General features: G+C 40.1%; 1 protein-coding gene across 1 annotated transcript; it reads left to right on the top strand.

The window, feature by feature from the left end:
- The first annotated feature begins 24,036 nt into the window (after window positions 1-24,036).
- On the top strand, window positions 24,037-65,716 carry TXK (TXK tyrosine kinase). Its single transcript, XM_043871448.1, has 14 exons — window positions 24,037-24,266; window positions 25,277-25,379; window positions 26,068-26,273; window positions 30,012-30,077; window positions 36,791-36,845; window positions 45,306-45,385; window positions 46,296-46,423; window positions 49,554-49,628; window positions 52,385-52,556; window positions 55,820-56,036; window positions 58,492-58,556; window positions 59,559-59,677; window positions 62,237-62,394; window positions 65,051-65,716. Exons 1-14 carry the CDS (start codon window positions 24,193-24,195, stop codon window positions 65,117-65,119), a joined length of 1,587 nt encoding a protein of 528 aa, XP_043727383.1. The 5' UTR covers window positions 24,037-24,192; the 3' UTR covers window positions 65,120-65,716.
- The last annotated feature ends 6,373 nt before the right edge of the window (window positions 65,717-72,089 follow it).

Genomic DNA, 72,089 nt, shown 5'->3' with positions numbered 1-72,089 from the left:
TCTTATATTCCTTTTGAGATTCTGTTCCATTATATGTTATCATAAGATATGCAATACAGTTTCCTAAACTATACAGTAGGTCCTTGTGGTTTCTTTCATATATAGTACTATGTATTTGTTAATAATTCAAACAAAAACTGGTACACAAATATTCATAGTGACATTATTCACAATAGCCCAAAGGTAGAGCCCACTGAAGTGTCCATTGGTGGGTGAATGAATATGCAACACAGGGTAGATTCAGAAGCTTGAACAGTATTCTACCATACAAAAAAATAAATTGAAATGGTTCTGCCGCTGTGCATTACAGAAATTACTCCAAAACTAATACATGGAATAAATATATATTTCAATTCTAATTCATGTTGTGTACCCAAAAGGTTTGGAAAAGGGTGCTGAAAAATGCATATTTCTACAGTCATATTCACAACAGCATGATTCACACTAGCCAAAAAACAGAAGCAATCTAAGTGTCCATGGACAGCCAATTCCATGAAAACTGTGGTATACACACAATAGAATATGATTCAGCCCTTCAAAGATGGTAATTCTGACAATGTTACAATGTGGACAAACCTTAGGGTCATCATATTAAATGAAATAAGCCAGACCAAAAAAGGACAAACGTTCTGTGATTCCATTAGTATGATATATCCAAACAAGTCACATCCAAAGCCAGAAAAAGCAGAAAGTGATTCCCAGGGATCGAACACAATTCTTGTTTCATGGAACCCACCCAATTTCCCTTGGGGAAACTGACTTCCCATGACATCTCCAAAACCAATTATACAAATAATTGGAAGCCATATCCAATCAAATGAATGTAGACATAATTTTACAATTTACACCAACCTTACTCAAACTCCTCAACAGACAAAAGGCAAAACTGTATCTATGGTACCTCAGCTTTGCTTAAAACTGTATCTACACTACCTCAGTTTTGCTTATGAAATTTAACCAAAAAAAAAAAAAAACACTAAAGTATATCCAAAAAAGGATATAAAATTTATAACATGAACTTTAAAAAATTATAAATTTAAACTGTGAAAAACTTTATTCACAAAATTTAAACACAAGCCACAGAAAAATATATTTACAAAATATATATTTGATAAAGGATTGTACTCCAACTATACCAAAAAGTCTGGAACAAACCACCTCATTAAAAATGTATAAATCTGAACACCTGGCCAAAGAAAATATACAGATAGTAAATAAGCATATCAAAAATACTCAAAATCATATATCAATAGGAAATTACAAACTAAAACAGCAGTGAAGTAGCACTGCACACCTATGAGATCCAGTAAACTCAAAGGGGGTGGGGCTTCTCTGGTGGCTCAGGGGTAAAGGGGCGGGGCTTCTCTGGTGGCTCAGGGGTAAAGGGGGCGGGGCTTCTCTGGTGGCTCAGGGGTAAAGGGGCGGGGCTTCTCTGGTGGCTCAGGGGTAAAGGGGGCGGGGCTTCTCTGGTGGCTCAGGGGTAAAGGGGCGGGGCTTCTCTGGTGGCTCAGGGGTAAAGGGGGCGGGGCTTCTCTGGTGGCTCAGGGGTAAAGACTCTGCCTGACAATGCAAGACACTCAAGTTCCATCCCTTACACAGGAAGATCCCACATGCCACAGAGAAACACAGCTGGATTCTTCCACAGCTAAACAAGGCTCACCTGTGACCTGAGCACTACATGTCTAGCACTTAGAAAACAGCTTTGAAAAAGTGTCCAGACAACGTATCACACAATTATACACAGCAGCTCTACTTGTAACAGCTAAAAACTTTCAAATATCAGGATGCCTTCGGTAGATGACTGTGTAAGCAAATTGGGATACATCCAAAGTGAAGGGGAGCAAATGCTACCCCAGAATATACCTCTTCAGCATGAGAATTAGTTGGACCTCATTAACTTTTTTTTTTAAGAGGACACATGATCATCTCTGAAAGCCAAGTTCAAGATGGCTCTTCTGTGAGTCACATTTACAAGAGAAATCTCATTTCAAAGGAATCCTCGATATAAACCAGATAGAAGGATGACAGTCTTGTGAAACGCTTTTTTTAAACAATAGGGAAAGCTAAGACGTAAATCTGTACAACAACCATACCCTTCCTTTCCTTTGGTTTTATTTTTTTAATATTTATTTGTTTTTTTATTTGGCTGCGCCAGGTCGACCTTCATTGAGGCAAGCCAGATACTTAGCTACAGCATGCAAACTCTTCGTTGTGGCATGGGAGATCTACTTCTCAGATCAGGGATTGAACCCGGGCCTCCTTCTTTGGGAGTGTCCAGTCTTAGCCACTGCATGACCAGGAAGCCCCCGTTTTGTTTTTAGATGAAGATGTGATCTAAGGTGATATCCTGAGCCGTTTCAGTCACTGACTCAGTTTCCTGAGTTTCTCCAAAGCATGCACAAGATACACATTATTAAACTGGTTTGCAAAACAAGTTAACGTAGTTCATACGACAACACTGTATGCTTACAAATATCTACGTGGTAAATGGCATGCTATTTATTTTTAATTACTATGGGGGGAAAAAAAGAATGCAGGATCCATACATGTTACAACATGAATAAACATTAAAACCATTTTTAGTGAAAAAATTCATATAGAAAAGGCCACCCAGATCCCATATTCACCATGTCTGCTTTAAATCCATCAAGTTTGTCCAAATAACTGAAAATCTCAGTAACACTCTTAAAGGGGGGGGGGGGGCGGTGAGGAAAAGGATGGGAATAAAAGATATATTCATACAAGTGAACAATTGATGAAAGGGAAGTGGGGCTGTGGATTACATTATAATGTAGAAACCATATGATTTCCTAATTTGGGAGGTTATGTGCTGGTTCTGCAGGAAAATACATCCATTTTGGATAAAACACATAGAGTATTTTAGATGATGTGGCACGTGTGAGCACTTTTTCCCATGGCTAGGAGTTTTCTGTACATTTTAAATTACTGGAAAGTAAATTATCTCTCAAAACAACCTTGTCAATACCATAAAAGAAAATCAGATTAGACAGGCATGAAACTTTGTTATAGAAGCCAAGACTTACCCAGACGAAGTTCAAAGGAAGCTGTGATGCTCACCACTCTTGAAGGAGTCCACATGGGATGAAGAAGTACTGTAGGATGTCTATTAGTAACCACCATGTCTTGAGTCCTCCAGATGACCTATTGCAGGAGAAACAGATTTTACAAATGAAATTTTCCTCATAACTTCACAAAAACTTGTTAGACTACATCCAGTAAAGTTGAATAATTTCAGATCACTGTACAATAATATAAAATAATACAATTTACAATCCCAACCAATATACAAAACTCACTTGCGTTTCTATACACTAATAACAATGACACAAAAATTAAGAAAATCCCACTTATAATTGCATTACAAAGAATAAAACATCTAGCAACAAACTTAATCAAGGACATAAAACACCAGTAATCAGAAAACTAGAAAGTACTGTTAAAGAAATCAAAGAAAACACAAATAAACAGAAAACTATTCCACGCTCATGCACTGGAACACTGAGGAATTAAAATATTCATTCCAACCAAAGCCATCAACAAATACACTGACTACAATCACAAAATAATATGCAATGGCATTTTTCACAGAAACAGAAATATTCCTGATATTAGGCTGCTAATATTGAACAGGACCATAAGCAGCCAAAAAGACTCTGAGAAAGAAGAACATAGCTGGATGCATCTTCCTCTCCGACTTCAAACTACATCACAGAGCGGTAGGAAGCACCACAGTGAGGAACTGGCAAGAACACAGACATGTGAACTCGAGGAAGGCATAGAGAGCCCAGCAGTGAAGCCACATGTACACGGTCAGTTCATGAACATCAAACCGGGAACGAGGGAAGAGGAAAGGACAGTCTTCTCAAGAAACAGTGTCAGGAAAACTGGCCACCTTCACTGAAGAACATCACTGGTCATCCTCTAGATCATCTAAAAGAAATCTAACTGAAAACCCGCCGTTTTGCACATGGAGCTCTCCCCCCGCGCCCCGGGTCCTCTGAGACGGCCCTCCGGTCAGCGCTCAGCTGGACACAGGAAACGTCTAATTTGTCCTCATTTTTCCCTCCTGCAGCGCCTCCCTGCTGGGGCACTGAGGCGAGCCCGCTCCTCTCAGCCTGGACGCAGCCCCGTTTCCAGAAGCCCGAGCCCTGACGGCCCTGAGGAGAGAAAGCTCCCGCCAGCTGGTCACCGAGCCCAGTCTGAGGGCAGAGCGTCCTGCGCCCGCGGGTCAGAGGGGGCTTTGGCGCCCCCTGCGGGCCGCCAGAGAAGAGCGGGCAGCCCCGCGCTCACACAGCCCAGAGGGCTCCCCCAGAAGCAGCTCTGCGGCGAGCGCTCAGACTGGAAGCCCAAACCCAAATGGAGCCGAATAGCTCCATGACCCTCCTCAAAACACGGTAAGGAACAGTCAGAGCCTGCATGGAATGCGGCCACAAAAAGGATCACATTTGAGGCACTTCTAATGAAGTGGATGAACCTAGAGCGTATGAAACAGGGAAGTCAGTCAGAAAGAGAAAAACCTGGGCTCTAGAAGGATGGTCCTGACGAATCTCTTCACAGAGCAGCAGTGGAGATGCAGACATAGAGAACAGACTTACGGACAAGGGTGGGGAACAAGACGGAGAGGGTGAGATGAATGGGGAGAGCAGCACGGATGCATGGACACCAACCTTGGTAACTAGACAACCAGTGGGCATTTGCTGTCTGACTCAGGGAACTCAAACTGGGGCTCTCTGAGAGCCTAGGGAGGTGGGAATGGGCGGGGCGTGGGAGGGAGATTCAAGAGCGAGGGGCCACACGTACCCCTACGGTACATTCATGTTGATGTATGACCAATCAAACCAATATTGTAAAGCAATGATCAATCAACTAAAAATAAATAACTGTTAAAAAAAATAAAACAGATGAAATGAAATGAACAGAAACACAAACTTTGCAACTAACACCGTAATTCAATTTAAAAAACTATAAAATTTTAGAAAACAACAAGAGATCTACATGACCTTTGGTCTGGTGATGATTCTAACACACAACAAAAAAGCCAACTTACCAAATTATGAATATAAATTATTTAAAACATCAGCTTTTACAATTTTATACATTTACTCTGTGAAGGACCTTATTCGAGAGAACCAAAAGGTAAACTGTTAAATGAACCACTGACCACCCACCCTTGCCAGGCAACAGAAAAGAGAAAACACTTGCAGGAGTCATCTTACAACAGAAGGTCCTGGTAAGGATCAAGGAACTCACAAGCTACCACCAACCAGGATTCTGGAGAGGTCAAATGGAGATGGGAGACTCCAGTCCAGAGGTCCTACCAACCTCCCAGGATACTCCTCGCTGGACTCCATCTCGGCTGAGTGATGCATGTGCCCCTAGGAAGGATCCCAATTCAGAATGACTGGCAAGAGGTGAACCAGAAACTAGCCCAATGACCATAAAACCTGAGACTGTGAGGCATGTGGCAGAGCAGTTCTCTCCGTTTCCCTCACCCTCCTGCCCTCCGTCCCAGCAGCCCTTCCCAATAAAGCCTCTCGCTTGGACAGCACTCCTCTCCTCGGACGATTCATTTCCAAGTGTCACACAAGAACCCACTCTCAAGCCCTGGAAGGGATCCCCTTTCCTTCATCAAAACCACAATCCATGAGAAAATATCTTCAAAATGCTATCTTGTAGAGAAGGAAATGGCACCCCCTCCAGTATTCTGGCCTCAGAAATCCCAGGGACAGAGGAGCTTGGTGGGCTACAGTCCAACAGCAGGGCATTCTAAGGGGAGGAAACAGTCCCAGAGAAGTTGAGGTGCTCGCCAAAGGCCCCAGAGCTTTCGATGGCACAGCCAGAACTGTGGCTGAGGACTCCCAGCTGCCAGGCCTCTTGATCCTGGCCTCTCCAAGTACATGTGTGGAAAACTAGAATCTAAAATATGCCCTGGTGGCTCCGTCGTAAAGACTCTGCCTGCCAGTGCTGGAGATGCAGGTGTGATCCCTGGGATGGGAAGATCCCACGTGCTATGGAGCCCGTGTGCCAGTGCTGGAGATGCGGGTGTGATCCCTGGGATGGGAAGATCCCACATGCTATGGAGTCCATGTGCCACAAGTGCGGAGCCTGTGCTCTGGACCTGGAAGCCACAACGCCGAGCTGACACACTGCAACTCCTGAAGCCCATGAGCCTGTGCCCCACAACGAGAGGAGCCGCTGCAGTGAGAAGCCCGCACACCACTGGTTATGGCCCACGCTCACCCAAACTAGGGAAAAGCCCACACACGAAGACCCAACACAGCCAAAAATAAATACAATCGTTTTCCTAAAAAAATGCATGTCTGACAAAGAATCTGCACTCAAATTGTCCAAGAATGCTAGAGCAAACAAGTCCATTCATAACTGGTAAAGACTGAAATAGACACCTGGCCACGGAGGGTATACTGACAGTAAACTCTCCTACAGAAACACCCTCAAGATACTGGTGGGATGCATGCACAGCCCCCTTTGGAAGACAGTCTGACAGTTTTTTCAGTAACCACATGGGACAAGCACTGAATTCTATACATGACAAGTGGTGGAAGCCAGGTATCTTACCATTGGAATGGGAAGTTACAGATAAACAAAAGGAAAGGTTACAAGATCCATGGAGACATCATCACAAATTACCTTTAACTGAATATGTTCACAGGTAAGCTGGAATACATGTATATATTTCCATGTATTGTCAGTTGAGCATATTTAGCTCCTACATGTATGTTTTAAATATCATTCTCTAATGAAAGGGAACAGGAAATGTCCCTGGTGGTCCGATGGTCCTACCAATGCAGGGAACATGGGTTCAATCGCTGGTTCTAGAAGAGTCCACATGCCCAGGAGCAACTAAGCCCCCATACAACTTTTGAAGTACTTGCATGCTCCAGAGCCCAAGTTCTGCAACCAGAGAAAGCGCTGCAATGAGAAGCCATGGCACAGCAGCTAGAGGGCAGCCTCTGCTCACTACAACCAGACGTCTAGCAACAAAGCCGCAGCACAGTCAGAACTAATGCAATGTTAGAAAATAAAAGAACACCAGTTCTTTGAAGAAATAACTGAGACTAGGGGTGAGACAGTAAATATATAAGCCAGGGTAATCTTAAATTATGAGAAAGTAAAGACAACTGTCAAGCTATCCAAACTGAGAAAAATGAATGATTACACAGTTTTATCTGTATACACTAGCAAATAATAATCTGAAAAGGAATTTAAAAAAACAATTCCCTTTCAATAATGTCAACATTAATAAAATACTTTGCCATGGATGTAACGAGGATGACAAGACTGGCACACTGGAAATTCTACATGATTGCTGAAAAATATCCTGAATACATGTACAGACATTCCATAGCGATGGAAAGACTTAAAATGGCAATACCATGGAATGCATCTTCAATCTGAAATGAAGATTCAATATGAATTATAAACGACTGAAAGGTCGTTGCTGAACCACAAAAGGCACCAGGATCCTTGGCCTCCAGAGAAGAATTCAATCCAGGGCCAGTTGACAAAGCTTGATCGTTCAGAGCTTTTGTGTCATAAAGTTTTATTAAAGTATAAAAGAGATAGAGAAAGCTGCTGACATAGACGTCAGACAGGGGCAGTAAGAGTACCCCCTGTTAGTCTTTAGCCAGATTTTATACAGCCACTGCTGCTGCTGCTAAATCACTTCAGTCAAGTCTGACTCTGTGTGACCCCATAGACGTCAGCCCACCAGGCTCCCCCGTCCCTGGGATTCTCCAGGCAAAAACACTGGAGTTGGTTGCCATTTTCTTCTTCAATGCATGAAAGTGAAAATTGAAAGTGAAGTCACTCAGTCGTGTCTGACTCTTAGCAACCCCATGGACTGCAGCCCACCAAGCTCCTCCGTCCATGGGATTTTCCAGGCAGCCACTAGCAGTCTGCTAACGAAAGAAAGGCAATGTCTCAGAGAATGGCACCAGGCCCCTCACCCACAACATGCATTGAGATAACATTGGCAGCAGGTGAGTCATCCTGGGCCATAAAATGATTGACATGAATCTCAAAGAACGGCAGATTTCCAAGCAAATGTATCATTTCATTAACATAGATTAGGAGAACAAGGTATGAGTCAAACATACTGGTTTGTCAAGTCAGTTCTGAGCCTTTAGGGGGAACCGATCTGAAGACAGAGTCTAGCAAAAATACATAGTATATTAACATAGCTTAAGACACACATTTCCTTAAGAAAAAATGCATTGCTTAGCTCAAGGTTTGAGAAGAGTTAAGTTCAGGTGGAGCCAGGAGTTGTCATGGCAACACAGAATTTTAAGAGAAACCTTCTTTTAAATTTGTATCCAGAAGGGGAAAAAATGTAACACCAGTTTGTTTCTTCAGGCTGCTTAGTTCAGTTCAGTTCAGTCACTCAGTCCTGTCCAACTCTTTGTGACCCCATGAATCGCAGCACACCAGGCTTCTCTGTCCATCACCAACTCCCGGAGTTTACTCAGATTCATGCCCATCGAGTCAGTGATGCCATTCAGCCATCTCATCCTCTGTCACCCCCTTCTCCTCCTGACCCCAATCCCTCTCAGCATCAGGGTCTTTTCCAATGAGTCAACTCTTCACAGCAGGTGGCCAAAGTACTGAAGTTTCAGCTTCAGCATCAGCATCAGTCCTTCCAATGAACACCCAGGACTGATTTCCTTTAGGATGGACTGGTTGGATCTCCTTGCAGTCCAAGGGACTCTCAAAGTCTTCTGCAACACCACAGTTCAAAAGCATCAATTTTTCGGCATTCAGCTTTCTTCACAGTCCAACTCTCACATCCATATATGACCACTGAAAAAACCATAGCCTTGACCAGATGGACCTTTGTTGGCAAAGTAATGTCTCTGCTTTTTAATGTGCTATCTAGGTTGGTCATAACTTTCCTTCCAAGGAGTAGGCGTCTTTTAATTTCATGGCTGCAATCACCATCTGCAGTGATTTTGGAGCCCAAAAAAATAAAGTCTGACACTGTTTCCACTGTCTCCCCATCTATTTCCAGGCTGCTTAAGAGAGAGATTTAAAAAAAAGAAAAAAAGTCTGATGCTTGCAGCCTATTCCCTCTATCTGGAGACCCCTGGCCTTCCTGCCTGTTACCCTCTCAGGGCCTTTAGGAAGCAATACACAAGCTGACCCTAACATACAGGTGGAATGACAAGGGTCTCCAAGGACCCAAAACAATCACAGGACTCTGCAGTTCAAAGGTCCTCTGGTGTGCTGTGCTAAGTCGCTTCAGTCACAGTGGACTGTCAGAGCCTGCCAGGCTCCTCTGTCCATGGGAATTTTCCAGGCAAGAATACTGGAGTGGGTTGCCGTGCCCTCCTCCAGGGGATCTTCCCAACCCAGGGATCGGATTCCTGCATTGGCAGGTAGGTTCTTTACCACTAGCACCACCTGGGGCAAAAGTGCCTAAATGGAGATCAGGGAAACCTAGTTAGGAGAAAGGACTCAGAGGGAAGGAAGGAGGGAAGGAGACCCTTAGTCACACTCAGAGAACCCCAGCAGGTAGTTCTGCCGGTGGAAGAGGAGGAGGAAGCAGGCTGGAGCTGTGTAAAAGATGAAAGAGGGAACTAAACCAGGGGCCAACCTCTAGGATCTAATGCCTGATGATCTGAGGTGGAGCTGATGAAATAATAATAGAAGTAAGTGTTTGGTCACTCAACCATGTCCAACCCTTTGTAGCCCACCAGGCTCCTCAGTCCATTGAATTCTTCAGGCAAGAATACTGGAGTGGGGTGTCATTTCCTTCTCCAGGAGATCTTCCCAACCCAGGGATTGAACCCGGGTCTCCTGCATTGCAGGCAGACTCTTTACCAACTGAGCCACCAGGGAACAGAAAGAGAAATAGAGTGCACAATAAAGGGACTGCACTTGAAACATCACAAAACCTCCCCCCACCCCTGTCTGTCAAAAAATTGTCTTCCAAAAAAACTCCCAAGGTCAAGGAAGGAACTTCAAGTGTACTCAGCTGTCCCAGGTTGCTGGCTTAGGGATATGCTGAAGCAGGGGTGTCTCAAGAGGTAGAACCTCCCTTGCTTGGGGTCCTCAACAGACCTCCGAAAGCCTTGGTGATGATCAGAGAGATCTGTTTCATTTTTTTAAACATCCTTGTGGGATAAACTTAAAACTTAGCAGTTCTCTTACAGTCTTCCTAATTAAAAGTTGTCTTTCTTTAACGATCTGTGAAGTACCAACTGTAACAATCACTGTTCTAATATACCTCATAGTGTTGCTGACACTATGGATATAATTATGTGAAATTGAACTTATGCAATAAAAATGATGAAGCATCTGCCCTGTGCCCAGCATTTCCCAAGGGTTGGGGAGTATAATGAAAATACTCCATAAGATGCACAACTGGTAGGCACATTCTTTCAAAAGGCCTTTTACATTTCCACCAACATTTTATTCTCAATGTCAACACTTGCCAATTAATGACAATGCTTGGGTAGGAAGCTCATTAAAAACCCAGGAGCCAGGGTTCCTGGAAGAATATCCCATTCTCCCTTGGACAGTCCTCCACCCTCTCTGGCTCTCAGTTTCCTCATCTGCAAAATCATGGACAACTGATGATAACTCATCCCTGGAACCCAAGCCTATTGAGGGGGAGGGAAATATTACTCCAAGGCCTGGATGATAGACCAGATTGAAAGAAAAATATGTCATTGCTGGTTTTCAAACAGACAAATACAATGAAGGAAGGAGACCCTGGCCCTGCGGGATTTGCCTAGGGGTCTAGTCTGGGAAATTCTTACACATCAGGAGATGGCTCCGAGCTGGATTTACACAAACAAGAACATCCATGCAAAGGACAAGCCTGCAGAGCTATGTGCCCATCAGCCACAGGAAGAGACTGCCTCCCGACAGCCAGCAGCATTTACAGGTGACCTCCTAAGGCCTTCGCCAAACTACAGGGGCACCTCTGGGTTTCCTGTTTCCCTCACTTTTCTGACTCTTTTCTTAAAAGAAATGCACATTTCTTCATAGAATACCACAGTGGACCTTAGACCTCAATTTGCAAAAAACTTGGAGCTTTTTTTTTTAATTAAAGTACCACATAATTTAAAATTTTTACACGTTCTAGTTATTCAGTTCCAAAACACCAAACTTATTGCACAGGGTACCCATGGAAAGGCCCCCTCTCAGCAGGACAGCCACAGATTCCCCCATGAAAGGGCAGCAAGGTGCCCTCCTCCCTTCTTTCCTGACTTGTTGCACCAGGTTTTTAAATCCACGCACCCTACTCAGTTTCTAGGACCCTTCCCTGTCCCATCCCAGCATGTGGTCAAGGGCCCGCTGGGCTGGGCCAGCCGGCCAGAGTAAGGGTTGTGGCGCCCCAGCAGGTGAAATCACCAGGCAGGATAAACCCCTTGGACTTCCAGCAGGCACTAGGCTGCTTGGGAAAACCGCGCGGGTCTGAGCTTTACACGAAGGGGTAAAGCGGTAAAGGCCTTGACCCCAAGGCGAGGTCTTTCTGCCACCGCCAGGTTAGAGGACTCCAAGACTGTGCCAACAGAGAGGGCAGAATACGTGGTTCCCTGCGCCACCGAGCCCCAGTTCCCTTACCTGTGGTCCGCACCCCTCCGCTCCACCACTGCATGCCAATCGATGGGGACCCAGGAGCCCACGAAATGGACATTCCCAGCCGCAATGGCAACCGCTGAGAGCACAGCTGGGACCCCCGCCCCCGACGCGCCCCCGGTGCGCCCCGCCGCCACGCCTACTTCCAAGAGAGGCGTGCAGGCCTCCCTACTGCCGCCAGGTGAAGCACAATGACAAGCAAATCCACCCCACAGACACAATCCAAGCTTTTTATCAGCTGATCTGTCTATAATTTAGGGATAAAACTATGACTACAGAAAGGAAAGATGACCTGACCTAGGACAGTCATGATATTCTATAGAACCAGAGAAAATTGGTTACAAAGGAAAAAAATTTTTTTTCTTGGAAATGGTAAAGCTGCTTCTTTTGCATATGCAATTCAAAACAATTAGCTTGTTACAACAAAGGCCTGCCTAGGGCAAAGATTGAAGTGAACCCTTTCCACATCCTTGAAGGACTACCCTAGTTCAGACGGTAAAGCAACTGACTACATCGCAGAAGACCGGGGTTCAGTCCCTGGGTCGGGAAGATCTTCTGGAGAAGGGAATGGTAACCCACTCCAGTATTCTTGCCCCCCCCCCCAAAAAAAGGGGGGTGCTCAAAGAAATATTTTAAATCTCAGGCAGAAAACTAGATCTCTGTCTGGATTTATGTCTCAGTGTGAGTCAGGCTTCCCTGGTGGCTCAGAGGTTAAAGCGTCTGTCTGCAATGTGGGAGACCTGGGTTCAATCCCTGGGTCAGGAAGATTCCCTGGAGAAGGAAATGGCAACCCACTCCAGTAGTCTTGCCTGGAGAATCCCATGGACAGAGGAGCCTGGTGGGCTACAGTCCATGCGGTCGCAAAGAGTCGGACAGGACTGAGCGATCTCACTTTCACTTTCAGTGTGAGTCTTCTGTTTTTTGGTAATATTGCTGAAGTTGTGAGTTTTCATTTAAATGGTCTAAAAAAAAGGAAGCCGTTACAAATCAAACAGTTGTAAATACAAGAAAAAATTTACCTAAATATATTTCAGATTCACATCAAATGGGAAATAGTCAATATTAAATATCTAGTATTTTTTTTTACTACTCTACTATAGCCATGTCTAAGAGTCATTAACAGTAAGCACAAAATTTTCATAGTGCCTAGGTTTATTATAAGTTACAAATTGCTATATGGTTATATTTGTCACAAGTTTGTCAACAAAGAAAGTACCTCTAAAAACAAACAAAAAAAAAAACTCCTAAAAAATGTAAATGTGATATGAGCTTTTAGATAAACTATTAACAATAATTATACTCTAAACTATCTGTCTATAATAGTCTCGATTGAAGGCAGAGGAGAAGGGGACGACAGAGGATAAGATGGTTGGATGCATCACTGACTCGACGGACGTGAGTTTGATCAAGCCCTGGAGTTGGTGATGGACAGGGAAGCCTGGCGTCCTCCAGTCTACCGGGTCACAAAGAGTCAGACACGACTGGGCAACTGAACTGAACTGAACTTACAATAGTTTCTCCAGATTTTGGTTACCTGAGTCTCTATCATTGTGCTAAACTAAGTGATGACAGTGTATTGAATAGCTAGGTCATTTCCAAGTAAATTAAGTTTCTGAAACATCCACTACTTGATAGGACCTTCCTCTTACACAGAAACTAAAGAGATTTTTGACTATCCATGAATAGTGTCTGGTGCCATCCTGAGATGTTCGGTGTAAGAAAGCAATTTTTTTATATATATTATCACTGATACGTATGTTCACCAATCTACAGAATGCCAATATAAAAGTCAGTTCTTTGTTGCTTAAGGAAAATGTACAACTTGTTATTAAAGAAGGTATGAGGAATGAAATCACATTTGATGAAGGAAAACGAAGTAGTTCTGACTTACAGGTAGCAGTTTCAGGATGGGAGAAGCAAAGGAATGGATACAGAATGGGATAAAGAGGTTTTATGGAAAGTGGACCCCCAGAAAAGAGTTATGTGCCTAGTACAAGTTTTCTTGAGATGTTGAACTGCCTTTGCTAATGGATTTTAAGTTTCTTTACCTCTTAAGTGATCTGTTCTAGGTTTACCTTTGAAATCTTTTGTTAACTTTGGCTAAGTGGATAAATATTGTTTCACGATGACTTATTTGATCCTACCTGACTGTTAAAAACCCTTTTGATATTTATGAACAAACCTTCCTAAATAATTGACTTCTAGCTAACTTTGGGATGCTTCAAAGCCCCTGAGGCCTCCCAAGGAGAGATATTAAGCAACCTGAGTTCATCAGGAGTGATAAATCTTCCCAAGTTATATTATATGGTGGATGTTACTATAAGGTATAGTTTGGGCTGAGGCAGAAAAGAAGGAGAGAGAGATGGCATTTGTAGTTGGGCAGGGGGTGATAAGTCCCAGATAGCTACAAACGGCCTGGAGCCTCAGGGCAGGACCTAAAGTTGGGTTTTATTTCCTCCGAAGTTAGATGATTCAGCAAGGGCCTTTGAGACTGTTGTTTTCTTTTCTAGGCCCAAAGACTCCTTCAGTTACTAACATAGGTATCCTAGAAATTATGTGACATCCATGAAAATCTGGTATGTCCTGGTAAAATGCTGTCAGTTATAATTCTAGTTACCATATTACAGTGTTTCAATCACAGCAGTGACCAGACTACTTTGTCGATTTCTATCTAATCAGGTTTTAAACATGCCTTCTATGGTTTCACACTGATGCCTTTGCAAAAATACTGCTACTTCAAGATACATGAAAAGACTTTTCTAAGCTTACCTGTAAACAATTTTTTTTGTTTGTTATCTGGTAAGCTGATACCAGAATGTAATTTAGTCTCCTCTCTAGGTTAAGAGAACAAAGTTTTCTTAGAATGCAGCTTTCAATCACAGATGAATTTCTTTACCTTTCAGTGATTTATATTTGTTTTTATCATCTGTTTTTTACTTCGGTAAAGTAAATAAGCATTATTTAAGATTATGGTACATGTAGGATGGACCAAGCTTTCCCCACTCCTGCAAATTCCCTTAAGCCCTCAGATTCTTCTCATGGGACCAAGGTCCCACTTCCTTCCAGAGGGACAATCCAAGCTTTTTATCAGCTGATCTACCCCTGATATCAGAGTCAATTTGAGCATGAGTTGCTCTATAATTTAGGCATGAAACTATGACTACATAAAGGAAAGATGACTTTTTGATGCAGGATGGCCATGATATTCCTTGGACTTCAGAAAAAATTGGTTAAAATGAAACTTTTTTGCTTGGAAACTGCAAAGCCAGTTCTTTTAGCATATGCAATTGAAAACATCTAGGTTGTTAGGTCAGTTTTCATTCTGGTCCCAAAGAAAGGCAATGACAAAGAATGTTCAAACTGCTGCACAATTGGACTCATCTCACACACTAGTAAAGTAATGCTCAAAATTCTTCAAGCCAGGCTTCAGCAATACGTTAACTGTGAACTTCCAAATGTTCAAGACGGATTTAGAAAAGACAGAGGAACCAGAGATCAAATTGCCAACATCCACTGAATCACTGAAAAAGCAAGAGAGTTCCAGAAAAACACTTATTTCTGCTGTATTGACTATGCCAAAGCCTTCAACTGTATGGATCACAATAAACTGTGGAAAATTCTGAAAGACATGGCAATACCAGACCACCTGACCTGCCTCTTGAGAAATCTGTATGCAGGTCAGGAAGCAACAGTCAGAACTGGACCTGGAACAACAGACTGGTTCCAAATAGGAAAAGGAATATGTCAAGGCTGTATATTGGCACCCTACTTATTTAACTTATATGCATAGTACATCATGAGAAACGCTGGGCTGGATGAAGCACAAGCTGGAATCAAGATTGCCAGGAGAAATATCAATAACCTCAGATATGCAGATGACACCACCCTTATGGCAGAAAGTGAAGAGGAACTAAAGAGCCTTTTGATGAAGTTGAAAGAGGAGAGTGAAAAAGTTAGCTTAAAGCTCAGCATTCAGATAACTAAGATCATTGCATCCAGTCTCATCACTTCATGACAAACAGATGGGAAAACAGTGGAAACAGTGGCAGACTTTATATTGGGGGACTTGGAAATCACTGCAGATGGTGACTGCAGCCATGAAATTAAAAGATGCTTATGACTTAGAAGGAAAGTGATGACCAAACTAGACAGCATGTTAAAAAGCTGAGACGTTGCTTTGCCAACAAAGATCCATCTAGTCAAGGCTATGGTTTTTCCATATGTCATGTATGGATATGAAAGATGGACTATAAAGAAAGTTGACAGCCGAAGATTTGATGCTTTTGAACTGTGGTGTTGAAAAAGATGCTCGAAGGTCGCTTAGACTACAAGGAGACCCAACCACTCCATCCTAAAGGAAATCAGGTCTGAATATACATTGGAAAGACTAATATTGAACCTGAAACTCCAATACTTTGGCCACTAGATGCGAAGAGCTGACTCATTTGGAAGTTGCTTTGATTTGCCTGTGAGTGTGGGAGCCCTACCCGGGCACAGGGCCTCAGGGGCCATTGCCACTGAATCGTGACCTCCACACAAGCGCATTCCAGCTGTGTGACACTCAGCACGCAGGAGACTGGGAAAGCTATCTTCCTTGGAGGAAGGAAAGGCATCCACAGAGAGAGTGTTTTCAGGCCTCTATTTGCAGCAAGTGTTTTGCTTCTCAAATGTCAGACCTGCAGGCCTGCTCTGAGTCAGGGCCGTGTGTCTCCCTGCAGACCTGCATTCCAGAGTCAGGGCCGTGTGTCTCCCTGCACATTCCGAGCCTTGAAAACACATTCCTGGGTCAGAGAGGGCTGCCCATGAGGAAGAATGCTGTGGGAGTGTGTCTGAGGGGGCCGGGTGCCATAGTGGGGTCATCTAGTCGAGGGCACCTTGCACATCCAATGGGCCCCAGGCAAGGAGTTACAGACCAGCCCCTTGTTGGAGATATCCCAAAGCGAGGAGCAAAGCTAACTCTGTCAGAAGGAGGAAAACAGCAATGGGATGGATTTTCAAGCAATTGCTAAGTCACACCGCGTTAGGCTCCCTGGGAGAAAAATGCGAATTTCGGCCCCTAGGCCCGGTATAAAGGGGTGCACATAGGGTGATTTTCCCACAGGATCCAGGAATGTTCCAGACAGACCTAGGCTCACTAGCTGTTGCTAGGCTGCACTGCTTCAGGCGCCCGGGAGAGAAACAGGCGCTCTGTGGCCCCTAGGTCCAGTGTACAGGTTCACACACAGGGTGTGTCCCGGTAGGAACCAAGAATTTTCCTGACAGTCCTAGGCTCACTAGAGCTCTTTCACAGAGCAAAGGGGACAGAACAGACATGTGGAGGTGGCTCTGCCTTTCCCTGTGAGTCTGGGGCTATTCCCTATGGCCCCAGTCTCAGGGGAAACTGCCCCTGAGAAATGACCTCCAAGAAACGCTTTGCCAGGAGGCTGGGAAAGGGAGCTCGCAGGATGTGAGGAAAGCGAGCCTCCTTCGGGGAAGAAGAGGCTGCCACCTGGTGTGTGTTTGCAAGCCTCTATTTGGAAGGAACAGTTTCGCTTATACAACGGGAGACCTCCAGATCTGCTCAGAGGACCGAAGTTCCGGAGGCAGGAGCATGTATCGCCCCTTCCCTTTGCAATCCTCCAAAGACATTCCTGGCTGATAGCGGTACTGCCCTTGAAGAAGCAATCAGCAGGAGTGTGACATGACTGGATGCCTTCCTGGGCTCAGCTCCTCAAGGGGCCTTTCATCTCGAAGTGGGCCCCAGGTCCCCTTGGGCAGGCGGTTGGGCCCTCTTCCCTCCACACTGCCGATGGGTGGAGCAAAGCTAGCTCTGTCAGAGGTAAGAAAAGAGCAATTGGATGGATTTTCAAGCTCTTGCTAGGCTGCACCACTTCAGGGCCCACTCGAGCAAAACAGGCTCCCTGTGGCCCCTAGGTCGGGTATACAGGTTCACACACCGTGTGTGTTCCCATAAAAGCCAAGAATTTTCCTGACAGACCTAGGCTCACTAGAGCTCTCCTACAGAGCAAAGCAGAGGGAAGAGATGTGTGGAGGTGGCTCTGCCTTTCCCTGTGAGTGTGGGGCTACTCCCTATGGCCCCAAGCTCAGGGATAACTGCCCCTAAGAAAGGAACTCCAAGAAGCACTTTTCAAGGAGGCTGGGACAGGGAGTTTGCAGGATTCGGGGAAAGTGAGCCTCCTTCGGGGAAGGCTCAGAGAACAGAAGCTCCAGAGGCAGAGCCGTGTATCTCCCCTTCCCTTTGCGATCCTTGCAAAGATATTTCTGTCTGATAGCGGTACTGCCCATGAAGAAGCAAGCAGCGGAAGTACAGTTACCTATTGAATTCTTGTTCTAAACGAGCCTCTGATCTGGATGTTATGGACAAGACAAAAGAGCATGCAACTCAGACCCTGAAAATGAAGAGCTTACAATCTAGTTCAATGGTTCTTAACAAAGGGTAATTTTTGCCCTTAGCGGACATCTGACAATGCTGGTAAATATTGTGGTGTTCACACTTGTGAGGGCGAGGTGGGTATTAGAGGGGTGATAGGGCTGTTTCCGCTGGCACCTAGTGCATAGTGGCCAGAGATGCTGCTAAACATCCTGCAATACACAGGATGGCTCCCCACAACAAAGAATTCATCAGTCTAAAGTGTCTAACGTATCAACAGTGGTGAGTTTGAGAAGCCCAGTGAGCAATGAAGGCTGCACAAAGAAATATAAATGACCATGGAAGATGGTACCTAATTAAAAGCCACAGGGCAAGACAGGTCACAGCACTTCGGGAGCCTGAAGGAGGATTAGGCGGTAGTAAAGTACAAAGAAAGCCTTTTTCAGGGTGGAGGCAGAAATAGGCAAGGTGTCTGTGAGAACAGCAAATAGAATAAGCTGATGTAGTACGAATTGGTGAACAGTAAGAGTCGGGGTCGGGGTGATCAGATTTTGAAAGGCCCTGAAAATAAGGAAAGATTCAATCTTGTTGCCATATTTTGTTGAGAATCTATTTTATCAATTTAATTTTTTACTGAGGATTAACTGATATGGGAGTTGGTGATGGACAAGGAGGCCTGGCATGCTGCGATTTGTGGGGTCATGAAGAGTCGGACATGACTGAGTGACTGAACGGAACTGAACTGAATGTTATAATAGCTGTTGCTCTACAACAGTCTTTGGGGCTGTGCTGTGCTGAGTCGCTCAGTCGTGTCTGACTCCTTGTGACCCCGTGCACTGCAGCCCACCAGGCTCCTCTGTCCATGGGATTCTCCAGGCAAGAATGCTGGAGTGAGTTATCATGCCCTCCTCCAGGGGGTCTTCTTGACCCAGTGATCAAACCCACATTTCTTATGTCTCCTGCATTGGCAGGTGGTTCTTTACCACTAGCACCACCTTGGAAGCCCAGTGATTTGGTACATGTATACGTTGCAAAGTGAGCAACACGGTAAGTAGTTAACATCAGTCAGCATACCTGGTTACAGTGTAATTATGAGAAATTTTAAGATCTAAGCTCTCAGCAACTTTCAGAAATGCAATACAGTATTATTAACTATAGCCACCAGAGAGTCATTTTAGCTGCTGAGGATGTGGAGCAGTTAGCTAAGATAGACTTTTAGGGAAATGAGTATATAGTACGTATTGAGGGGGAGGAATTTTACCAGTGGGGAATTTGACCAGTTTATTCAGTCACTGAAAAAGCCCTGGGTGCCCAGAGGTTCAGAGCAGACTCTGGAGTGAGCCTCCCTGGGTTCTAATCCTGGCTCTCCACTTACAAGCCCTTGACTTTAAACATCTCTGTGACCCAGAGTCTTCATCTGAAAAACTGGACTTCCTTCATGGGGTCATTGTGAGGATTAAGTGAATTAATGCAGAATTATAGGTGTGAGCTTCTGAGGGCTTGGACTAGGCTGGTAGCAGTGGGGAGAAGAAGTAAAAAGCTGAACAATTTGAACTGAATCATGGCAATTGGATATAAAGGATGGGGCTCAGAGAGAATCCATGATTTTGATGGACTCATACACAGACAAAGGAAAACTGGAAAGGGGAAATGATTGGCTAGTTTTCTTATTGGGGCTTGCAAGGAAGATGATAATTCTGATTGGGTAAAAGGTGAGACAGTTGGCTGAATTAGAGAAATAAAAAAATCTTTGTATCTATCACCAAAAATCATATACTTTCAAAAATTTTCAGTCCTAGAATAGGCATCTAACTAGTCACAGACCTACCTGATTTTCTGGGTCTTTGCTTTCTTAGCATGCCAGAAGTTATTCAAGGAGTAAAGTAACCATTATAAATACTTAGCTTTGATGATATTCAATGTTCTAGCTTATATTAAAACCTGTGGCCATGAAGGTCATCACTCACCTTGCCAGACTATCTTACAAAGGTTTCTAGGCTGAGTACAGAGTTTATTCTGCTTTATTGTGACCAAATTGTTCTCTGTCTTCGGTAGTCAATGACTCCGTTCTACATATACAGTCAAGATCCTATCTTCTCTTATTTCAAGGACTTTCATGATCTAATCTTATATCCCCACTCTTACAGTTCACTACTTATTCTGCTGCTTATTTAGTTGCACCTGCTTATTCTGTCCCCACACATTCAGTTTTCATTTTCCTGTTGGGATTGAATCAAAACAGGTGGGTGCTTTGAAAAAGTTATCATTTGATGCTCCTTCAAACCCATTCATTCATATATTTATTATGCTCAACAAATATTTGTTGAATAATGATTAGGTGTCAAAAACTGTTCAAGCCTCTTGGGATCTAACTGTGAACAAAGTAGACAATGATCCCTGTTTGCATTCTAGTTGAGGAGACAGTAAGGGGAAAAAATAATAAATTGCTTATCATGTTAGCATGTGAGAAATGTTATTTCTTAAAAAAAAAAAGAAGAAAAATAGAGCAAAGTCAGGAATCCTGAAGTTGGCGGGTGGAGGACGGTAGCAACAGCCGTGGGTCAGGGCACTCCTCCCTGAGGGGTGAGATTGAAGCAGACTTGGGGAGTGGAGAGGGCGGTGAAGACTGACACCCAGGGGAGCAGCGGTCCAGGCAGAGCGGAAGTGGAGAGCCCTTGCTGAGAGCAGGCCGGGCCCGGAAGCACTGTGGGGCCGGTGTGGCCAGTGTGTGCGGGGTAAACGAGCATGAGCACACTGGAGAGATGGGTGAGACGGCACCAGAAAGCCAGACCACGGGAGGGCTATAGACTATCTGAGAAAACTGGCTCAAACGCACAGTGAAGTGGAGAGCCACTGTGGGTTTCTGAGACAAGGGGTAGCATGATCGGACCTAGGTTTTAAATTAATTACTCTGCAGGAAAGAAACCATAGGGGGAGTTAAGGGTAGAAGCAGTAGGAAGTTAGGAGGCTATTGGTGTAATTCAGATAATGGAGACTTAGAGCTTTTTAGTAACAGAAGGGTGGGGGAAAACAGTAAAATTTTGAAAACTGACAGAAGCAGTTGAGACCCAAAAGCCTAATAATACACAGTGTAGTGCAAATTTGGGAGGGACTCTATTTGAGTCTCCAGAAATCAACTTTGGGATGGAGAACAGATGGTTTCTTGGCTAAGGAAGAAAGCTACTAAATCAGAGGGGTAAAGGTGAATATTTGCCTGATAGAAATGAGAGGTTTGCCACTGGACCCCCAAGGTGTCTATAGCCCAAAGACAGAATAATGGCAGTGTCCAAATCAGAGAAAGGCATGTAACTAATACATGAATCTAGGTTTTGAAGGTCAACTTCGGTGAAAGGAAAAGGAAACAATATATAATTGATTACTGTCTGGGTGTCCTCTTTATTCTTATTCACCCTGTTCTATCCTGGAAGGATGACCAGCAGGAGTTAAATGTGGAACCAGCCTCCATGGTGGTTTAGTGAGCTTGGCTTCTTGGTATTCCTTCTTCTCCTGGGAAATTAATCTGTAGGGCTTAGTTCAACATGCTTCCAAGCTTTCTGGCTCCTGGTTGCTAAATGGCCTGCTAAAGCCTCAATTCCTATGACATCTGGGAGACAACATCTTGCAAAGTTGGAATGATGTTCTATAGGATAAAGTAAATGTCTTAAACCAGCAGCAAATGTGGTGATGTCTTCATAAAGCTAGGATGCATGAGTCTGGCAACTGAGGGAGAAGAGATAGGAGTGGCCCCTCTTACCAACAATTAACCCACTGGAATATTGTTATTTTCTTTCCCCGTGACTTTTGGGTTTGGTGAGCTTGGAGATACCAGTGCCCAAGAGAAGAATCATTTTCTTAGGGAATATTGGGAGCTAAGACTGTCCTCTGACCATTGTGGGATTCTTGGTATTGGTGAGTTGATGGGCACAGAAAGGACCCAATGTATCCAAGATGAGTATCCCAATTTCCAGGAAGAAACTGGGTTCATTCTTTACAATGAGGACAAAGAGGACTTGTAAACTCAGGGGACATACTAGGTTCATTTCTTTCCTTTTTGGTGGTGAAGTAAAAAAGAATAGCTTTATTGCTTTGCCAGGCAAGAGGATTAGATTGCAGTGGGCCAATGCCCTCAAAACTGTCTCACCCCTGGAGGCAGTAATGAGTTTTATAGAAATGGTCCAAGGAGCATGGCGTGCTCAGCTCATGGATGCGCTTTTGATTGGCTCGTGGTGAGTCAGCATCATCAACTTCTGGTTCCAACAGGTCTGGGGATCATGGCTTGTGGGTGGCATGAGGTTAACTTCTTCCATATGGTGGGGGTTTCAGTATCTGGTTTTAGGACCTAATGAAGCTCAGTCATAATGTCTCATTACAGAAAGAATTCAGTGAAAGACAAAATAATAGGTAAGAGGTAGATTTATTTAGAGAGAATAAGAGGTGAATTTATTTAGAGAGAAATACACTCCACAGAGTGTGGGCCACCTCAGGAGACAACAGTAGCCACTAGCTTCATTTCTTAATATTCAAAATAGTACTGGTCAGTAGAAAATTGTAATAACCCCATTAAGACCAACCGAGGACCCAGATCTACAGGAATGAACATTTGGACAATTCCAGCAGATGAAAACTCCTTCTACCAAAGTGTAAGCAAAGACAAGAGGGTCCAAGGAATGGAAGGTGACAGAGGGCATCTATGATCAACTTAGGACTCAGGATAGCTATAAAGGTGGGAATTGGAGTACCTGTATCCTATGTTACTCTTGTTTTCACCTTGTTTCTTTCTCTATCTGATGTAAGAATCCTAATGGTGGTTAAGGTAATAGGTTTTAGGTGGGCGTGTGATCAAATTGACATCACCTGGTGATAATATGGTAGCTGATGGGGCCCCATTGTATCCTGTGTTCTGGGGGCACAGAGTGGATGCTGAGGGGTAGATAGTACTGTCTTCTGCTTGTATCCTTCCCTCTTCTATGTTCCGGGAGAGAAACTTTACTTTAAAGAAAATATCTAATTTAATCTTTTCAACAACACTGTAATGATAACAGATCTTGATTGCCCTCTTACGATATACCTGGCATTGTTCTAGGTGTTGTGTATGAGCTCATTCAATTAATCCTCACAGTAGCCTTACATGCTAAGTATCCTATTATTCCCATTTTACAGATGAGGCAACTTAAGCACAAAAAGTTAAGTAGCTTGCCCAATCCCACAAAGGTGGAGGTTAATCTCTGCCCCTTAAGGCTTCTCACAGGGGATAGGTATGATTTTCTTGTTTTTACAGATAGGAAAACAGTGACTTAGAGAAGTAAAGGGACTTATTCCAGATGTAGTCAGCACCCCACCCACCTCCAGCTAGAATTCATATGCAGCCCTTTCTAACCTCAAAGCTAATGTACTCTGCTTTCTCAATAATACTTCATTTTCAGGGGCCAGTATAAGAAAGAGCTGCTGTGAAATGTAGGTTCTATGAACATAAAACAGCTTTTGATAAATTCATAATTTATTTATGATTTGAAAATAGGCAAATAATCTAACAAATAAAGATTAAGCTTGACAAAAGAAGTGTAAGAATGACCCAGATTTACTAAGTAGTTAGTGCTTTCTTTAAATATTCAGTTTGTTTGAACCTAATCCATAGAAAGTTTGAGATCCAAAAAGGTAAGTGTATTTTTATACACAAAATATAAAAATAGAATAAACATGCTAAATTATATTATTATATATTACATAATATTATAAATACATTTAGTATATTTATATTACTTTATATAAATATATTTTAAAATATATTTGAAGAAATGTGATGGACCTAATTTAAAACCCCTACTAGCAGATTCCCTAGGAGAACGTTGTTTTTGGAATCATATTCTTTGGTACATTTGTCAGCCAACATCAGCCCTGATCAAAGTAAAGTAGAATACAGCGGTCATTTATCATTCACTAAGGAAATGCGTGAAACCAGCCAGAGACAAGAGCCTGAGAAAGGAAACCACAGTGGCCAGGGTACCAGTAACTTATTTTCAAGTTAGTGACAATCTTTCATCTTCTACTAGTGAAGAAGGGCATGGTAAAGGTTTGCATGTGCTTTATTAATAGGATACTTTCTATCACCCATGCCCTCAGAGATTTCCTCCCTTGGAATAGTGCCAGCAGCCTCCTCTTTCCAATATCATGGACTCCTGGCTTTCTAAGAGCTGAAGATGATCTGCTTTACAGATAACACCATCATCCAGTCGATTTTCTGCTGCTGCTGTTGCTGTTCCATGCAGAAGCGGTGAGTCTGAGGGCAACTTCTCGGGTGGAATCTCCACGTCTCTTTGAATCTGCTGTTCTTCTGCCTGGGAAACTCCTCCCATTTTCTCCCTGTTGAATGGCCATTCATTTAAAGCTAGCGATAGGTCATGTGTCAGGTCCATGGTCCTTTCTCGATCCTCTTGGACTTAGTTGCTCCTTCCGTTGTGTTCCCTGAGCATGCAGCCTGGTTCTCTATTTAATATTTGTTTCACACGTGCTATTCATGTGTCTGTGTCTCACTCTGTAATTTTTACCTTTTAAGGGCAAGAATCCTGCCTTCTTTGAGGTTCTCCCTGAAACTACCAATGTGTTTTATACTTTGGTGCCCAGTAAATGATACATAAAGATAAAAATCCAGGGTGCCATGATAATAGTAACAGCCACTGTTTAATGGGAGTCCTATATGTCAGACTATCCTAAGAAGTTTACGTTTTCTAGCTCAAGTAACTCTCAAAACCACCCTTTTTATTTGTTTGTTTTTACAATCCCCATTATACAGATGAAGAAATGGAGGCCTAGGGAGGTTACATTGCCCAAGGCCATACTATAAAAATGGTAGATCTGGGATCCAAACTCATGTTCTTAATCACTACACCATGTCTACTTTTTAACAATAGATACTTTCAAATGAGGCAATGCATGTGAAATGTTCAACACTGTGCCTGACGCAGAGTAAGGTCTTCATTATCGTGACTGTAATTGTATGTCCTTAATATTCGCCAGACTCTGTTGCCCACGTGACATGTATTTTTCTCAATTTTATTATTCATAACAACTCTATATGCTCTTAGTGTCTCTAGTCCTAGATTTAAAAAAGTAAAATAAAGTTCTGAGAGGTCCCAGAGTACCTTGCCCATGGAAATGGAGTTAGGAAGTCTTCTAAATAAAAAATAGGAAGGAGACTTTACTACTAGCTTGTTTATATAGTCTAGTGGATTTATAGCTAAGAGTAAAATAATCCTTTGTAACGTGATTATTTTTCAATGTCAGACAAGTGAGGACACAAATAAGCCTTAACAAAGATGAAGAACTTTCAGAAAAATACACACAGCGTCGCCCATCGTGGTTCAGTGAATTGCCAAGTAAGAAGCAAGTGAGTATCATTTTGATGGGGAAGACGGCGGGTAGAGGAAGGTGCCATTTTTAGGGTCTGTGCTTCGTGAGGTACCGTTTGCTACCCTGCCCAGACCTAATGTCATGCTTGGCACATAATAAGTTCTCAATAAACTTTTAGTGAATCAATAGCCTAGAAGACAGGGAAAGAAGAAAAGACCAGCCTATTCTGCAATATTTTGGCAGAATTTGAAACTGGGGGAAAAATGCCTTCTGGCTATCACCATTTTGAGGCCGGGATTAATTTTCAGTTCAGTGTTAGAAAATAAGTTTTCTTGAGAAGTTGATAAGCCCAAACACAAGCTTACAGCATATTAAAGGGAAAAGCTTCTTTTTTTTTTTCTCCTTTTTCCAAAGGAGAAAAATCCTTAAAGTGAAGTTATTAAGGAGGAAATAAATTTTTTAAGAATTATGACATGAAAAATATTCAGTGCCATGCTGGCAACAGAATTTGTGATCTTGAGAATTTACAAAATGATGAGTGTGTTGCTGGATCTGAAAATTGTTTTGTAGTTAGTCATTTCCTACGTTTATACCACCCAGGCTTCTGCTTTACTGCAGCAAGCTGGGAGAAACAAGGTGGCAGGCAGATACTCTCTACCCCTATTCTTTTTTAGCTTAGATCACTTAAACAATAGTACCACGACTCACTCCTTAGTTTTTTACAGTCCAACAGGGGCCATGGGCAACCATCAAAACGCAAGCCACTGCCTCCCCTCCCACCATCTGAGGTTTCTGAAGAGAAGATCCACGTTAAGGCACTGTACGATTTCCTACCCAGAGAGCCCTATGATTTAACCTTAAAGAAAGCAGAGGAATATTTTATCTTGGAGAAGTATGATCCTCACTGGTGGAAGGCAAGAGACCGCTTGGGGTAAGACTGGTGGTTTGTCTTTACCAAATTGTTCCTCTTTCAGTCCCTAAAAACTTCCTAAGTGTGAAGTGGATTCTGTTTAGTTTATTAGAGAAATAGACTCTGTTTATTTTTTCAAGGTTTATAACTCTCCCTTGTAAATGAAACAGAAGCTGTTACCACACCTCTCCATCTGTATGAATGGGCATTTCAGGCAGAATGTTATTTCAGGCAGACTCTCCAAACTAGATACATGTGTCTTTATATCCTTATGTAGCCACACACTGCTGTGTGTTTTTGGGCAAATTACTTAGCCTCTCTGTTTCCCTTCCTTCCTTCCTTTCTCCCTCCCTCCTTCCCTTCCTTTCTTTCTTCTCAGGTATAATTGACATAGAACATTATATTAGTTGCAGGTGTACAACATAATGATTTGCTCTTTGTATTGATTGTGAAATAATCACTACAAGTCTAGTTAACATTTGGCAGCATACATAGTTACAATTTCTTTTTCCTTGTGATGGGAACTTTTATGATTTACTGTCTTAGCAACTTTCAGACATGCAATATGGTTCTCTTTCTCACTTTTAATGCTTTTTAACTTTTTTAAATTATGAAAATAAGGTAACACATTACAGGAGACTTGGAAAATATAGAGCAAAGTTACATATAGTTCTATTATATATATTATAATTTTTTAAAAGTAGGTAAATTAAGATGTTTAGTTAGAGTTTCAATATAAAGCCCTCAAAAATTAATAGAATGAATATACAGAGAAGTAGAAGGATATAGTAGACCTGAAAAGTACTATGAATCAATTCAACATAATTTAAATTTATACAACTTTCACACAACAGTAGGATGCAAATTCTATTCAAGTTCCTATAGACAGTAAAAAGAACTAAAAAGCCTCTTGATGAAAGTGAAAGAGGAGAGTGAAAAAGTTGGCTTAAAACTCAACATTCAGAAATGAAGATCATGGCATCCAGTCCTATCACTCCATGGCCACTAGATGGGGAAACAATGGAAACAGTGAGAGACTTTATTTGGGGGGGCTCCAAAATCACTGCAGATGGTGACTTCTGCCATGAAATTAAAAGACACTTGCTCCTTGGAAGAAAAGCTATGACCAACCTAGACAGCATATTAAAAAGCAGAGATATTACTTTGCCAACAAAGATCCATCTAATCAAAGCTATGGTTTTTTCAGTAGTCATGTATGGATGTGAGAGTTGGACTCTAAAGAAAGCTGAGTGCTGAAGAATTGATGCTTTTGAACTGTGGTGGTGGAGAAGATTCTTGAGAATCCCTTGGACTGCAAGGAGATCCAACCAGTCAATCCTAAAGGAAATCAGTCCTGAATATTCATTGGAAGGACTGATGCTGAAGCTGAAACTCCAATACTTTGGTCACCTGATTTGAAGAACTAACTGATTGGAAAAGACCCTGATGCTGGGAAAGATTGAAGGCAGGAGGAGAAGAGAACAACAGAGAATGAGATGGTTGGATGGCATCACTGACTTGATGGACGTGGGTTTGGGTGGACTCCAGGCATTGGTGATGGACAGGGAAGCCTGACGTGCTACAGTCCATGGGGTTGCAAAGAGTCAAACATGACTGAGCTACTGAACTGAACTGAATTGATAGACAATAAACTAGGAGATACTGGAACATATTCAGGGACATAAGACCAGATCCAGAAATTTCATTGTCTAAATGTATCGAAATCTTACAGAAGTCTGTTATCACTGTGGAAGTAAAACATGCAATACAGTACTATTAACTCATCACGTTTCTATACATCATATCCCCAAGCCTCATTTATTTTGCAACTGGAAGTTTATACCTTTTGATCCCCTTCACCCATTTTATCACTCTACAACCACCCTTGCTTCTGGCAGCCACTAGTCTATTCTTTGTACCTTGAGCTTGTTTTGTTTCAATTTTTCATTTCTTTTTAAAGATTTCACATGTAAGTGAGACCACATGGTTTTTGTCTTTATTTCACTTAGTATAGTGCTGTCAAGGTCCATCTGTGTTGTTGCAAATGACAAAAATTTTCTTTTTGTGGGTGAATCATATTTCATATGTAGCACATTTTCTTTATCAATTCATCCGTCAGTGGACACTTGGTTGTTTCCATATCTTGGCTATTATAAATAGTGTTACAGTGAACATGGGGGTGCGTGTACCTTTTTAAGTTAGTGTTTTCATTTTCTTCAGATAAATGCCCAGAGGTGGAATTGCTGGATCATATGATAGTTCTGTTTTTAATGAATATTATTTGTAAATAAGAATACTAGTTTCTACCATACAAGTTCTTATTCTAATTTATGCTTTGGTTTTTTGGCAATTTGAATTTTTTTTCCTATTAAGCTCTAAGATAGAAGCAGAAACAGTGTATTACTCATTTTCATATTTCTACAATGGAAGTAAACATTGCAGTAGTTTCTGAATGAAATTAGGCAAAAAGGCCCTGGGATACAAAAAGACTTCTTTGTACCAGTTGCAATAGATTGTTAATTCTAGGCTGAAGTCCTGGGTAGAAAAGAATTCTGAGGGGTATGTCTACTTTCTGGGAGAGGATTCTGGCCTTGATTTCTGATCCTTGTCAAGATTTTGAGGTTATAAATACGTAAGCATTCGAAGTACATACAAACCTCTTTATGTTTTCCTATTGATTTGGCTCATTTACCAGTTCTTAATTAAGACTCAACATATGCTGGAGACTTTTCAGTGGGTAAAGAGGAATGATGTCCCAGTGATCATGTAAGTTAGTAGGTTCAGGGTTGTATCACTAACTACCCTTGCAGGTGGTGTGTTGTCATGACTCAGACTTAAAGAGAAACAGCACCAATTTTTAACTTCAAAGTTAATAAGTGAAAATAGGTTTTTAAAAAAATAATATTCAAACATGATAAATAGTGCCCAAATTCTGTGTTGCCACACCGCCAAACCCAGACTCTTTCCCAGAAGTAAGCACCATTATTCATTTAGTGATTCATTTCAATGATCTTCCTGTCCAGATCACTTTCAATGAACTTTCTGGGATGTATTAAAAATATGGTATTGTCTGAAGATTTAATTTACTTAAATCTGACTATACTTTATGTGTTGCTCTGCAACTTCTTATATTCCTCAATAATATGTCTTAGAGATCTTTCATAATTTTAAATTTCAGATTTTGTTGGTGAAGTTATAGGAAAAAGAGAAACTCCTCCCCTGCTGATAAGTGTGAAAATTGCTGCCCTTCGATAGCTGTATCTACTGAAAAGGTGCACTTAATCAGCAACACAGCATTTTCCCTGCTTTGTATCTGTCTTAGAGAAATACTCTTACTTGTACACAAGAAGGCATATTCAAGTATTTCTTTACAGCTTTGTTGTAATAGAGGCATGGCTAAACTAGAATATCTATTCTGTGGGATGCTCTGCAGCAATTAAAAAGAATTAAGTCAATATCTTTGCAATTGATATGTTTTTAATCTAGTTACTATGATTATGTTAAGTGTCTCTTTTTCTATTTGCAAAGATATCTGTGTCAGAAAACATCTTAAACTACTAATGTTAAACATCAGAAACTTATTATTTGTTGTGCAAAGATTTTAGTTGAATGTTGAAATGAAAAAACTTTTTTCTTCTTTCAACAATTTAGTCAAATGAATTTGATTTTCCTCTGCATCCTTGAGGTTTTTTAAAGGGGTCTTTGCCACAATAATACCACAGATGTGCCAAAATTTTGATTTTTGCTTTGTCTTTGTAGGAATGAAGGCTTAATTCCAAGCAACTATGTGACCGAAAACAAACCAACTAATTTAGAAATATATGAGTAAGTGTCCTCCAAAATATGTCCCGTGGTTAATCTATAAAAATCAGGTACATTTGGGTAACTTATCAGTATACATACTGTTTTGGGCCTGAAAAGGGAAAAGAAAGTAATACATTTGGCAGCTTTAGCTTAAGAGATTTTTTATCTTAATAATGGCTGATTCAGAAACTTCTTTTTCTTAAAATTACTTTTTTTGTTGTTTTGTATGCCAGTTAAAGAACATTTTAACAGTGACTACAAGAAACCAAACACTCATCTTGCACCTGTTTTACTGCATGTCCTAAGTGGAAAAGTTATTATTTAAAAAATGGGGACTTAAAAAAGAATAAAAATAAAAAATGGGGACTTCCCTGGTGGTCCAGTGGTTAAAACTCTACACTTCCACTGCAGGAAGCATGGGCTTTATCCTTGGTTGGGGAACTAAGATCTTCTATGCTGTGCAAGTTGACCAAAAATAAAAACTAAAAATAAAAAATGACATCAATTGTTCATTAATGAAGTTAGACTTAATATACAGACATATTACTATAGTTTGACTCATGTTTTGAAGTGTTTAGAAATCACTGAAGATGAGAAATAGGCTAATGCAGAAGAACTTTTGATATGTTCACTAGAGTTTTGCTTAGAAATGCATTCTTGTTACACTATATTAACGGATTTAGAAAATAGAAACATTAGCAATCACTATTTAACTGCTCAATCTGCAGATCAGAAACTAAGATTGAGATATTAATGTGTAGATAGAAAGTGACAGGGCTAGGAGTGGTCTTGTTGTACAGTTACCAAGTCACGTCCGACTCTTCGGGAGCCCTGGGATTGCAGCTTGGCAGGCTTTCCTGTCCCTCACCATCTCCTGGACTTTGCCCAAGTTCATGTCCATTGAACGGGTGATGCCATCCAACCATCTCATCCTCTGTCACCCCCTTCTCCTCCTGCCTTCAATCTTTCCCAGCATCACAGTCTTTTCCAATGAATCAGCTGTTTGCATCAGGTGGCCAGAGTATTGGAACTTCAGCATCAGTCCTTCCAAAGAGTATTCAGGGTTGATTTCCTAGTGTTTTATAAATTTAGGTTTGCAGTTTGAGCACTTGAGTGCCCTCCCCCCACTTAGATACTGGTTTTGCAATGAGTATATGTTCCAGTAGGTTGTAATAGGTGATGTGAGTTAAGGCATTAGAACAGGTACTTCCCTGAGAACCAGGCAAATTGAAAGATAACTCAGCCTTGGACTGCCTTGCTGCTCATTGAAGCCCATCTGTAGGCCAGACTCAGCATGCCTGCCTGCCTGCCTGCCTGCCTGCCACGTTGCTTCAATCATGTCTGACTCTGTGCGACCCTGTGAACTTTAACCCGCCAAGCTCCTCTGTTCATGGGATTCTCCAGGCAAGAATACCTTAGTGGGTTGCCATGCCCTCCTCCAGGGAATCTTCCCAACCCAGGGATAGAACCTGCATCTATTACATCTCCTGCATTGGCAGGCAGGTTCTTTACCACTAGTGCCACCTGGGAAACTGCAGACTCAGCACGTGCGTCACCGAAAACACCCATAACCTTACCAGAACTTTCTGCAGGCTGTCTCTGTTCTCCTTCTCAAGTCTCTGTCCTCAGCTCCATCACAGTGCCTCTTCTCTCTTCCTCTCCTGTGCTTAGCTTGTCATAACCCCATCTCTTGACCTGTGTCATTTAGCTCTGCCCTGAAATTCCCGTCTCCACTCAAAGTCCCCAGGTGACTGACCCCACCTTCCTTAGCAAACAGCCCCACAACTCTCCACAGTTGCTCAGGCATGCCCCATGCATGGAGTTGGGGGTGGGGAGTGGGCAAGGGGTACTCACCACTAGCCCCAGCTGAAGCTACTCAGCACAAACAGGTCTCTTTGAAGGCCAGGTCAGGGAAAATTTTGTTTGAAAATCTCCTGCTAAGAAAAACCAGAAAAATAAGATGGTTTTATCACCATATTCTAACTTCAGTTTGGATTTTCCTGGAGAGTAAAGGAGACCTGTGTGAAGGCACCTAACACAGTGCCTGGTGGTTAGAATGGACGCTCTGTAATCAGCAGGGCTACTTCTCTTCCTTCTGTTATGAATCGATGTGCTTGTTGCTTCCCCTGTTTAGACCAGGCTTAGCATCTGGCTTTAACAACTTGTTTATACTGCAGATACTGGATCACAAATTAAACCGCTCTGAAGTTAGATAATCATCTCATTTCCTTAGCCTGGATTTATGTTTCTGTAAGTCTTCTTTTATAATGACTCTAATTATGAAAAGACCAATTTTTAACTTTATTATGGTTTCAAGAAGATTATTAAAATATAGATCATCAATATAAATCACTAAAATTAATCAACCACTTACTATATGCCAAGCACCATTCTACTGACTGTAGTGAAATTACTGTCCCATATTGAAGTGCAGTATTATGGGCTTAGAAATCAGGGAAATCTGGGTTCGAATCCTGGCATCACCCCTGACTAATGGTTCAGCTCTGAGCAAAGTGACCTAATGTTTTTAAACCTCTGAATGATCTGAACCCTGGGGATAATAATGCCTGTCTCATTTGATACATAGTAGCTCTTCAATACATTCTAGAAGTTATGATTATTTCCTTGAACTGCGAAACAAGAAAGACATTTACAGTTTTGTCCACCTTGCCTAGTATAACTGGTATACTACATTCAGAGTTACTTCAGTCCTCCACTTCATTTGTTTGATTTTTATCATTATGTTCTTAGGATAATATTAGATGTTAACTGTTGTAAGCAGTGGAAACACAATACAGAATACACAGAAGGAATCCTGGTTTTCATGGAACTTACAGCTTCACAAGGAAATAGACATTAAGCAACCCTGAATTCACAAATAGACACATCATTTTAAAATGTGGTGTTTTGAAGGAATAGTATGGGGCACAGGAAGGAAACAAGAGGGGAGGGAATATAATTTAAATGAGCATGTTGAGTGGGGAAGACCTTTCTGAGGACATCACTTGAAGCCTAAAGGAAAAAGAAGGGAGATAGGGGGCTGATGGAAGAAGGAGTGCTGTCCACATGGGCTTCTGACATGTCTGGGGAACCTTTATACAGAGAAATGTTTATGGCTACTTTGGTTTGAAATTAATATCCAAATTTTCAACATTACAATGAAAAAACTTTGTTTTCAGTAAGCCTTCAAATTGAACTTTTAAATCTTGATATACTATTTATAGATATATATAATAGATATACTATAGATATATATATATATACTATATATATATAGATAGATATATATAATATATATACTATTTATAAATCTAATAAACAAGAACAATCACCTAAATTCATACTTAACATAAAAATGTCCTTAAACAATCCATCCTATTTACAAACTCAGTTAATTAAGTTTCCTGAAACATTTAACTTGCATTAATAAACTGAATAAATTCAGTTTTCTTTATAAAGGACATACCCAACAGGCCAAATTTGCAATGGTAATAGCCCCTTGTAAGTCCTTACATGATCCTGGAAATGTAATAAATTAAACATAAATATTTAATTAAACGTAATGTGAATTGAGTTCTTTTAACCATTTTAAAAATGACTTATTCTCAAACTTCAAATATCAAGTTGAAGTGTGACGTGAAAGTCACTCAGTCATGTCCAACTCTTTACAGTCCATGGAATTCTCTAGGCCAGAATACTGGAGTGGGTAGCCTTTCCCTTACTCTGGAGGATCTTCCCAACCCAGGTATCAAACCCAGATCTCAGGGAAGCCCAAGAATACTGGAGTGGGTAGCCTATCCCTTTTCCATTAGATCTTCCCCACCCAGGAATTGAACTGGGGTCTCCTGTATTGCAGGCATATTCTTTACCAACTGAGCTATCAGGGACTTCCCTTGCAGCTCAGCTGGTAAACAAATTGAAGATTAGTTATAAATCTTAAAGCAAAGACAAAAACCTGATATGCCAGATTCTCTTAAATATATATAATATCTAATATATCTAATATTTTAAATAACAGACATTGATTATCCTGAGCTATGGATATATAGTCTGATTTATCTCATTTTCTCTACACTAAATGCTTAATATTCTCAGGGTCAGAAAGTCACCAAGTGAAGCAAATTAACCTTCTCAGATCTAATAGGGTTTCCAGGTCTAAAACTCAAAGCCACAATACTGTTCTTTACGACTGGCACATGGGAGGCTTACACATATGTTCCATATGTGATGGTTGTACTCAACCACAGTTAGATGTAGTAGATTTTTTTAAAATGTATTAATAAAATCCCCACCCCAGTCCTGTGTACTGGGGCTTCTACTGACATTCAATATTAGTTTTGTAATCAGTGTTGTCTCAATAAAGAAGTTGCAGCCTTACCTATTTGAAAAACACAAAACAAAACAAAAAATTCTTCTACTTTTTATCATCTGATTTAAATAGTTGAAATTCTGAAATACCATGCCTCAACCTTCTCTAAATTACATTTATCCCTTTTCTGCCCTTTGCTTATCATTATCATAATACAGATGGAATTCTGCCTTATTTTAATTGATCTTAAATTCATCATATACTTCTATCTGGTTCTTTTGTTACTACTTTGAAGTCATTCTGAGAATGACTTCCACACGGATGGATTTTTAATTTATATTTAATCACAATTAATATAGTTTATTTATCACTATAATAAGTACAAAGCAACAGAATTAATAATAACATGATAGCAGGTAAAGAAACATTATTTAGAAAAAAATCAGTTTATGTTAGTTCCTCCCTTTTTGAGTGTCACTATGCAGTCTTCTCTTTTCACAACTTCAGTCTATTTCAGTGAGCTATGATCATTAGTCTCTTTTTAGCACCAATATTTCTTAACTTAGCCAGTATGGGGGCCTCTTTAAACTGGTCCCCTGTGAATTTAACTCTCCCTCATTTATTTTGAAAGAACTTCTTCTTTGTACAGCAAGAGGCTCAGACTCACCTTGAAATTCCCTCTCACCATGTGAATGTTCATTAGCAAGTATTGAATGATAGGCACAGTTTAAATTCACAGTTCCTCTTGTTCCTGTTAGCAATAAGTAGTTATAGGACTTTGACTAGAATCATCTGTAATCATCCCTGTCCTCTGTGGTTCATCTTTTTAAAAGACCAATTTCAATTTGAGCACATTAATATTAATATTTTAAAAACCTGGCCATGCTAGTTAGTGGCAGCTTTCTACTATAGAAGGTTAGGGGAAGTCCACATGAGGAGATAGGTTCCATTGCCCCAGGCAGATATGAGTCTCATTCAGCCACCACTGGGCTCCCCCACTTGACTTAATGCCTGGTTATACACACACCCTTTCTTCCGCTGTCCACAAAAATAGTATTTCTGGTAATATTGCATTAACTTCTTTTTAAAATCTTATTTTGAAGTGAAAGTATTTCCATTTTTCTTTTCCTCTCCATTGTTCTACCGTTGTTTCCTCTCTCTTTCCTGTACAACATTTGCTTACTGCTTAGGTGGTGTCACATCAAACCATGTTTGTTTATTTTAAATTTTTTTTTAATTTTTATTAAATATTTTTTATATGGACCATTTTTTTTTTCATTAAAAAAAAATCTTTACTGAATTTGTTACAGTATTGCTTTTGCTTTGTTTTTGGTCTTTTGGCCCTGAGATATATGAGATCTTAGCTCCTGGATCAAGGATCAAACCCACACACCCCTTGTATTGCAAGATGAAGTTTTAACCACTGAACTTCCAGGGAAGTCCCAAAACCGTATGTTTAAATTACAGTGTTCATTAATTATGATTACTGTGTGAACCTCTGATATTTTAAGGTCATTTAATGACATGTTTCATGCAGAGATAACAGGAAGGCTGGAGGCAAAAAAAGGCTTGGTAAATTTCAGCCAGGAAAGAATTCCAGTGTGGTGGAAGTTAGTGAGTTGAGGGAAGAATGAGGAGAATATGAGGCCCAGGAGGGTGTGGGATGGTTAGGGTTAGGGTTAGGGTTGTTCCATTTACTCTATTAAATTACTGATTTTACTACAAGGTGACATACTTTGGAGCTTCCCAGGTGGCTCGGTGGTAAAGAATTTACCTGCCAATGCAGGAGATGTGAGTCAACCTCTGACTGAGGAAGATCCCTGGGAAAAGGAAATGGCAACCCACTCCAGTATTCTTGCCTGGGAAATCCCAAGGACAGAGTAATCTGGCGAGCTACAGTCCATTGGGTCACAAAAGAGTCAGACATGACTTAACAGCTAAACAGCAACAACATATTTAGAAGAATCAGATAAATCAGTGTGAGTTTTAGGTTTGGAAAGGTAACAGCACATGTAAAAGCATGCAAATAAGATATTCCTGAGGGGAAAGAAATGGGTATGTTTTAGTTGGGTTTAACCAAAGCTCAGGAAAGTGTTTATCGAAGATGATGACTGTTTAACCACATACATTTCGTGGAAATTTTCAGGAAGTTAAACCATTCAAAATTAAGTGTGTTAAACCAAGTGTGTTTCAGAAAGTTGAACTGAAATATGGTAGAAAAATTAGATACTGGCTTGTAATTAATATAACTGTGTTAAATCAATTGATATATTATTATAGTACATTATTGTTTATGTGAATTAATCAGTCCATTTATAAAATCAGTTCTGGAGTGTGTTTTTTAAAATGAAGGAAATGGAACAGGTTTTTTTTCTGGAAATAAGTGATATATAACATCTAAAAATTATTTTTATTGCTTTTACAGGTGGTACCATAGGAATATTACTAGAAATCAGGCAGAACATCTTTTGAGACAAGAGGTAATTTATTCATAAGTAATTTTGTGGAATTTCAAATTTTCTGAGAGGTAAATTATAAATACTCAGCTAAAATGTTTTATCACTTCCTGATTTTTTTTTAGTTCTAAAATATTATTACAACTTTACTGCTACTACATTTTCTATTAAATTATAAACTAGATTAATTTGTATCAAATCATGTTTTCCATTGATTTTCACCACAATTTCACAAATCTTTCTCCTGAAATGATTTCATCTCTAACATACCAAAACTGCTTCATTCACTGCAAGGTGCATTCTGCCAGAAGGGTCTCTATTTGAACTGCCTGTATACATTTGCATCAATGTCAATCCAAGAGATACTCTGTCCTCCTGAGCTCAGGATAGACTCATAAAAAGCACAGATACAGAAAAGTGCGTGCAGCTACACCTTCATTCTTGGGAACAGAAGGAAGAGTGGAGCAGCCAGAATATCACACTTGGATCAAAACTGCTCATTTAGGTCAAAACAAAACAGAACTGAGTATAGTTTAAATATCCCACTGACGGTATCAGCTGTGGGTAAATGAATAGTCAAAACTAGAAAGTAGCTGAGAAGTATGCGTGTCATTATGACCTGATGTCAGATGTTGAGGAAATCTAGTAATATGAGTGAGAAAAAAGTCAGTTCTGTAACTCAAAACTCAGTGCCAGTAATAGCCTATGACACAGGGAAGATCCAGTTAGTATTTGGGGGATAGGCTGAGTACAAGGAACACAGGCCTCTCAGGGGCTGGTGGGGATGGAGGTTGGAGGTCTGGCCCGGTCTTGTTGGCTACAAGAAAAGGGAGCATGGCGGCAAATGCGATACCTGCCCGGCATGGCGATGTTATGTATTAGTTGGTTCAGAACGGAAAAGGAAGACATGGTGATAGGCAGGCAACACTGGAGGAAGGAAGTGGACCATTCGGTCCACGGAAAGCAAGCTTATCACAGGCAATATGGACCGAATCACTGGGCTGAGAGGGTTCTACATGAGGTTCTGCATCTGAGAGGAAGCCAGAACAGGGTGAGGATCTGACCTCCCTACCAAGAGTAGAATGGGGCATTTTGTGGCAAAACCTCCATACCCACAACCCAGATATCACAAATGGTAGCACTGATCATAACATTCTGTAATAAAATAAGACATTCCAGAAACTGTTGAGGCCCACCCTCTCCCTTATCTTTTTGGTCCTTACTTCTCAGAGGCAACCACAATAAAGGGGCGTGTTCCCATTTTGTCCATGGGTTTATACTTTTATCACATGTATGTGCATAAACAACCTATAGTGCTTGTTTATGTGTTTTAACATTTGATGTCAAGGAGAGCACATGTATGTTGATTTTTCAACCAAACAGTATATTTTCTATTTAATTCTTAGGCATACACATGGATCAAACACATACCTTCAACTATTGTGTACTATTTCATTATGAGTATATAAAAATGTATCAATTTTACTGTAGATAAACATTCTAATCATTTCTAATTTTTTGCTCTTACAAACAGTGCTGCAAAGAACATCCTTGTTCAGGTCATCTTGTATACAAGGGCAAGGGTTCTTTCAATTACACTCCAAAATGGAATCATCTGGTCAGAGGAGATGTGCAGATTTAACATTACTAGATACTGTGTATTCAAATCAGGATTCAGGTACTTAGACCAATTTATACTCTTACAGGGAGTGAAAAAACTGGTTTCCTACACGGACTTTCCTCATGGCTCAGATGGTAAGGGATCTGCCTGTAGTGCAGGAGACCTGGGTTCGATCCCTAGGTTGGGAAGATCCCCTGGAGGAGGACTTGGCAACTTGTTCCAGTATCCTTGCCTGGGAAACCCCACGGGCAGAGGAGCCTGGCAGGCTATAACCATGGGGTTGCAAAGAGTCAGACACAACTGAGTGATTAACACTCACTCACCTTCTTACTGACAGTGGGTAGATTCACATTTTTTCCCCAGTTCACTGAGTGAAAAAACTCTGTATTTTAAAATGCACATTTCCTTGGTAAACAGTTCAATTGAAGTAACTTTCCATGTGTCTTTGACCAGTTGTGCTGCCTCTGCTGTTACATGCCTGTTAATATCCTTTGCTCATTTTTCTATGTGTTTGGTTTTTTTACACTGATCAATATGTGTTGTACTTAAGAAATATATTCTGAATACCAATCTTTGGGCATTATGTGTTGCAATGATATTTTTTGGATTTCTGGCTTTTTGTAAACCTTAGACTATTGTCGGATACAAAAATTTTTAAATGTTAATGTCAAATCTCTCAATATTTTTCTTTATGATATCTACTTTTTGTTTTGCTTTATTTACTGTAAGAGATTCCTCTCTATTCTGAGGTAATAAAGGAATTTTATATTTTTCTTTAAATGTTTTAAAGATGTGCTTTCACATTTAGGACTTTAATCTGTCTGAAGAATGTATGTATGATGTTTTAAATGCATACATATTTTTCCTATATGTCTTAAAATATTTGTGTAATTTACATATTTTCCAATTTTTATTTTTAAAATTATTCCTGGTTTAAATTTTATTTGGTTATGAGTCATTTAAAATATATATTGCTAGTTTGGCTTTCCTCAATTTAGCAATTTTCCTGTTAAGTTCAAAGTGAGCCCAGCTTCTAATTTTCTGTTCTCTTTGTCTGGTTTTGGTATAAATGTTATCCTAACATCATAAAATGAATTGGAATGTGGGTTTTTTAATCTCTTTTTCTAATCTCTGAAATTGTTTATATCAGATAGACATTATTTGTTTCTTGAAGGTTAGTTAAAGTTTCATAAAATAGTCTGACAAAGACCATATCTACCCTTGTAAGAAAGAGAAAAAAATACATTATTGCCTTCTCCACTTTGACCACTTTGAGAAAGTAAATGGAAGTTTTGAACACACCATTTGCTGTACACTCATCGTGGATTATAATTAAGCCCTAGTTTTGACTAGCCTGTTGACTTTATAGTGAGTTGTTGTACATTCCAGTTACATAGATGTTCCCCTGAGATTTTGGTGAAATTTAAGGGAAGCAGAAGTCTGCATTTGCAGTGAAAAATGATTGGTCTCTTTTTCATATTTAAGGGGCATGTGGCTATTTTCATACTAATTTTGATATCACATGCATTCTTTTCATGATCTTATTCTGCCACTATAAACATATCAACAAAAATGTTGTTTCCAAAATGCAGTTTTTAAAACCTGGGCTTTATTAATAGTAGCAGTTTTGAAAATGTGAGGTTAGTAGCTGCGGAAATCAAGCACTAGGTGGCACCCAGTTATCTTAGCATTGGAGATATTGACAGTTGTCAGTTTTTTAACTCACTTATTTTTAAACTTGATTCAGAGCCGCTTTACAAGGCCGTGCTAGTTCCCACTGTGCAGCAAAGTGCGCTTTCCTGTTTTAAGCATGACGCTCCCTCTGGCTGGTCTCTCTGTTTAAGAAACTTTCTGAAAATATATGTTTTGTCTGTACGAACTCCAGAATTAATTTGCCTTGTTTAAGAAACCTTCCTGTTGTTTGCGTTAAATTTACAGATTAATTTAGGGAAGATTATTTATGCATTACAAATCAGTGTGGTTTGGGGACCAGTTTGTTCCAGGACCTATATATTAATTATTCACATAGAAAAAAATCAAAATTAGACCCAAACCTCAAGCAAAAGTTGATATTAGATAGGATGAAAGACCTAATTAGAAAAAGCAAATGCTTTTGTATTTTTCAGGAGAATTTTAAGGTTTTCTTCATTTAACTCTTGCACATGTATTTTTTAATTTATATTAAAATAATTTATCTTTTTTTTCTATTATAAATGGGCATATCTTTTTATTTTTACTTTTGAAATCTCTTGATTTCTATGAATTAATTTTGTAACTGATGACTTGAATGAATTCAAAGCTTTTTTTTTTTTTTTGATAGGTAAGAAGTGAATTTATTTAGAGAGAAACACACCCCACAGACAGAATATGGGCCATCACAGAAGGCGAGTGTGGCTCAAATATTGTTTTGTAGTAGTTTTTCAGTTGATGCTCTTAGGTTTAGGTACGTAATCTTAGCAGTAGCAAACATTATTTCAACCCTCTTTTACAATTTTATTTCAGGGTTCTAATTTCTGCCTCATTTAATGGCACTGGCTAGTTTCTCAGAACAGTTTTAAATACCTGTGCTGACAGTGGGCATTTCTTTTTTCCTAATTTTAGTCAGAATGATTTCCACATAAAGCATGATGCTGGACTTGGGACCAAAGTAAATAACGGCTATTGTGTTAAAGAATATATATATATATATATATATATATATATATATATTCCCATTTTATAAAGAATTTAAAAAAACTTGATAATAGAAATTGAAATTAAGTGCTTCTTCAACATCTATGGAGATTTTTGTAAGATTTTTCTTCTCAGATCTATTAAATGTTGAATCATATTAATAAAATTCCTAATGTTATGTTACTCTTGCATTCCTGTATGTAACCCCTCTTGATTATGGTGTATTATTCTGTTGTTGTGCTACTGGATCCGGTCTGTTAGTATTTAGTCAGGGCTTCGCACTGATATGCATGCAGACTGGTTGGTAGCTCCCCCTTTTGTGCAGTCTTTACTGTGTTACGGTGTAGGTATTGAGTCTACTTTGTATGATTTGGAAGATTTTTTCTTTTCATATGCTCTGGAATTATTTAATTGATCTATCTACCATTTTTTTTAAGATTTAGTAACATCACAGTATAACAGTAGCGCTTTCTAATGTTGAAGCGCTTTTAAAACCTTATCCACTTTTCAGTTTATTAGGTCCATTAAGATTTCTAGCTTTCCTGGAATCAATTTTGACAAATTTTATGTTTTGCTAGCTATTTTTCCATTTTATTCAAGTTTTCAAATATATTATATAGAGCCAAGAAGATTCTTTAATTTTTTCTGAATCCTTGTGACATTTTTAATAGATTTCCTCCACTGTTTATTGATTAGGTTAACTAGTAGGTTACCTATTTTATTGTTTTTCCCTAGACAACCAGACTGAATTACTATTACTTTACTATAGTAAAGTATAATATTACTATACTTTGAATACTGTTACTATTGAATACAGATGTAATTACTATCTGTATTATATTTTTGTTTTTATAATTTATTATTTTCTGCTTTTGCTTTTATTAACTCCTTTCTTCTACTTTACCTGAGTTTATTTTATAATCCTTAACCTAACTTCTTGAGTTGGATATGTTTATTTTGTATTCTTCTCATTTATTGATATAATAAGACTGTGAATTTATTTCTGAATATTGCCTGAACTATATAGCAGAGGTCCTAATAAGTAGTGTGTCCATATTCTAGATTTTTTCATTTGTACTTGAATTTCCTTTTTCACTGAAATGTGGTTGACTTACAATATTGTATTAGTTTCAGGTGTACTGCATAGTGATTTGATATTTGCATACATTATGAAATCATCACTGTAGATCTAGTCACCATCTGTCCCCACACCGGAGAAGGCAATGGCAGCCCGCTCCAGTACTCTTGCCTGGAAAATCCCATGGACGGAGGAGCCTGGTGGGCTGCAGTCCATGGGGTCACGAAGAGTTGGACACGACTGAGTGACTTCACTTTCACTTTTCACTTTCATGCATTGGAGAAGGAAATGGCAACCCACTCCAGGGTTCTTGCCTGGAGAATCCCAGGGAAGGGGGAGCCTGTGGGCTGCCGTCTATGGGGTCACACAGTCAGACACGACTGAAGCGACTTAGCAGCAGCAGCAGCAGTCCCCATACAAAATTACTACAATATTATTGACCATATTTCTTATGTTGTATATTACATCCCTGTGACTTATTTATTTTCTAAGAGGAGGTTTGTAATTCAGTCCCCTTCACCTAGTTCATGCTCCCTACTACCGCCCCCCCACCGGGCAACCACCCCATTTGTTCTCTGTATCTATGAGTCTGTTTTTGTTTTGTTTGCTTTGCTTTTTAGATTGCACATACAGGTGAGATCATATGGTATTTGTCCTTCTTGGTCTGGTTTATTTCACTTAGCATAATACCCTCTGCTGCTGCTGCCGCTAAGTTGCTTCAGTCATGTCCGACTCTGTGGGACCCCATAGACAGAGCCCACCAGGCTCCGCCGTCCCTGGGATTCTCCCTAGGTCTGTCCACAAATGGCAAGATTTCATTATTTTTTATGGCTAAGTAATATTCCATTGTATATGTATACCACATCTTCTTTATCCATTCATCTATCAATGGACACTTAGGTTGCTTCCATATCTTGACTATTGTAAATAATGCTGCTATGAACATGTATCTTTTCAAATTAATGTTTTTGTTTTCTTTGGGTGAATACCCAGAAGTAGAATTACTGGACCATGTGGTAGTTCTATTTGAGGAGTCTTCATGCTATTTTCCATAGTGGCTGCACCGATTTGTAATCCAACAAAGAGTACACAAGGGCGCTCTTTTCTCCACATCCTTGGCAACACTTGTCTCTTTGATGACAGCCTTTCTAACAGGTGTGAGGTGATATCTCAAGGTGGTTTTGATTTGCATTTCCCTGATAATTAGTGGTATTGAACATCTTTTCATGGTCTGTTTGCCATCTATAGGTCTTCTTTGGAAAAATGTCTGTTCGGGTCCTCTGCCCATTTTTAAACAGAATTGTTTGTTTTTTGATGTTGAGTTGTATGAGTTCTTTGTATATTTTAGGTACTAACCCCTGATCAGATATATCTTTTGTAAATATCTATTCCCTTTCAGTAAGCTGCCTTTTCATTTTGTTGGTCATTTCTTTCACTATATAGAAGCTTTTTAGTTTAATGTAGTCTTGTTCATTTTTGCTTGTTTCCTTTGCCTGAGAAGACAAATCCAAAAAAAAATGTTGCTAAGACCAATGTTAGAGAGCATACTGTCCATGTTCTTTTCTAGGACTTTGATGGTTTCAGGTCTTACATTTAAGTCTTTAATCCACTTTGAGTTTATTTTGATATGTTGTGGCAGAAAGTAGCCCAGTTTGATTCCTTTGCATTGGCTGTCCAGTTTTCCCATTACAGTTTATTGAAAAGGCTGTCTTTCCCCCATTGTGTATTCTTGCCCTTTTTTGGTCACAGATTATTTGACCATATAAGCATGGGTTTATTTCTGGGCTCTCTATTGTACCACTGGTTAAAAACTCTGACCAGAAAAGGCTTGTTTCTTGGTAAGCATCTGGAAGGAGGAGACAATGTATTATGTTCCTCTTGAGGGGTCACATCATGTTGTTAGGGTTGTGCAATTCTCACCAGTACTTCATAAGTGTAAATGTTCATGAGTTTGACAAGACCTGAGATATTTTCTTCATGAATGTAAGCAAACTTAAAGATTTTTTTTAGAAAATGATATCAAACAAACCAAACCAAGCAGTCCAACCTTCAAGTTTATTTAAAAGTAGTTTCAAAGAATGTCAAAAGTGTTAGTTGCTAAGTCCTGCCTGACTCTTTGCGACCCCATGGACCATAGCCTGCCAGACTCCTCTGTCCATGGGATTTTCCAGGCAAGAATACTGGAATGGGTTGCCATTCCCTTCTCCAGGGAATCTTCCTGACCCAGGGATCAAACTTAGGTCTCTCGCATTGCAGGCAGATTTTTTACCATCTGAGCCACCCAAAGCCTAAAGAATGTCATTGGGGATCCAACTGATAATGTAAACATCAAACTTACTATAATATTCTTCCCTCTTGCCATGTCTCCCTCTGTCTCTCCTACATCCCTGCATGCATGCTAAGTCACTTCACTCGTGCACAACTCTGCAACCCCATGGACTGTAGCCCACCAGGCTCCTTTGTCCATAGGGTTTTCCAGGCAAGAATATTGGAGTGGGTTGCCATGCCCTTCTCCAGAGGATATTCCCAACCCAGGGATCGAATCTGCATCTCTTGTGTCTCCTGAATCGTCAAGAAGCCTATATCCTTAGAGCAAAGAAAATGGTTCTCCTTGCTCTTCTCTCAAGACTTCTCCAAGTCTATTCTCTTTCCATCTGTGTCATAAACTGGTCTTTTTTCCCCATTCCTCAGCTTCCCAGATGTATTTCTCCCTGCCTCCCTCACCCCCACTTGCCATATTGTTTCTTTTCCTGTAAAGAAAAATCCTGTCCATTTGTCTCAGAGTTCTTCTTATTCATCAGCTCTTTTATCTATTACTTAATCAATATACAAAAATAACTAAATGGTGGGGTACAAGGTTGTCAAATGCAGTATTAGAAAAATCATAAGTGAAATTTTAAAATGCTCACACATTGCAGATTCTTATCCCAATTTTATTTTATAGGTATGATAGCTAAATCTGTAAGGATTTAAGAGATAAGATTGTGTGTACTTATAAAAATAATATCATCCTTCTATAGTAAGTCAGTATAGCTTTAGTTTTTATTATAGAGATATTTGTCTTTCTTCCAAATAAGGAATAAACATGTACAATGAATGAATTGTTTTGCAGTCTAAAGAAGGTGCATTTATTGTCAGAGATTCAAGACATTTGGGATCCTACACCATTTCTGTGTTTATAAGAGATAAGAGGTAAGCAATTGTGATTTTGGTCACTTTAGAAATAACAATCACTAGGATATTCATTGTTAAAGAGACACCACCACAAAGAGAATGGAAGTGAGAGCCTAACATAGAAAATTGCTGGCCTGGATATTGGGACAACTAATTGGTTCCCAACTAATTTTATCCCCTAAGAAGCTCTGTGTGTGATATTGAATATAAGTTCTTACACTCTCTCATCTCCTTTTCTCAAGTATCAAGTGAGGAGATTTGATTAGTTGTAGCACACACTGCTGATGATTTCCTCATATCCCTTGGTTAACCCCAGGGTTTACCTATAGAGAGCTCTCTTGTATGCAGGAAGCTTCCTGTTTTTTCTTCGTTCTTTGCCTATGGGTTCTCGTGGTCCCCCGGGGGTGGACTGGAAGTGACTAAGAGCATTGTAGGAGTGACCCTCCATCCAAGTGAAATAAGAGATAGATTCCTCAGCTCCTTTGCACTTGAGGGGGACAACTCCGAGGTCTGTTCCACAGTCTCTCATGGCTTCCTAAAGGGATTAACAAACCTGCTCATCAAGACACGCTGTGCTGGTTTTCCTCCTTTCTTTGTCTCACATCTCTCACAGTGCATTTGTTTATTCATTGGACTGATACCTGATTCAGTAGATACTTGTAAGTGTCCATTACAAGCTGTACATTTTTTAACACTAGACTTGTCACCTAGACATCTTTGGCTGAAGTTATATTTAAATCTAAGACCCTAATGCCATAGCCGTGGAATTTTCCCAGCGTTGGTGAGGACCTGTTTATTGTAACCCTACCTACTTTTCAGTGTGTAGTGAGGATACAAGGTTTTGAAGTCGAGTCCTGTTGCTTAATGATTGACTTGGTTCCAAAGTGATCTTTTGCTTGTTTACGAACTCACATTTTATTGGTTGTAGAGATATGGAGGCTACCATCAAGCATTATCAAATTAAAAGGAATGACTCAGGACAGTGGTACGTGGCTGAAGGACACCTGTTTCAATCAATCCCTGAGTTGATCTGGTATCACCAGCACAATGCAGCCGGTAAGTTGGAAAATTCAGGCTGGGAGAGTTGGGGAGCCAGGCCCCAGGCAGGTTATGTGTCTTTGGTCAGACATTTAACAGGAACAAATATCCCTGAAGAAATGTTTAAAAGCTTGAAATACAACCTGTCTTCTGAGAAGTTCTCCTCCTCAGTGATGTTTTTTTGTTTTTCTAGTCAGAGGGGCAAGAGTAGGTTGATTTTTTACATTTCTGCCAGGTTAGAAAAAAGATACATGACAAAGATTCAAAAGGCCATTTAGTCACTATACATTTGTTCTTGAAATTTACATGGTGCTAAATGTAATAAAATTTCAAATGTCTTAAAGAATCATGCTTTTTTTTCTTTGCCCCTATAAATTTGCTCTCTAGACAGTTGCAGTAGAAAATTACCCTTAAATGTCTCATTCTCTGTTATTTCCTGTTTGGAGAGCAGGCACAGTCTTTCTCAGTTATAACCTGACTTAAATATACCATACCAGAGGCATATTTAACCCCTACTCTTGCTGTTATCTGAAATAATGGCTACTTTTGCAAACCTATCATCTGTGGAAAGATGTAAGATTCTAGAAAGTTCCATCACAATTACAATCACAGCTCTGACCTTCAGCCCTCATTCAGTCTATTCTGGACTACTCTGAGTCCAAGGGGAATCTCTTCACCTCAACATGATAGAATTTGGAACCCAATGTACAGTTCATGTTGTTTTGATTTCTTGATGCACAGTACTTTTTAAGATTTTTCTTTTTTTTTTAAAGATTTTTCTCATGAAAAGTTGTATTGACAAAAAGAATCCCTTTTGGAAAGCAGTCACTTTTCTATTATACTGGTTTTATATATCAGGAATAAATCCATGGAAATTTTATACACTTATGGGCTGAGTCCACCTGGATATTCCTGGTGGTCACTGGGCATTTGGTTAGAGAGGAAGTGGCAACGTGTTTGAGTGAGGCCAGTGAAGATGTATTTGTGGCCAGAGATAGAAACCTTTAGAATCAGATCAGGTCTGAGTTTTCTTCTTCACACTCTTCTTTCCTCTTCCTTCAAAGATGAAATTTAAGAAACTCAGTGTTTGTGGTGGTGAGGTTAAAAAAAGTACTGTGCCGATCAGGATGTGCTAACCTAAAAGATGTTAGTGATAAATGGTTTAGTAAAGGGAAAAAAGTGCAAAACAGTATATTTATAGCCTCACTTTTGTAGAGTAATACACATTCACACAGACATGTGTGGCTAGGAAAATTCTGTTAAAGTTTAGATTATAATTTTTGAACTAATAAGATGATAACAGACTATAAACTGTTAATGTTTACCTCTGGGGAAGGAGACTGAGGGTAAGGAAAACTTTTATTTTCTGCTTTATAGATTGACCTAGGTTTTTTTTTTTTTATTACAATATACATATACATAAATTATTCTTACAGTGTATGAAATACGATACAGATAACTTTTAAAATTAAAGCTAGATCAAACAATAAGAAGATGAAAAACAGGAGTTGAAAACTTATAACTATGGCTGCTGTTAGAGAGAAAAGAAAGTAGAAAAGAGATAAGACAAAGAGGAAGAAAAATGGTAAGAGGAAAGGCACGGGATCCAGAATCAACTAGTATTTATTGAAGACTTACTTTGGGCCAGACCCTATTTATGTCTATTTATTTATTTAATCCTCAGAGAAATCCAATGAGGTTGATACTGTTGACATCTCCATCTCACAGATGAGGAAACTGAGGCATGATTTGTGCTCAAGCTCACACCATTAATAGGTATTTGAGCCAAGATTTGAAACCACAGAAATCTATGAAACCATTGGAGCCATTAAACCCACTGGCTCCACAGTCTGTGTTTAATGACTGCTGTCTTTTCCAGAAAGAAGCAAATCAGATGATTGGAGAGACCATTTTAGAAGAGTCTTGGAACCCATGACTGACCCATCTACTTTTTGACTTCTGGTCACTTTAGCTCGTAACAATCCATCTCCTTACCAGAAGTAAGGATAGTGCAAAGAGAGTGACAGACTTTTTTTGTTTCTATCAGAGAGACACACTGTCACTAAACTGTTGGTAGTAATTCACAGAATAAAAATATTTGGCAAACAAAAACTTTGAATTCAGAGGGAAGTGTTAGGATGTTAAAGCAATTACTCTTGTGTTTTTATTTGGATCGTGTGTTATAGAGTCCCAATTTGATGAGGGCTCTAATCCCAGCTAGGGATTAGAGTCACTAGTCTAATTAGACTAGGGATTAATCCCTAATTAGACTCTAGTGATTAGAGTCACTAGTCACTCAGAGTCACTAGTAAGCATCCTCTCCTGTTTTCTGTTCAAACTTCTACCATTCTCAAAAACCCTCTTTCCAGAATTATCCACTGCCCATCAGCAAATTGCCTCTCTACTTCACTAAGAAAATTGAAGTCTAAGAGGTATAAACTATGTGCAAAATAAGCTGCTAGGATATATTGTACAACATAGAGACTTATAGCTAACATTTTATCATAACTGTAAGTGGAGTGTAACCTTTAAAAATTGTGAAACACCTTATTGTACAGCTGTAACTTATATAATATTGTGCATCAACTATATTCTGTTTTAAAAAATTAAAAGAAAATCAGTCACCAAACACGAGCTATCTCAATTTCATCCTTTTGCTTGCCATATTCTTACCCTCATCTCACTCCCCTCAGCACACAGCATGTTTTCCTATAGTGAAATCTTGGAAATAATTTTAAAGTCTATTTAGTCATTGATGTTTATTGATTATTTGTTGAGTGTAAGAAGTTTATAGCAAAACATTGGCATTTCCATGAAACATATCAGATGTGTATATACGTTCAAATACACAGATAGAGATTTTTGCAAAGATGGTCCCAAAAATGATAACAAAGTATCTCTGGATACTAAGATTTTGTAAGGGACCTTTTCATTTTTGTATTTTCTTAGATTCTTTAACTTGTGTTCAATGAGCATATACTATATTATGAGAAGTCTTTTTCAAATAGGAAAAATAAGCAAACAGACTAGCTGTAGAATACTTTCTTTGGCTGATCTGTTTAGGGAATGGTTCCATCTTCCTGTATATTTGGCTTTTTCTCTTGTACCAGGAACTAGGATTGAAATGCTGGTTTCTCTTTCTCCCCAGGGCTCTTGTCCCGTCTCCGTTACCCAGTTGGTCTGATGGGCAGTTGTTTGCCGGCCACAGCTGGTTTTAGTTATGGTAAAGTATGCGTGTGTGCTCAAGTAAAAATTGAATCCAGTAAAAGAGTTTACCCCAAGTTCCCTCTATGTTCTTTAAATTGTCAGCTCTTTTGAGATGTCTGTCTTGATATATGTTTTCTCCTCAAAGATTTGATCTCCTTTCTAAGATTCAAATGCATTTAAATGCATCTCATAAGGGCATTTAAACTTTGGGGGAAATGTTTCACTTTTGCTTCAAGTTTCATTATACATTATTTGGAACCTGTTTGATAAATTCCAATTCTTTTTATTTGAATGATTGGGTTCTTGCTCTCTAGTTATGTGGGTGACTGGGAAATGACTTCTTCCCAATGGGACCTACTAAAATGAGCTGCTAAATCTGTCCTTTTCACCTTTTCAAATAGAACTTGGGTGAAGTTTGATTTGAACTATTTTCTAGTGAATGTGGTAGTTGCACATCTATGAGAATAAATAAGAGCCAAAGAATATTTCTTTCTAATTTGGTGATACTTTATTTCCTTAAATTTATCTCACTATGGGGACTAAGAATATGCTAAAAAAAAAAACAAAAAAAAAAAAACCACAATTATTGTGTAGCAGGTACCCAGGATTCAGTCTCTGAATTGGGATGGAAAGGTGATTCCAGAGTTTTATGGGTGCTTAGATTATTCCTCTACCCCATAAATACTACATGTTTAAAAATTCTATCATCAGCAATTTATCTAAGTTAAATATGGTCCTCATTCATTAAAAAAATAAACTTCTCAAAATTTAAATATCCTTAACAGTATATAATTTTATAAATCTAGAGTCTGATTAATTTTGTCTCATTTTGATTACTTTACATAAACAGAATTCAGCACAGCGCATCCATGTCTGACTCCTTTCTCCACCGGCCCATGAGTGAATCCACCCGCGGTGTCGGAACCGGCCGGCTCGTGGTTGGTGCATCCGTGCCGCACTGCGCTGCTACGCTCTGAGACTCTACTGCAATGGGCTTGCCCATTTTTCTTTATACAGCCATTTGGGTTGTAACCAATTATTGGCTTTTCTAAATAATATTATTATGAACATTCTTGTTTGCCTTTTGATAAAGTTTAATCACATTTATGCCCAGACAATGTTGGATGTATACTTAGAAGTAGATTTGCTCAGTCATAGAGTATGCACACACTCAGATATAGTCAGCGTTCCAAAGAACTTATCCCAAATTATACTTCAATCAATGACATATGTGAGTTTCAACTGTTCCACATCTTTGTCCTTGCCAGTGTTTTGTATTCTTGTGGTGTTTGCTTGTTCGGGCTTGGTTTTTCTTCACATTTTAGCTAATCTAGTGCATGTGTGCATATATCATTTTGGTTTAAATATGCAATTTCCCTGATCAACTTTTCATAGGTTCAGTTGCCATTTTGGGTATTCTCTTTTGTGAGAGAAAACTCTATTCAAGTTTTTATTTAACACTTAAAAATAGGATTATATGCCTTTTCCTAGTTGATTTATTATTATTTTGAAAAGGACTTCTTAGGTTTGTTATATATTTTAAGAAATATCTTCCCCCAGTCTGTGGCTTACTTCTTCATTTTCTTAATGGGCTGTTTTTGATAAATAAGATTTTATGAAGTATAATTTATCAATATTTTCTCCTGTGGTTATATTCTATTGAATAAATCTATGCCAATCCCAAGGTCATGAATATATTCTCCTATGTTACTTTAAAAACACACCTACTATTTGGAAAGGGGAGTACCTTGCAAAGCCTGATACAAAGGTCCATCAGTCCTTATAATTCTTTTTTTTGGCGGGGGGGGGGGGGGGCGGTGAGCGGATAGGGGAGAATGTGCTTCACAGCTTGTGAGATCTTAGTTCCCTGACCAGAAATTCAACCTGGGCACTGGAGAGTGAAAGCATGAAGTCCTAACCACTGGACAGCCAGGGAATTCCCTTTAATTCTTTTAAATGCATTATCTTAAAGTTCCAGCAGATGGTGGCATTGCTATATAAAAGGGGATACTAAAAAGCTAAGATATGATTCTCAGAGTTTTCCAAAGCATTATTGCAAAAATAGTCCTTCCCTCCCCCCCCAACCCGCCACTGATTTGCTTCTATAGGATGAGACATATTCAGTAATGCAAATCTCATTTCAAACATACACTTAGATATAGGTTAGAATCTTAATATTGAAAATATTTATGTGATGAATTGTTTAGACTTTTTGCAAAAGAGAAAGAGCAAAAAAGCCCATTAGGGGTGGGAGTGGCAGAGGAACAGTAAAAGAAACTGGGGTGGGGGTGGGGGGAACCGAGGTTTTATCTACCTCACAAGTTTACTTATCAGAACAAAAACAGTCTAGGGACATACAAATTTAGGTCCCACATCTGGTTTGGGCAGGTTTAGTTTAGAAGACACAGAACAGTGTTTCCTTCTGGGTCTCTTGGGAAAGAAAAAGCCTGTTTTGATACCCATAATTTCTCTCCAAGTAAGTGAGATTTGTATCTTTGTTTATTTTACTTATTTTACAAAAATGTGTTTATATGGCATGACTCAACATACAAAATTCCTTTAGAAATTATTGCATTTAAACTTGAATTCTGGAATTATACTTTTAAGCCACAGTGATAGTATTAAAAATGGTAACAGGCCCTTTCTACTCATTTATAAATGTTTTCAAGCTCTCTGAAAAATAAAAGAAAATAGATCGAGATAATTCCTAGATCTTTTCTAGCTCTAAAATTTAACATTTTTCCTTGTAACATGGATATTTTACTTTTCCAGAAAAGTGGGAGATAGATCCATCTGAGTTGGCTTTTGTGAAGCAGATTGGAAGCGGTCAGTTTGGAGTGGTCTATTTAGGCCAATGGCGAGCACATGTCCAGGTAGCTATCAAGGCCATCAACGAAGGCTTCATGTCTGAAGAGGATTTCATTGAAGAAGCTAAAGTGATGATGTAAGTATACACAAAACCCAGATAAGTATGGCACAACATCTGGGTGTCATGGAAAGAACATGGATTTTGGAGTCAGTCACAAGTAGATTTGTGTCACAACTCTGCCCAAGCTAGTTGTGGGACCTGGGTAAATTATTTGGCTTCTGTGTGGCTTGAGTTATTTCATTTTTCCAAGCTTCAATTTCCTCACCTGTAAAATCTCACCTAGAATCTCTATCAAAAAGAAGGAATTAGAATTTAAATCCTTCTTCTGAGATGTTTAAATATGTACTTCTAATTTGAGCAATTTAAACTTTGGGGGAAAATATTTCACTTTTATTTCAAATCTCATTATACATTTTTAGGCGCCCTTTTGATAAAGCAGGTGGAAGATGATGGTGAAAGGGGTGAAAGCAGAGATGGAAAGAAGAGAATAGTTTCAGGATACATTGTTGAGATAAAATTATCAGAACTTGCTGATAAATTAGATGTGGCAAATCACTTAAGGAGACTGAGGGACCAAAAAGTGAAAACCAAGGTCTTCGGTGCACTATTAGGCAGAGAATGGCGCAATTTACTGAAATGGGAGAGACTGGCTGAGGAATAGTTTTGGAGGAAAAATGAGTAATTCTACTTTGGACATGTTGAATTTGAGAGACCTAGTGGGTAGCCAAGTATGACCAAGGGTCAAGTGCATAATGAGTCTAGAGTTCAGGAAAGAGGTCAGCCTGGTCACCACAGATGACATTAAAAACTCTGACTTGATCTGATCACATGGGAAAAAAGAACAATTAGAAGAGAAGGAGACTACAGAGTTTGAAAATATTTAAGTAACAAATTTACATAAATATGACATATTTGTTCTACAGTGAATCATATGCATTTTTCTAAGATGAGAAAGGAATTTTTATTAATGGGTCCTAAAGTTACAGCAAACAACAGTGTTCTTTTTCTGTTTGCATCTTTCTGTGCCCTTGAAAAATATTTGTCCTATTTGTTAGACTGAACCATACAAGTGAGGGTTTATTTATTTGTTCCTGCCTTATTTCTGATAAAAGTTATTTCTTTTTTTATGATAAACTTTTGCTAGTGGTCTTACTGAGCAAATACAGTGTAATGTTCTAATTCTTAAATGCTTACATGTGAATATCAATTTGGTGGCTTTCTCATGGAAAATTAGTTTTCCGTTTAAAGAATTGCCCCCCTGCCATTATTCTGCACACATGTTTGCTGCATCCCCTAAGTGAAAATACACTTCATGAATTAGAAAGGTAAATCAGACAAAATCCTCACATATAATATGTACATGTGTGTGCTCAGTTGCTCAGTTGTGTCTGACTCTTGTGATCCCATAGACTGTAGCCTGCCAGGCTCCTCTATCCATGGAATTTCCCAGGCAAGAATAACTGCAGTGTGTTGCCATTTCCTACTCCAGGGAATCTTCCCAGAGTTGGAACCCGTCTCTTGTGTCTCCTGCATTGGCAGGCAGATTCTTCACCACTAGTGCCACCATATAATACATATATCTACAAATTAAAATTATGTATACGTTCTTGAATATCTTTCTCCCCTACTTATTGGAGTGTTTCTGTTTGCTCACTATATGGGAAAGTATCAATCACTCATACATGTTGTTTTAATATAATTAATCTCCCTGATTCATTGATCTTGTATTATCTTTATGGATGGAAAGAAGTAACATTTCAAGGTACTTTTGACTAACAAAATATAGTTTATTATATACCTCCTAAAGTTACAAACATTAATTTGAATATTCTATTCCATGTTCAAGTTGACTAGTTGGCATAAAAGGGCTTTAGGGACTAAATATTATAGTACAAAAGAAACAATAAACTTTTGACAAATAGATGACTAAAAAGTTTTTTCCTTTTTTTAAACTTTTTATTTTATATTAGACCATAGCCGATTAATAGTATTGTGATAGTTTCAGGTGAATGGCAAAGGGACTTAGTCATGTATTTACATGTATCCGTTCTCCCTGAAATGCCCCCCCAACCCAGGTTGCCACATTGCATTGGGGAGAGTTCAGTAGGTCCTTGTTGGTTATCCATTTGAGATATAGCGTGTGGATCCAAACTCCCTAACTATCCCTTCTCCCAATCTTTCCCAGCTGGTAATCATAAGTTCATTCTCTAAGTCTGTGAATCTGTTTCTATTTTGTAACTAAGTTCATTTGTATCATTTCATTTCTTTAAACAAATTTTTTTTAGATTTATTTTATTTTTGGCTATGCTGGGTCATTGCCGCTGCACGGGCTTTTCTGTAGTAACGGTGAGCCGGGGCTACTCTCTCGCTGCAGTGCGCACCCTTTTCGTTGCAGTGGCATCTCCTGTGGGGAGTACAGGCTCTAGGGCCTGCCGGCTTCAGTAGTTGTGGCTCCCAGGCTTAGTCGCTCCATGGCATGTAGGATCTTCCCAGATCAGGGACCAAACCTGCGTCTCTTGCATTGGCAGGTGGATTCTTTACCACCGAGCCACCAGGGAAGCCCCTTGTTTGTATCATTTCTTAAAAACTTTATTTTAGTGTATTTTAGTAGGCAATATTCAAGGACACTGTGTATGTGTGTGTGAGAAGAGAAAAAGAGAGGAGATAAAAGTTCAAGTAGCTGAGCACAAATGTTTTAATTCTCGAAAGTGCAATTTTCTTTAAGAGTTATCTGACAGTTCAAAGCTCATTTCTATGAGGTGTCACAGCCATCACCCTTTTAGGAGACATAAAATTATGATATGTGTGTGTGTATATGCGTGTGGTTACTGAATACATAGAAGAGTTTCATGTCAGTAAAGGTTTTTCAGTCTTCAACTCAATCTAAAAATTTCCTTTAAATGCATTTATTAGTTATAATTTAATTTTCTTTTTAAAATTCATATCAATTGCTCTTTCTCCCCTCTGTCTGTCCCAAATTTTTTGTCTAGAGAGCTGTGATTGGGGAGGTTGAAACTCAAGGAACAGGAACTGGGCAAGGAGCAGCAGTAAAGAGGAAACAAAAGGCTTACAAAATGGGAAAAAGAAAAACAGAATATGGGGCATGGACTATTCTGTATGTACCACAACTTAGGAAGCAGTACCACATAACCTCTTGACCCCACTCTCTTAGCACATAAAGTGGGAAGGAAACTGTTCTACTGGCTCTGTGGTTGGATTAGTTTTAATCATAGCTTGATGATGAACATTATATGGAAATGGTAAATATCACCAGTTGAGTTCAAACACTTTAAAAAGCAAAAACAATTTTGCTCATGGATCTGTGTTTTCTTCAACAGGAAGCTATCTCATTCGAAGCTGGTTCAGCTTTATGGAGTGTGTATGCAGCAGAAGCCCCTCTATATTGTGACAGAGCTGATGGAAAATGGCTGCCTGCTTAACTATCTGAGAGAGAGAAAAGGAAAGCTTAGCAAGGAGCTGCTACTGAGTGTGTGCCAAGACGTCTGTGAAGGAATGGAGTATCTGGAGAGAAACTGCTTTATCCATAGAGATTTAGTAAGTACACTGCAAATTTGCTGGCTGTTTTGTGTATTAAACATATATTGAAAGTTAGGACTTTCAATACTTTGAATAATGCATCCTTTGGCTTAATTTTAAAACATTTTTCTATTCGTGTAATTTGTTGGGAAATGTACCTTTATTTTCTATTGCCTACTGATGCTGTAACCAAGTAAGAAGTTACTCTACATGTGTCTTGAACTAATTGTTCACCAACAAATCAACTAAAACTACTTTTCTTTCCTCTCTCCCCCTTTCTTCTTCCTTCTCTTACTGCAATCTTTCTTTGTTTCAACCAATAATCAAATACATATTAAGTGCTTATATAGGGCAAGCTCTTTGCCAGGTGCTGGAGGACCATGCTGAAGAACCAGCCCCAGTGGGTCTCACCCAGTGGGTGAAACTGCCTCCAAGTGGAGGTGGTTTGGTTCTTACAGCATCATAAAAGCACTACTGGCATTATTGAGAAAGCCTTGAAATGTTAAACCATTCTGTTCTGTATTGCTCAGAACAAACAACCAAACAAAAAAGATCAAAGCTGGTTTTACCTCAGAAGCAAATAACTCTGCTTCCCTGCCTTGCTACCTCCCCTTGAAAAACATTTTCTATCTGCTCCATATTTATTCATGATCTTCGTACTATTCCTTCTGTGTCCTTTCATGTCTCGTTTCTAAGTTCCCAAATTAAATCCAATGAAAATTTGAGAATTTATGAGAAGTCCCTGTTACTGACACTTACAGGTAATCCTAAACTTCCATCAGCCATGACTAGGGTGACCATAATATCTATCATTCAGGCTGGACTATTTTGGAGAAAGAAAGGGGTCATAATTTCATTAGCCCCAGCACACCATTGCTTGTCCTACACATGATTTAGAGCTCTCATTGGCATTAATTATTTACTACCTCCTTTAATAATTGTTTACATTGTTTACACAAATATTAGACTCCAGACTCCTTGACATCAAGATGTTGACTTCTGAGCTGCAGTTCAGTGTCATGAGAGTGCAAGTTGCTAAGCAATGGCTCTCAAATTTAGCTGGGCATTAGAAATACCTGGGAGCTTTAAAACATCACAGTACCAAGCCCATACCACCAACCAATGAAATCAGAATCTTTGGGGGTAAAATCTAGTGATCAGCTTTTTTGGAAAATTTCCCTGATAAGTTCATTATGTAGTCAAGATGGCATACCCTGCCTCAGAGCTAGTTGAAATCTCGCCTTTCTTTCTTACTAGCCATGTGACCTTAAGTAAGTTAGTTAACTAGTCAAGTGGTGTTAATTATAGCACCTTCTTCCTATGGGCTTACTGGGAGGATTACATGAATTAATATGTGTAAGCACTTAAAGCAGTGCCTGGCACATAGAAAAGCTCCACCATTGTTTTCCATGCCTCATGACGCATTCCCCAGTGTCTGGCCCGAGTTGCATTGAGCACACATTTTATCGGATGCATATGATATCGATTCCACCTAACTCACCTTCCTGGTCCTGCGGTTTTTCCTCCCCGTAAAGACTAGATTCAAAGTTCAGTCAGGTCTGCTCCAGCTGTCTCCTTGCAGAGCTCGCCCCTTTCTTTTGTGCCCCGTTTTCCCCACCTACATGCCGCTTGAGGTGTGTCAGCTAACAGTGCGCGTTTTCTCTGCTGAGGCCTTGCCTCGTGGTTTGACTTTGAGATCATTGCTGGCATTTGTCAACATCTTCCAGACTGGCTCCTGCTGGCTCTCCATTTCAAGTTTTTTCTTTTGTTTTTGAACTAACTGAACCACAAATTAGCTCAAAAGAGAAAAATTCTGTCAAACCTTTGACCTACATGAGGCTAAAAAATCAAGTCAATGATTTTCCTGACTAAGCTGACTGAAAATAGATTGTCTTGGCATCAAATAAATTCTGCATTATATACTATTAAATTTGGTTCACTGTGGTTTAATAAATAAGAAAATATCAATTGTAAACAGTTACATTCAATGAAATATATGTTTTAAATACAATTTCTTAATTTCTATAAGTAATTTTATATAATGATTATCCCAAACATATATAATGATCTTTTATTTTTCATGCATATTGGACTTTCCTCTTTTTATTTATAAAGGTAAAGTTTTAAATACACAGTTTTTTATATCAAGATTCATAGTTTTTTACCTCTTAGGTTGAGTTTATCCTGATACTTGTCAAGGATACTTCTTGAGAAAGATTACACATTTTAAAAAGGAAAAAAAGTTAGTTAAAATTCTTCTTTTTTTATCATTTCTTCAAAAAGATCACTAAAATCCTTCTCGCGAGGGCAGATACATTAAATCCTATGTAGCATCGACAGTTATCACCATGAAGTAACATGGCTATTCACTCAGAGGTAGTGCTGAGCCACAAAGGAAATAAGGAAAAGAGTACAAACTCTGGAAAGAAAAAAACTTTGTATTCAAACCTGGATTCTTTTCTTCTTTCTATAGGCAGCAAGGAATTGTTTGGTCAGTTCTACATGTATAATAAAAATTTCGGACTTTGGAATGACAAGGTACAAGATACACTTTCTTTCTTTTTTTACTCATAGTAGGGAATCTTACATTTGTCTGTAGACAAACTGAAGGTGTTATTGGCTTTGCTCTTTTTTCCCTGAAGCAAGCATTGATGTGGTTGGATGTCCTGCTGACCCAATTTGAGCTTTAGGACAGGCACCAATTTAGCTATAAGGGAAACTGAGACTGTGGGCCAGTCTTCTGATGTGTCAGGTCATTATCAATAAAAGTGTGTCGTCCCTTAAAAACAAAAAAGAATTTCTCAGTCTACTTATCATATGTAGAAGGTTAAGAGAAAAGTTTTCCTTATATATTTCTGAAATAGAAAAAAAAAGAATTTGTTTGCTCAGCTCTGACTTTGCTGTCCCTTTCCTGCATTTCTCTTATCAATTGTAGTAGCTGACAGACAGCAAGGGTGTGAACATAAGGTTGGAAAACCTTATTTTCAACAACTCAGTGCAATTTATATTTTGAGTCTGCTTTCCTTCAGGTTGCTAGAAATTTAATCCTAGTGATTTCAGGTTTTCTCCCTGACTCTCTTCAGGGTCAAAATCCAAACTCCTTCTGTCTCATGGGGCCACATTCTAGAGATGGCCTGGCTGGTCCCTGTTGCTATCCACTGACACTGTCTTCCCCGCAGCCACCATCGCCCTGTCTTGTCCTTGTCTGACTCTTCACACAGGTGGTTGCTGACTCATCCTGAATTTCTGTCTGCAAGATTCCTTCATGCCTGGCATTATTAAACCACAGGCCTGTTTTAGACTGAAGAATCGCTATGGTTTTCTGAGATTCAAATATAATAAACACAATGGAGGTTTGGTTTAAGGAGGAAACTGTATAAGGGTTACTTTCCCACCTTGAGAGTCAGAAGAGAAGGTGTACTGAGCCTTTCTGTGGTAAAATACTTTGTATTTTAGAAATCAGGGTTAACTAAAAGGGTTAGAAGTACACAGAACTTAGGGGTGATTAACACAATGTGCTCTGAAATCTGATGGCCCTAGGTACGTTTTGGATGATGAATATGTCAGTTCTTCTGGAGCCAAGTTCCCAGTCAAGTGGTCCCCTCCTGAAGTTTTCCATTTCAACAGATATAGCAGCAAATCTGACGTCTGGTCCTTCGGTGAGTGAATTTGATGTTCATTTGTTAGAGCTTTATTGAATAAAATAGAGATTGCTCTTTTAACTTTGATTTCTTAATATGATCTAGCTAAAAGTCTTCTTATAACCGTGTTTCTGTCTCAGGTGTTCTAACACATCAGATTGTCTTTGGCAACTGGCAACCTTCTTACATAAATTTGCCTTTAGGGTCTTTTCCTTTCCCAGTGAGCACTTGCTGTAAAAACCATTACAGTCTGCTGATTTAGAAAACAAATTCAGCCAACCTTCCCACACCACAGAGATTTGCAAGGAAAACTGATCTTACAGCATCATTTAATCTTGAGTGTAATTAATAACCTTCATTGCTTGACTATCAGTGATGCCATCTCATTTACATTATTATTCCCATATTTTGTGAAATTAGACATAGGCTTCCTTGAGGTTTATCAATTGCTATTTATATTGGGTAATGTTCTTCATTGAAAAAGAGATACTGTGGACCCATGTCTGATGGAATTTGTTCTTTGACTTTCAGAAAATGGCAATCAATGTATAAATGATCTATCTATTCTCTTTCACCTTGACCTTCCTGGGTGCCTTCTTAGGTTTTGAGAGACATCTGTACCCTCAAAGGGTGTGAATATTATTGCCCACGATAAGGTTTAGCCTGTATTGATCTCATTAGCTCGCCACTGACATATGATAGTCTTGGCTGGTGACATTTTAAGCTCTGCTGGAGAGCAGTTGAGTTGTGAGACCAATGCCAAAGCCTTTGACTGTGTGGATCACAATAAACTGTGGAAAATTCTGAAAGACATGACAATACCAGACCACTTGACCTGCCTCTTGAGAAACCTATATACAGGTCAGGAAGCAACAGTTAGAACTGGACATGGAACAACAGACTGGTTCCAAATAGGAAAAGGAGTACATCAAGGCTGTATATTGTCACCCTGCTTATTTAACTTATATGCAGAGTACATCATGAGAAACTCTGGGCTGGAGAAGCACAAGCTAGAATCAAGATTGCCAGAAGAAATATCAGTAACCTCAGATGTGCAGATGGCACCACCCTTATGGCAGAAAGTGAAGAACAACTAAAAAGCCTCTTGATGACAGTGAAAGAGGAGAGTGAAAAAGTTGGCTTAAAGCTCAACATTCAGAAAACTAAGATCATGGCATCTGGTCCCATCACTTCATGGCAAATAGGTGGAGAAACAGTGGAAACAGTGTCAGACTTTATTTTTGGTGGCTCCAAAATCACTGCAGATGGTGATTGCAGCCATGAAATTAAAAGACATTTACTCCTTGGAAGGAAAGCTGTGACCAACCTAGATAGCATATGAAAAAGCAGAGACATTACTTTGCCAACAAAGGTCCATCTAGTCAAGGCTATGGTTTTTCCAGTGGTCATGTATGGATGTGAGCGTTGGACTGTGAAGAAAGCTGAGCGCCGAAGAATTGATGCTTTTGAACTGTGGTGTTGGAGAAGACTCTTGAGAGTCCCTTGGACTGCAAGGAGATCCAACCAGTCCATCCTAAAGGAGATCAGTCCTGGGTGTTCATTGGAAGGACTGATGCTGATGCTGAAGCTGAAACTTCAGTACTTTGGCCACCTCAAGTGAAGAGTTGACTCATTGGAAAAGACCCTGATGCTGGGAAGGATTGGGGGCAGGAGGAGAAGGGGATGACAGAAGATGAGATGGTTGGATGGCATCACCAACTCTATGGACATAGGTTTGAGTGAACTCCAGGAGTTGGTGATAGACAGGGAGGCCTGGCGTGCTGCAATTCATGGGGTCGCAAAGAGTCGGACACGACTGAGCAACTGAACTGAACTAAACTGAATGCTGGTTGTAGAACAATTTGAAACCCTTGAGTTTTACCTGACCACCTGTCTTTCATCCTCACTGGACAGTGAGCTTCTTAAATTCTTAAGAACTTGGACAGATTTCAATCTTAAGAATTCTGTGGCTCTAGCATAAGGGTGGAGTCTGATGAATACATAACACATATTTGTAGAATAACTGAATAATTAAATAAACTCAAATTGAGAGACTTGAAGGAGCTTCATCAGCCATCAGTGATTTTTGAACACCTGCTTATTTAAACAGAACCCCTGCCAGATTTTCTGGGACTCTCCTCAGCAGTCTTTCAGTGGAGAGAGGGAAATGGATGCCATCTACTGGTCAGGAGTTTTCCTGGCCTTAGCAGGCAGCAGGGGATTACACAATATTGCCATTTTCTATGGAATGGTAGAAAGTTTCATTGATGTCAGGGTGTGGAGACATGAATAGTACTTTGAATTAAAGATGTTTCAAGCATTTTCTTCCAATAAGGAGGCAGTTAGGACCAACAGAAAAGGGAAGGAATTGTTTTCCCTTGGAATATATTCAGTTTGATGACCTCTTCAAAACTAAGATGCACAGGATCTGCTTCCTGGATAGAACTGCAGTCATTGTGGATGATTGTAACTCCATGGCTGCAGGAGGGAAATAATGCCTTGTAATTAGAAACTGCTCTTTCAGTTCCAAGTAACCACCTCTCTCTAACTTCTTATTTTTATGTGTTTTATTTTCAGGAGTTTTGATGTGGGAAGTTTTTTCAGAAGGAAAAATGCCTTTTGAAAATAGGTCAAATTTGCAAGTTGTGGAAGCTATTTCTAAAGGCTTCAGGCTGTACCGACCTCACCTGGCACCAATGTCCATATATGAAATCATGTATAGCTGCTGGCATGAGGTGAGTGCCCTTACTTTCCTGCAAAGGTTGGCAGTTCCCACATCTGAGAGCAGATTGATTATCACCCATGTTACCCCAGGATTCTGTCATGGCAGGAAAAAGGTTTCTATTTCTTGATAATTATCCCTGAGAGCAGAAGTACTTCCACAACAAAAATCATTAACCCATTTTAACAGTGGCCGTTCAACTGAGGAATTCAGTACCTTTTGTAAGTCTTATCTTTCCAAAATTGGTTCCTACAGAAACTCTCAATGTTGTTAAAGCCTCAGTGATGAGAGGTTTTACTCCTTTTAAGAACTTCTGGGTGGAAACTAAGGATGGAATCAGACTTGTCAATTTTCACGTCGAAAGAAAAGGATGGTGTTTTTATTTACTTCACTCTACTCTAATTTGTCTTGCTTTTTCAAGGCTAAGAGTAATGGGTTTCATCTCTCCTGTGGCATTTGAGACTCCTGATAGAGAGATTAAACAAGAATAGGAATGAAGACAGAAGTGTGCCAGGAACTTGTACTCAGAAAACACTCTCTCAGAAGGCCAGTTTCTCTTTTACTTGAAATGCCAAGCTTAAAAATAAAGCCAGAAGGGTTCACATCCCACCTCTGTCTTTTCTGGGCACAACTCAACACACCCCTCCCCATCATCAGACTCCGCTGTGACTTTGACAGTTCTTCTCTCTTTCCAGTTGACAGTTTCAGCCCAGAATAACTACAGCTGGATGAGGACTTCCTCCTGGCCAAAAAAGAAATCACCCAACTTCCAATTCACAAACACTAAAAAAAATTCAGTATTTCAGAAGTAACATGGTTGTTTCCATCCCAGAGAAGTATTAATTTTATAAATATCCCCAGTGTATGAAAATACTTCACATATGATTAACTGCTCTGCAAGGAATCTTGAAAGACATAAAAAAAAAAAAAAGTAAGCTGTTTGTAGCAAATAGATGTCTGAAGAGCATCTTTGCAATAATAAAGTAAATAGCTCAGGAATATACATGTTTAAAAGCAATATACTTGTACAGGCACATACAATATAATCCTTATTGAGATTTTACATATCTGTGGGAAGGAGACAAAGAAAGGAGTAAATGAGATGCTGACAAGAGGACCAAGCAAACAAGGAGCTTAAGCGTCTCTAGACTCAAACACGGCCACGTCGGTGTGGTTACACTTGTGTCATTGGCTCTGCTCCTGGCACGGCCTCAGCACCAGCAACAGGCTCCACTCTTTATCCTTGAAGTCTCAAGGAAGACTCTCACATGTGCTCACGTACCCTTCTATTCTGTCCTTTAATTTTTATATTTTATCTACTCTATTTAAAAAATTTAGTTTATTAAGCCATAGTTGACTTGCTATGTTGTGTATTAACTGCTGCTGCACAGCAGAGTGATCCAGTTATACATGTGTGTACATTCTTCTTATTCTTTTCTGTTATGGTTTATCACAAGAGATTGAATATGGTTCCCTGTGTATACAGTAGGGCCTTGTTGTTTATCCATTCTTTATATAATAGTTTGCACCTGCTAATCCCAAACTCCCAATCCATCCCTCCTCCACTCCCCCTCACCCTTGGCAACCACAAATTTGTTCTCTATGTCTATGAGTCTGTTTCTTTTTTATAGATAATTTCATTTGTTTCACAGTTTATCCTACACATAAGTAATATCATGTGGTATTTGTCTTTCTCTTTCTGACTGACTTCACTCAGCATGATAACTTTAGGTCTACTCATGTTGCTGCACATGGTATTACTTTCTCTTTTTTATGGCTGAGTAGTATTCCATTGTATATATGTACTTCCTCTTTATCCATTCCTGCATTGATGCACATTTAGGTTGTCTCGTACTCTGTACTTTTATTGATGCCATCTGTTTACAAGCCACTAGGCATGGTGTCTCCCTACTAACCCTGTTGCCAGGGACCTCTACTACTATGAATATTTCTATTTCCCATGGATTTCCAAGATGCCATGGAGCTTCCTCATGGAGTCAAAGTCAAACCGCATCCCACTGTGAAATACAAAAAAAGGCTATAATCTTCACGGCTGGGAAGTTATTGACTGAGCCTTAAGACAACACAGTCAATGCTTCAAGACCTGAAAATGCCCTCATGGAAATACGCCTTTGCTTTCTGACTAAAATCTGTCTTTCTACAGGGGATCAGGTATAGTGAATAACTGGGGCTGAGCTTGGGGATTTGGGACTCTAGAGGCCCTTCTCTCCCAGCTCTTCCTTTATTCCATGCATATCAAGTCATCCAAATAGATCTCTAGGGCAGATCTATGGAACGTTCTGTGGTGATGGAAATATGCTATCTGCATTGTCCAACAGGTCAGGCCATACTGGCTATCAAAGAATTGAAAAGTGGCTAGGGTGACTGAGAACTGAATTTTAAGATGTATATAATTTCAGTTAATTTAAATAGCCACATGCGGCTAGTGTTTGCATCTCTAGCCATTTTATTTTTGCAGTAATCTCTTCCCTTATATTTTCACACCCCTGCCTCGCTCAACTGCTGTTCATGCCCTGTGTATCAGCCAAGATATCTGTCTCTTCTGTTCGTGGTGAAGCAGCCTGGATCCAGGTCCTGCCAGCAAGTTCCAGAGCTGGTCTCTGTGTGAGTCTTAAACTAAATTGACCGCCTCCAATTCCCTTTTCCAGAAACCTAAAGGCCGCCCGACGTTTGCTGAGCTGCTGCAAGTTCTTACAGAGATTGCAGAAACCTGGTGACCTAAAAGGACTGCCAACCCAGAGGATCATCCTGCAAGACTGTCATGAAAGGAAACCCCGGGTGAAGTCACTGATGGTGGATATCACCCTTTAGAGCCACTGACTGAGAAACAGTGCAAAAATCACAGGCTCTTCCAATTTCTTAAAGCTTGACAGTATTCTGACAGTAACTTTTCTACATGTATGTTTGAGAGTGACTTCTAAACTTGGATTTTTCTGTAATATTCTTTATGTCTCATCAATGAAGAATGAAAAAATTGCTCCATGGTGGTCATTATAGTGGCTGCTCTTCATGAGAAGCGCCCTGAGAGTCCCTGAGGTTACATGAAAACCTTATCCTTTACTTTACTGAGGACACTGCTTTACTGAAGAGGAGTGGATTTTTTTTTTTTTTTTTACTTTGGTGGCTCATGCATAGAAGATGAAAATAAATTCTGCCAAATCCTGGAATAAAGGAGCCTCCCCTGCAGGATGTCATGCTTTTGAGCTGTACAGATCTTTATGAAAAATGCACCTTTACAAACCACATGAGTGGGCATTCTGGAACTGTCCTTCATAATCTTCCTTATGTTATTTAATAAACTATTTTTGCACAGATTTTATTATTTCAGCAGTTTCCTGTGCTCCAGTATTGAACACTGTTACAGGAGAAAGTCCTTTGAACAGGACCTGGTGAAGTTTCTGTTTCTAGTGAGATCCACTGTCCAAGACAATTCAGAACCTGCATCTCAGCTCTGAGATTTCACACTTGGTAACTGTGAAACTGGATACTAGAGGAAGCCTCATTTTGTCATAGAAAGTACCTCTGGCACCTTCTAGAAGATGACTTGCTTTTTCCATAAGAACAAAAGGAGGCAAAAGCAAGATATTCAAATGTTATACAAATTCCACTATTTCTGAAGTCCAGGGTTTTAGATTCAAAATGAAATAACCAGTAATCATCATTAAACCTTAATTTTTCACATACCATTTGCAGGAATGATTGGAAATTGATCTTCGTCATCCTCAGTGCTTCAGAAGTATTGGGTTGGCTGAAAAGTTCATTCGCTTTTCAGCCAACCCAATATGTAGGGGAAAGGGTGCTGCAGAATGCGGGAGTCATTACCATAAGGTTTAACAATGGGAGGGGCTCTCTAGGTGGCACTTAGTGGTAAAGAACCTGCCTGCCAATGCAGGATGTTTGATCTCTGGGTCGGGAAGATCCCCTGGAGGGGGTTCATGGCAACACCTTCCAGTATTCTTGCCTGGAGAATCCCCTGGACAGAGGAACTTGGCAGGCTACAACCCATAGGATCACAAAAATTGCTGGACACAGCAGAGCACACATGCACTTGGAAATAGAGACTGAGAGCTCTGGGGAGGAGCAAGTAATAGATGCGGGAAAGAGAATCAGAAAACACCCACCATTCTTCTCTTCCCAGTGACTCTCTCGCTTTTTTGGCCATTTAACAGCATCCTCCCTAGTAACAACTTGGAGCTGTTCAGCTATGATCCCTATTTCCTTAAGGCAGATTAGCTCAAGCGTGACTGATAAAGTCGGGGACTTTGTCAGTATTAAGTGCCAGTTGGCCAGGTTTGTTTTTCTCTAGCACTTTAATGTTTCAAACTGATCTGGGGTAATTTTTCTCACAACTAAAGAGAAAGCTTTAGCAGTAAATGAGGATCTTAAGGAGAAGCTGAAAGTCTTTTATAGATGCCTTCTTTTAGTGCCGGTAGTGATGGGTTTGGTGACTTCCTGTATGATGAGTTGTCTGGGAAAGCTGAAAATGTAGGTGAAGAATCGGCTTGGACTGAAGCAGAGTGGTTTCCTTCTGTCACTTGTGCATATCCACTCACTGACCTCATCTCCTGCTCCTCCCCCGTTCACCCAAACTGTTCCTCGAACATTCCAGGCACCTCCTCACTTCAGGGCTTTTGCACCTGCCTGCCTTTTATCAACATGGCTTGCCTCCTCATGTCCTCAAGACTATTGCTCAAATGTCACCCTCTCTGTTACGCTTTCTTGAATCATCCTATTTAAAAAGATAACGCCACCATGGACATTCCCTGTCTCCTTTTTCCATATAGTTTTTATCTATAGCTCTTCAGTTCAGTTCAGTTGCTCAGTCGTGTCCGACTCTTTGCGACCCCATGAATTGCAGCACGCCAGGCCTCCCTGTCCATCACCAACTCCTGGAGTCCACCCAAACCTATGTCCATCGAGTTGGTGATGCCATCCAACCGTCTCATCCTCTGTCATCCCCTTCTCCTCCTGCCCTCAATCTTTCCCAGCATCAGGGTCCTTTCCAATGAGTCAGCTCTTCGCATCAGGTGGCCAAAGTATTGGAGTTTCAGCTTCAACATCAGGCCTCCAATGAACACCCAGGACTGATCTCCTTTAGGATGGACTGGTTGGATCTCCTTGCAGTCCAAGGGACTCTCAAGAGTCTTCTCCATCACCACAGTTCAAAAGCATCAATTCTTTGGCACTCAGCTTTCTTTAGAGTCCAACTCTTACATCCATACATGACCACTGGAAAAACCATAGCCTTGACTAGATGGACCTTTGTTGGCAAAGTAATGTCTCTGCTTTTTAGTATGCTATCTAGGTTGGTCATAACTTTCCTTCCAAGGAGTAAGCGTCTTTTAATTTCATGGCTGCAGTCACCATCTGCAGTGATTTTGGAGCCCCCAAAAATAAAGTCTGACACTGTTTCCACTGTTTCCCCACCTATTTGCCATGAAGTGATGGGACCGGATGCCATGATCTTAGTTTTCTGAATGTTGAGCTTTAAGCCAACTTTTTCACTCTCCTCTTTCACTGTCATCAAGAGGCTTTTTAGTTGTTCTTCACTTTCTGCCATAAGGGTGGTGCCATCTGCACATCTGAGGTTACTGATATTTCTTCTGGCAATCTTGATTCTAGCTTGTGCTTCTCCAGCCCAGAGTTTCTCATGATGTACTCTGCATATAAGTTAAATAAGCAGGGTGACAATACACAGCCTTGATGTACTCCTTTTCCTATTTGGAACCAGTCTGTTGTTCCATGTCCAGTTCTAACTGTTGCTTCCTGACCTGTATATGGTTTTCTCAAGAAACAGGTCAGGTGGTCTGGTATTGCCATGTCTTTCAGAATTTTCCACAGTTTACTGTGATCCATACAGTCAAAGGCTTTGGCATAGTCAATAAATCAGAAATAGATGTTTTTCTGGAACTCTTTTGCTTTTTCGGTGATCCAGTGGATGTTGGCAATTTAATCTCTATAGCTCTTAACACTATACAAAAAATCATATATTTCTACTTATTTATTTGGTCTATTGTCTGTCTCATTATCCCTGAAACTGTAACATGTGTGAGGTCAGGCATTTTTGTCTGTTTTGTTCATTGCTATATTCCCAGGTCCTTAAATAAGACCTGACACAGAGTTAAGCTAAACACTCATGGAATAACCCAATAAAATACGAGTGGTGGAATTTTTCATCTTCCAGAGGTGGGGATCCAGTCTGGTAAGCAGCTCTCCTCTTGGGATTCTTGGCCAATCCATTGCTTTCCCACACAATAGTGGACCATTTTTCCTTCTGGTTATAGTGTATAATCACAAGTGTTCATCCGCTCTTCTTTTTGGTAGAATTCTTACTTTTTCCAGAACAATTTGACTTTCCCATAAATTTTCTATATCTCCCTTTCTCTGTTTACATAGAGAAAATTATGTTTTGTTAGGGATTGACATCAGATTAACAGAAAAAAAAAGATTCCCGAATAAATCTATAGAGAAATATAAATTCATATAGAGACATCAATATTTAATAGAGGAAGTAGATTATCCTCATGTCTATACAAGGATAGAAGTTTCTTCACACTCCTATCAGATGTACAAGCAGCCTGCAGCTACTTTATTTTATCTGAAATTATCCTGTTTTCCTCAGGTGCCCCTACTTGCTTAGGAGTGCTGGAAAAATTTAGCTTAATCTTGTGACTTTAGTCCAGGGCAAAAATGAAAATATTCTATGTGGGTGAAGTGGGTTGTCTCTCAGATTTTGCCTTCCTTCTGTTTCTGCCAGGGTAGCATCTGGGCAGAGAAGAGAGAGGGGTGACTTTATCCAGGGAGTGATATTCAAAATATTTACCAACTGATTTGTCACAGGCAAACACCAATCAGAATGGATGCTGGCCTCCAGTAATCAGTCCAGCCCTTCTGATGGAGACCATGACTGTCAGTCCTGGCAAGGTGCCCTTGAGGTGCTGACATGAATGGAGGACTGCTTAGATTGGAGCAGTGTCCCCTGGCACCTCTGGTCTCGGCAACACTGCTTATCAGCCTGGTTGCTGCTTGTCCTGCAGACCATGTTGGTGGCTGGTATAGGCTGGCCTCTCATGACTAGCTCAGGATACAGAAGCCCTTCCTGGCTGCTGAAACCTCATCCCAGCTCTTGCTGGCACTGTGGGCCCCTCTTAGGCTCTGCTCTGAGTTCCATTTGTCCCTCAGCCTGGGATGTGTTGTAGCAGAGGCTGCCAGTCAGCTTGGCTCTTGAACAATGGGCACCATGACAGTGCTTCTGTGCTCAGTTCATGGAGTTCCTGGGTCCCATTTTGAGTGTGTGTGGGAACTTCTGGGTCTTGTTCATGACACTTAGGATAGAACATTTCAGAAAGTTGAAACCCTGCAACTGTGCACTCCCACCACTCCCCCTTATCACCCTGCCTAACCTTGTTGTGCAGCAGAGTTTATCTTACTATGGCTGCTTGCCAGCTTTGGGCAGGGACTGTTTGTGAGGGAACCCTCTCCAGGAGTCTGAAATATGAATCACAGCAAAAGCCCCCCACTGCCCTTGATAGTGTCCACCTGGCCTCCCCTGCCTCGGTGGTATCTTCAACCCATCTAACATCACTCTCCCAAAGAATATGAGATTTTCACTCCCTTGCCCTGGTCCTCACACATTAGAATGATCCAAGAGCTCTTCAAAAATATCTTATTTAACTGCTTTGAGGGGACCCAGGCATTGGTGGTTTTACAATAAAGTTCCCCAAATGATTCTCATGCAGGGTTGAGAAGCACGGTTGTTAGCCCAGTGGCTCTCAGTCTTTACTGCTTATTGGAACCATCTGGGGAGGTTTCATGCTCAGGCTACATCCTACAGCAGTGAAATCAGAATCACTAGCACAGGACTTTTTAAGTTCTTTGGGTTATTCCAATAACAGTCAAATGTGACAACCCTTGTTCTTCCAGGTCAGTTACTCTCAAATGCTAATATATGTACAATCACCTGCAGCCTTTGTTAAAATGCAGGTTCTGATTCAATATGTCTGAGGTGGGGCCTCAGAGTCTTAGTTACTAAAAAGCTCCCAGCTGATGTCAATTAATGAAGGTCTTTAGACCAAATCCTTCTTCCCAGAGGGCATTTGTCTTCCCACCCCCACAAACTAACTGGATTCAGAGAGAGGGAAATCACCTTTTGAGTAACATATTTCAAAGTTATTATGCCTATTACATATTTCCTGGTAGTTGTTGGGGTTTTATCTTCCAAAAAGTCACGTAAGACCCCCCCTTTATTATTCCTGTTTTGAAAGGTTGAAAAATTCAATTTTTAAGGCTGTCTTATGGCAAGCTTGTTGGTTTAATTGCTAAGTCATGTCTGACTCTTTTATGACTCCATGGACTGTAGCCCACCAGGCTGCTCTGGCCATGGAATTCTCCAGGCAAGAATGCTGGAGTGGGTTGCCATTTCCTTCTCCAGGGGAATCTTCCCAACCCAGAGATTGAACCCACATCTTCTGCATTGGCAGATACATTCTTAGAGCTCCATGGCAAGCTTACCCACATGAGAAAGTTCTACATAATGAGATGCAGCCAGAAGCACCCAAGGATAGCTTCCCTTCCCAAAGGAACAAACCAGTCTCACCAGAAGAAAAACTTGCTTCTTCCTGCTTGGAGCATGGCCTTGAGACCTGGAGGTATAGTAGGTATAGTGACCGTGGATGGGGTTCTCAGATTACACATAGAAGGACCAGTTAAATTTGAATTTTGGATAATTGACCTCTTTTTTTTTGGCCACGCTGTGCATGGCTTGCAGGGAACTTAGTTCCCAGACCAGATATGGACACTGAAAGCATGGAATCAATCACTGGACCGCCATGGGGTTCCCAACAAACAGTTTTTTAGTGTGTCGTAGTCTCTTCTGTCCCAGTCCAGTACTCTTGCCTGGAAAATCCCATGGACAGAGGAGCCTGGTAGGCTGCAGTCCATGGGGTCGCTAAGAGTCAGACACGACTGAACGATTCCACTTTCACTTTTCACTTTCATGCACTGGAGAAGGAAATGGCACCCCACTCCAGTGTTCTTGCCTGGAGAATCCCAGGGAAGGGGGAGCCTGGTGGGCTGCCGTCTATGGGGTCGCACAGAGTCAGACATGACTGAAGCGACTTAGCAGCAGCAACAGTCTCTTCTGTTATGGTCACCCCCAGAAATGGATGAACACCTATCCCAAACTTGGTTGAGATGTTGAGACTGCCATTATCAAGCGAGTGTGAAAGGTTTATGACTCACAGAGTGAGGGTTTCTGTGGACATCAGTGAACACTCTCCCCAGCAGACCCAAAAGTTGACTTGAGAGAGCAGGGAGGGGCGGTTCCCTTGGGGTTTTGTGGTCAGGCGTGGTGGGGTGGAGAGGAAGGGGCTGGGCTGTTGTAGTTTGAACTTCAGCTGCTACCGAAGGAGCAGCTGTTCCTATCAGCTTGCTTGGGTGTGGGCAGAAGGGAAGAAGGCAGTGGTAAGGCTTGAAAACTGTCATCAGTTGAACTCTGTAACAGTGTGTTCCAAAGGTTGTAGGGACATTCTTATACTATTTGAGGTATTGTGTGTCTGAAATTCAAATTCAGCTGGGTGGTGTTTGTTGTTGTTTTTAAATCTGGCAGCCTTGTCTATGGAGCAGAGAGATACAAAGGGCATGAATCTCTCCTTTGTGGCAGTTCTGCATTGCCCGCTTCTATGAGTC

The sequence above is a fragment of the Cervus elaphus genome, chromosome 17 (assembly GCF_910594005.1).
Source record: "Cervus elaphus chromosome 17, mCerEla1.1, whole genome shotgun sequence".
Lineage (NCBI taxonomy): Eukaryota > Metazoa > Chordata > Mammalia > Artiodactyla > Cervidae > Cervus > Cervus elaphus.
Note: the sequence above shows the minus strand (reverse complement) of the source record. Positions and strands in the feature narration are given on the sequence as shown.

What these genes read in the sequence shown, in the direction of transcription:
- TXK (XM_043871448.1), top strand. Translation starts at nt 24,193, where the DNA reads ATGATCTGCTTTACAGATAACACCATCATCCAGTCGATTTTCTGCTGC. An exon ending in TCACCAGCACAATGCAGCCG is followed by an intron (nt 46,424 to 49,553) that starts GTAAGTTGGAAA and finishes CTTTCTCCCCAG; the next exon opens with GGCTCTTGTCCCGTCTCCGT. An exon ending in GAAGAAGCTAAAGTGATGAT is followed by an intron (nt 52,557 to 55,819) that starts GTAAGTATACAC and finishes TTTCTTCAACAG; the next exon opens with GAAGCTATCTCATTCGAAGC.